Raw genomic sequence first — 58,441 nt, 5'->3', positions numbered from 1 at the left:
GTCTAGCGTGGCGCCACGCTACGGAGATTTTTACGCTAACTATCGTCTGTCAGTATGTAAATTAGGTACCGTAAGTCTAATACAGTACTGTAATTTTATACATTTCTTGTGAAAGAAACATTTCTTATTCAACGGCGATTAAAATTATTTATATTAATGATGTCTCCGAAGTTCTACGAAGTTTTCACAGAAAAATAAGTTGTTAGAAATCGGCCGCTCTTTGCTGAGCTGTTCCGCGACGAAAACAATGTTGAGCAATGGCAATGTCGAATGGTGACACTCGGTAAGTAATCCTACAATTTTTTGTTTATAGCGTAGTTTATACGGATTATTCCCAAAAAATATATACGTATTTTGGAAATGTTGAGTCGGATTAGTCTAGAATCGATTAATTTTATGGAAGAAAATCTTTCAAACAGCCGTAGTCCGTAAACTTGACACGTGTCGGGTTGTGATTGGAAGGATTCGTAAGAAAGCGGATTCCTAGAGAATGGAACGTATCTCTATCTTATAGGGGGGTCGACTGTAATTTAACTCATAAACTGTCGAAATACATTGTATTTATTCATTTTAAACTTACTTATTAGTTTTTTTTTTTTTTTAATTTTTTCTCGTTATGGCATGTCACAAATGCTCAATAATCAATACGTAGCTTATTTGTAGCAGGACTCCGAAAATTCTTTACTTGTCGGAACCTGTAATATCTGGAATAATCGCGCTTACGCTGCCTTAATTTTTAACCTTGCCCAGTAGTTTCGATAACTGCGTAACACCAAGTTGTGCAAATTGGGCAAGGATACAAACGAGCACGAAGTCTGCAAATATGAAGTTTTTCTTCATAAACCTGATTATTAAAGACACACGAACTGCCGAATTATCGGGCTATAAGTTCGATACCGTTATTAAAACAGCCGAGGCAGACAAATCAAGAATACTAGAGAGCAAACGAAGTACTGAAATCTCGAAAACGAACTAAAAATCTTCCAGGCTACGGGTGAAAAACACATAATATCTGTCTCTCATAAATTCATTAAAGACGATTCCACCCACATGAATCGGAAAGGGCATTCTCGGTAGTAGGATTTTTCATTACTAAAATAAGAATCAAATTGAGTGATCGGACACGGTAGAGAGAGGAAGAGTGAAGTGGTGGTCTCCAAAAGTGACAACGTTGAGTTTCAATTTTTCTTCTGTTTAAAATGTAAGAACCTTTTCTTTGTGTTTTAAATTAAATTGTGGCTTTTCTTATCTATCTAAACATAGTATTTCACACCTCCCTCCCCCTCGCCACTTAGACCAGGGATGGGCAACCTATTTCTGTGTAAGCGCCGCATTTCAGAACTTTTGAACTGACGCGGGCCGTATACAAGATAAAAGAGGGGGGAAATGCCGGTAAATCACAATTATTTATTCATATATAATTATAAATTAGAATATGTATACTGTACTTAATTTAGCTTCTAGAACTGATGTAAACGTCATGTATCGAATATATTTGATTAAATATTAGTCACTGTTAGTTTTAAATTAGTTTCGACGTGAGTCTGTTAGACGGTTTCTTGTTTTAATTTTTACTAAATTCATTGCAGGAAAAACTATTCACATACATAAGTTGTAGAAAATAACGTTTGAATTTTTGCTGCATACTTCTTAAGCTAGGAAATTGATAAATGTATACACATTTTATGCGACTGGGTCAGCGGGATGCCCATCCCTGACTTAGACTATGCCTACGACAACGAGTCGATCGCGACACATTCTTAAGATAAAAAGTAGATCTTATGTACACAATAGTTGGCCACCCCTTCTCTACGCAATACGTTGACTAATAGAAATAAAATTGAAGTCGGTGCCACCAATGATTATCTTTATTTTTACCGTAGACTGTAATTAACGGACTTTTCCTCATCCAAAACTGCAAAGTTTATTTACGACGAATTTTTATAAGGCTCAAAAATTTCAGTGGAGGATGAACTTCGAGTCATGAACACCAAAAATTACTTTAAAAAGGAAAATTTCGGATTTGGCAAGAAAATTTTCGTATATTATTGAAATTATTTTCCTATCTTGGCATTTTGTCTAATTTCTAAAACTCTCCTTTACATTATTTAAGTTAAATAATTTCATTAAAACATTATAATTTTTTTATAGGAGCCAGTTTTCCCTGAAAGAGCGTCCGGGAGGAATTCCCCTAAGGCAGATCGCCTGTGCCGTAAACGAATAAAACTAAAAAAAATAATAATGCCTCTAATAGATTCAGTTACATTAAATTACAAAAGCTAGCGTAAACACTTCGTAAATTTATATTTTCAACATTATTTTACCCACTAACAGCCTCGAATCCTCGGTTGTCTTCTGCAATATTGAAGCCATTTAGCTCTTCCGACTTTGTCAGCGGGAAAACGGAACAATCGTACACCCTTTGATGACAAAGTTTTACAATTCGATGCCGAACACCAAACCGTTTAAAACAAAAATAGATAACTAGAAATTCGACTAATTGAGGTAGAAAAAAACAATAGCCAAATTCGCTCTGTGAACACCGTATACACTAAAAAACGAACCAAAATGGCAACTGTCGCCATGCGTCGGGTGTCGTTTCTCCATCTTATATTTATAGACTTTGACGCGAGGTGCCTGCCACCATATTGCAGCATCCAAAACGTTGTGGAGGCCGTAGGATAGTGTGCCACAACGGTCTTTAAGAACGTATATCGACCGCTGACGTAGCGCATTAATCCATAAATTTGTTTTGCAATTTAAAAAATGGGTCTAGTAAACAACGTATGTTCAATACATTCGATGTTAAGATGTTAAGTATTTTTTTTTTTTTTTTTATTTTCTCAAAAGACACTGTGGCCAGGTTGGCCTTTTACAAGCATCTTAACAGTAAATCAAAACAAACAAAATCGTATCTGTGAATTTTATCAGATTCGTAAGCTAACACAAAGCCAGATGTCGTAACTTATAACTTATAATATACACGTAGAGCTTATAACTTTTCCTGCGTTACTCCTATGACGTCTTCCAACTGAATGTAATTACCAGCTTTGCTAGCATTTATTTTATTTTATTTTATTTTATTTTTTATTTATTTTTTTGAACTAAAGTTACAAATATATTCATTTTCTTTATTCAAAAGTTCAAAAACATTACCGAGATTATTGACATTTTAAGGTATTTTCGACCCAGTCTGCTTAACATTTTTGAAATCTAGTGCATTAAACAGATCATTCGTTGCTTGGATAAATTGTACAGTTGTTTCACAACCTCTGAATGTTGTTAGTTGCAAATTAGTATTACAGAAAGTTATAGCATCATCTACAGAAGCACTTACAAGTTAGTGATAACTGTGATGTTAACGTCACTTTCATTTTTCATTTGTAAAAAACACGTGTGCACTCGCCAGCTTATTTCCCAATTGAATATTTTCAGTCTCTTCTATATTGTGCAATGTGTTGATGTTACGCCAATCAACAATGCCTTTTTTAGAATTTAGGTTTTTTACTCCTAAAATATTCCTTCCTATTTTAATCGCGTGGCTAGGATAAAATAAAAACAGGATATCATTACCCCTAGACATAAACAAAACTTGTCTTGAAATAGTGAGGTTTAAAATACAGCTTAACTCTTACTGTTCTAAATATGTTGTCCGTCCCGGTACTGGGTGGTGAGGGACGCGGGGCCCGTCCCTCACCACCCAGTCACCCTATTGTGGGCCTGGCCGAACCATAATTGGCTTGCTAAAAGAAGCTCTTTTAAAAAAGGGCCCACCAGTCGCCAAGCGGTTTCGTTCCTCGAACACTGGGAGTTCGGTGGTGAGTTGGCGCCTGACCCGGACGGGCTAGCCACGTGGAGTTTTCTGGATTTTTTCCCCGTCTGTAACGCCTAAATAGGATCCAATTACCCTTAAAAAGGCATCCCCTAGGCAGATGACTCAAGTGTTGCGTTGCCATTACTTAACAAACAAAACTGTACCATTCACAACCGAATATTAAACGGTTATCTTCCGAACAATCGAATTTCGGAAAAACGAACTAAATATTTAAATTCAGCACTATCGAAAACCACTTAAATCATATTTTCTGTTGCCCGGTAACCTTGTATTATGTAGTTTTCCTATTTGAATGTCTCCATACTGCTGGTCGGATAGAAATTCGGAACGGTTGCGGAAAAAGATTGAAGTAATTCGACTAAAAGTATTCCTACTCACTAATACTGATCTACTATTACTATTTGAAAAGTGATCCGTGTTAGACAGGTTGTGATGGCCTTGCACGTAATCGAAGTTGCTAACCATAACATCCGAAAATCTTCATATAAAACTTGTTTAAATAAAAAAAAAAAAACCTTCTAAAAATGCTTAAATAATTCTTTTATATAATAATAGTGTTTAAATTTTGGCAACAGATTGTATAAACTACGTGCGAAGTATGTTCTTGTAAATATTGCATTTATACACAAATTATCGGGCTGCGATTTGAAAAAATTATAGACCTATAAATTCTAATTGTCGTCCCCTGATGTCTGTCCTCCCTTAATCTCGAGAACGCTGTTAGTTATATGAAGGTCGAGATCGGAAGTTGAAAGCTTAAGGGCGGGAGGCCGGATTAACTATATGTGAACTTCCGGTATAGAACGGATTTCGCGTGATTTCAATTTAAAAATTTCCCTTGAATGGATTTACATAAATGATCGATATGACTGTTATCGAAAAAAGCGTGGTGTACAGGGGCAAGACATTACTAATTTGAGATAGAGAACGTATACAGTATTTTAAATTAAGAATATGATTAAAACTTGCCGCCTAAAACTTTGGCACGCATAAACATCTTTAAAACTAAATACTTGTTATATGGTACGCGGCTCAAAAAGATTCGCCATCCCTGTGTTAGGATGTCATTAGGGAACGCTCATTAATCGCTCAAATATTCGGCCATCAATGCCAAATGGTTAAGGCTATATGATTCAACCTTTTTCTAATAATGGCAATCTCAACTTGGTAAATTCTTCTTCGGGTCCTCCTTTATTAAAGTAGATTTATAGCGATTTTCGTACTTTTAGTAATACAGTATATGTAAGAGTAATGGGATTGCTCGGAAATACATTTCGCAGAACCCCAATCGAAAACCATCAAGTTAAGGAAACAATACTTTAAATAACCGAGAACAAATACGGGCGGTTCAAAAAATCCCAGGAATTTTTCGATGATGATATGTCCAGGATATGTCTGGCTCCGTCCATCATCATTAAGCCATCCCATTTTGGGCCTGGCCGAACCTGCAATGGGCTGGTGGTCCTGGTGGCGAGATATATCCGACACCCGTGAAAAATTGCTGAGTTTGCACTTCCGCAGGGTATCTTTCAAGGGAAAGTCCGAGAAGAAAATTCAGAAATTGAAAATTACCCTTTCACGTAACTTCGTAAAATACACAAAAGATTATTGTTTATATATACAGTACAGTAGATCCCCCTATAAGACGGTAGATACGTTCCGTTCTTTATGAATCAATTTTGTAGGAATCATAGTTTACGGACTACGGCTGTTTGAAAGGTTTTCTTTCATAAAATTAATCGATTCTAGACTAATTCGACTCAACATTTCCAAAATACGTATATTTTTTTGAAAATAATCCGTATAAACTACGTTATAAACAAAAAATTGTAGGATTGCTTACCGAGTGTGTACCGTTCGACTACGCCCGTTGCTAAAGCTTGGTTTCGTCGCGGAACAGCGCATCAAATTGCGGCCGCGATTTCTGATATTATTTTTCTGCGAAAACTTCGTTGACCTTTGGAGACATCATTAATATAAATAATTTTTATGGCCGTTAAATAAGAAATGTTTCTTTCACAAGAAATGTATAAAATTACAGTACTAAACAGACGATAGGTCGCCTAACTCGCCGTAGCGTGACGCTAGACGGCGAAAAATATATATTTAATTATAATAAAGTTACAATAAATTAAGTTAATATATAATTATATATACAGTACCTAATTTATATATAATTAATATATAATTATATGTACAGTACCTAATTTATATATAATTTATATAATACTGTCCAGACGATAGAAATCTCTCCGTAGCGTGGCGCTACGGACGGCGGGTAAGTAGTTCGGCTGCCCGATGACGTTTTACGTATTATAGGAGTTATTTTTACCGTTGTTTACGGATAATGCCACAATTTTTATAGGAATGGTAACTATAGGAAACGGTTTTATAGGGGGATCTACTGTATATACTAGCAGATGAGCCCGGCGTTGCTCGGGCAGAAAGTAACGATAACAAAGATTAAGATTATTAGATTACAGCCGATCTTACCCGTTTTCACCGGGTGCAAAAATTAGGTACCCCCTCTTCCGAGACTGGTTTTTAGATGGGTCTAAAAATATGTTCGATTTCTCACAAAAACGCAAAAAACCGCATCTAAAATAGTACATTAGAAGCCGAGTTCTTCAGGATAATCCTTAATAATTCCCGTGCTTTTCGCCGAGAATTTCTGAAATTTTGCAGGGAGGTTTCTGTATTAGGAGGATCGATACTGTTAAATTTCGGTGACTAAAAGTTGAGGGGCGAGGAGATAAAGAAGGTCCTGTATGTCAGAATTAATGATAATTTTACTCATTAGCATTTACAATTTTTTTATAAAACCCATCTCTAACCTCAAAATTAAGCTTTCTGTTATTTCATAACAATTAAAAATATAAAAGCTTTTTAAAATAAAATATCGCAACATATATCGGCAAACTCAGTTTTAAATCTTGCCGGGAAAGTTAAGCAACTCGTTGCTGGATATTTTTACTTTGATAAAGTGATACAAACTTCACATATAAAACTCGGTTTAGCATTCACATACCTATACCATACCACTTTGCAATTGTGGGTGTGTGGTAAAGCCGATTGAAAAGTATTACGGGTATACTAAGGCCTTAGGTGAATAATAGTGGAGAGTTAAAGGGAATACCTTTAAATCTAGACCATATCTTTAGGCATTTTGCATTAATTTACTTTCAAGACCTGCCTCAAAAATAATTCACTATTTTAGCCAGCAGACTTTGGCAACTGTTTCATTTCATCATTTTCGAGCATTCTATTATTTTTAACTCCATCAGTAGATGATCTATACTTTCGATTTCTTTTTCCTGTCTTCGTTTGTTATATCGCAACAACTTTATTTTCTTTCTGGCTTTTGAAAAAACATTTTCCTAATAGACCTAACTAATTTTTCTCTTCTATGCCATTTTCCTGAGTGTACAAGCAGAAAGTTCAGTACAGTGAGTTTCAGTAGAAAGATCAATTTACAAAGAAACATAACTGCAACACTCGGAGTTAAACGTATAAAACTGACCACCTTCGAGGTATATAATTTCGGCCAGGTAAGTGGGATTCGGAAAAAAATTGCCGCACAGAAGTGTAACTATGGCACAATATCTAATCCAAATATAAAGATTTAAGTTTCCGAATCCGTTAGACGGATGCTTCGGAAACAATGTTTCCAAACGGTTAAAAATTGGAGCAAACATTAATTTTTGAACCTTTGGATTTATCTTCCGCAAATTACGTATCTTACGCAAATTACCTACATAAAAAAATCTTTTAAAGCGTATAAAAGCTTTCCAGGGTTTAATTGGTCAATAATGCATGTAATATTTTCGTACTTTGGGTCTTTGAAAACATCCGGAAAGTTTGTTTTTAAACTGTATTCCTCTGTGGCCGTTTAATTGTATTTTTTAGTACAATATATACAATTAAATGATAGAATAGTACAATTATACTACGAAATATCCTCACGACTGTAAATTCACCCGTTCCAAATCAGAAACTTACATCTTTATTAACAAATTCCTTTCGGTTTCGTCCGGATCGGCGTAAACTGACCTTTCCTCGGTTGAAATTCACTTGTAATTTTTCCAGTTGTATTCATAAACTATAACAGCTTGATAAACACTTACCTATTTGGAAATCCACTATAAAATAATAAAAGCGATTGGTCTTGATAAATAATAATTGTAATACTCAGTTCTAATATTAAACATTCTTTTATTGACTCACGTATTGTTTGGATGTAACTAGCATTTCTTTGTTTTTTTTAAATTTTACATTTTATTATAATACGATATTAATATAGAGTGACGTTTCGGCTGCATTATTTTGCAATTGATGTTCTGGTTCCTCGGTGCTTATTTCCTCTGGAAACGATTAGAAGATGGTTCGACTATCTTTTGTTTTTTTTTTTTTTTTAACACTTTTGAAAGTGTCATCTGATATCGTCTTTTACGGTGATTGTAGTATTTCCATTTTATCTTTTATATTTTCTTGAGATTTGTGAGGAAGTTACAATGGTATCCAATGAGATTTGTGAGGATGGTACAATGGTTTGGATCGTTGGAAAGTTTATCAATGAAACTAACACAATATACTACAAAACATACTGTTTTAGGTTGTAAATTTTCACTGCTTATCTCAAAACGTCATAAACAATATTTATAAAAATATATTCACAAACATCGATTAGCAACAACAGGAAGTTAGAAATCGAGTGTTAGTAACAAGGTCTGGACACAATACGTGATGCGTTGCAACGGTGGCCATATTGGTTCCTTTGCGGTAGCGTATACGGTGTTTGTAGGGCGAATTTGCTTTTCTTTTTCGATCTCAATTAACTGGGATTCGTGTTATCTATTTTTGTTTCAAATGGTTTGATGTTTGGCACGGAACCTTGTAAGATTTCGTCCGTTTTCTCGCTAACAAAACCGGGAGAGCTAAATGGCTCCAATATTACAGAAGAACCAAGGATAAACAACTGAGAATTCGAGGCTGCATAAAATAATGTGGAAAATATAAATTTACGAAGTGTTTGCAATAAATTTTGTAGTATAACGTAACCGAATTTTTTACATACATTTTGAAAAGTCGCAATTTGAAGTTAAAAGAATGGATCTTAGAAAATTATTGCTGCTGATCATAAAAAAACAAACGTGTAAATTATTGTAAATATCGAAGGAACGTGAATTTTACTGCGTAAACAGAGACCTTGGAAGAAACAATATGGTGGCTCCATACGGAACATTGGTGTCCCATCTTATGTTTATAGACCATGTAAGTTCGCTAGCTGCGCCATCTGTTGAGAAGTTTATCGCCGAGTGCAGTCTATACAAATAAACCAAACCAAACTCAGATCGAATCCCGAGTCTTCCGGAGCGGCAGACCGGTCATCTTAACCGCCGGAAGTTAACGGTTATTACGTATTTTTACTGAACTTCTGTAATATGGAAAATTCGAATGTATTTTAAATTATATGATGCAAATCTCGAAGATTCTGGTATTAATTTATACTTTTAGGTTCGTATCCGCGAAGTTTCAAAAGTCGTTTTATGTTTGACGTCATTACCAAATTTGAAATTGTCGAAAAATATCGGCTCTACGAATCGATCCGTTGTAAATTCGTCTCGATCGGGACCAAATCGTACACATTTTGTTCCGTATTGTACACAATAAAACGTTTAATACCGTTTTTGATGTGTGAAGGTCTTGAGAGTTATCTGTATCGCGGAGGGGATCCCATTTATAAGGTGCTCTGCGTTATAAGAAACCGCAACAACACGTGCTGCAATAGGTTTTCTTAATTTTACTACCGTCTAAAGATACAGAATATGAAATGTGTGATTCTCGTCGACCACTCGTTAATATGTAAAATAGCCATGGTTTTGATTTGAAACTCCTTTTACTCCCCGGTGCAAATCGCGATAAATTATTAATACTAACAATTCGTTTAGTTCTGGAAATCTGAATAAAATGGGTACGTTATGGGCAAGACTTGTTATCTAACCAAAGGAAGAATTAAAAGCGACGGCAAAAATAACGGATTGTTTCTGAGAACTTTTAATTTAAAAGGGATGTTTGGAGTCTGAATGAGATCTTCCAAGGAAGTTTATGGAAAAATGATATTAACGCTGGAAATATTTCTTACGTCGATGCCCGGGCCATTTGGAATACAAAACCATAAACTAATTACCGGTGTAAAAATTAAACAACGAAGCAAAAATGATATATTTTAACCATATTTATCATTTATAACTTTCTATGGATTTTACAGTATTCCCATGTACAGAAATTTAAACAGGCAATAAATATTTTAAAACCAATCGGAAAAATTATTTTTAATAAACAGACAGGAAAGGGAAGAGGTTGGACTGTTTATTCCATCTGTGGGTATGTTCACATGATCATACACTGTTGGGTATGTACATCACACAACTAATGGTGTTTTAAGACAACACCAATGATACACAGCTGAGATATGGCGTAATGCCATCTGTCCTACATCCCAGCATCCACCTCGACATAAGTTTTCGTAGGGCAGTGGCGAGGACAGAGGCCTATATATATATATAATTGTATATATACACTTTTGTTAAATCCATCCAACAACTTCTCATCGGTAGTTCACGAAGCAAAAAGCTGCAAAAAACTTGGACTAGTATTTGCACAAACATATGATATATCCAAAATCCCTGTTGTGCACATCAACATCTTCACGAGGGCAAAAGGAAATTTTCATATTTGTGATAGTACAATTTTCAACTTTTATACTATAATTCCTTTACAGATTGGTAATTTTTTTTATTTATTTGTTTTTAAGCTCTAAAATTTACCGGATGGTTCGGGAAAGTGGGAGAACGTTGTCGTTTTACTTAATTTTTTTCCAGACGTCGTCGTACATTGCAAAACAAAGTTCTCTCACTTCCCGTCGACTGGCCGGTAACAATAATACGCTGGTCTGATGAAATTTTGTACTCATGCTTCTATAGGCGATGAAAGTAAAACTTTCGTTACGATGGGAATATACATCAGTTCTGAGATTTGATGATCGACTTCCTAGGATATTAAGTACAGACTTACATACAGATCTTACTGTACTCTATACACAACAAATTAAGACACTTACAAAAAATGGGCTTCTACAACTTAACGGGGATTGCACCTTCACAGCAAGCCATGACATGCAAACAATGTAGTCAATGAATCAACAGAGATGTATTATATATATCAAGCGTGCAATCTCTCCCAATACGCCCTCCGACAGTCGAATCAATAGAAGAGAAAAATACACCAGATTTTAACAAAACCAATTTCTTCCGGAGGAATTAAAAATAGTTTTGGTATGGACTGTGTGCAAATTTGTTTGCACTTGTCATATTTTTTTTGTCTGTCATCCGAATATATGTTTATTTATTTACTTATTTATTTAATTTAATTCCTCTAAGAGTGAAAGAGTAGAAAGTTTATCTCGTAGATGCGTAGATACGGCACATTTAAAATCGGTAGAATGATTCCCTCTAGTCCATGACATAAAATATGGAACAAAGGAATACACATTTTGATCTGATTTTCATCTTTATCCGTCACTCGATGTTTGTTTCTCCATTCGTGGTTTTTTCTGAAAAATAAATTAATTAATGCAAGATTAACACATTACCGTCTTCTGCTTTTGACAACATATTACTCTACGTAACAACGTCTTTCCCGTCACAAATCAAAAATAATAAAAACAAATAAATCCCGAAGAACGAAAACTCCAAAGTAACAATGGTGGGGAGGATTACGCGTTGAAGTTATACAAGAATTAGTTACAGGACACTGTTACTCATTTATCCTAATAAATTTCCAACTTTTCAATTACTCTACGCGATCCACGCTTAGTTTGTCGGTCTAAGCTGCCAGCAAATTTCAAGAAAATCAAAGTTTTTAAATTAATTTTTGCATAATTACCAAGATATTTTAACCGAAGATACAATATATTTGCATTTTGACGGGGCATAAAACGAGAAAGGAAGTATAAATTAAGACCAAACAATTCAACATAGGCAAAATGCAATATAACACACAAACAGGCAATACGTAAACTTATTTTTTTAAAAATTACATCTAAATGTATTTGAATTGTGAATAACGAAAATAAAAGGAACCGAATCTTTTAAGTTAATGCTTGAAGATTTGGCACTTTTCGACCATCCCCGATCACCTACCACACTCTTAAGAGTGTGGCCAACGAGCGGAGATTCAAACACCGCCCAAAACCCGGTCGGAAGACCGAATGGAGAATTCTCTATTCGATTTTCCGACATTAAAGAAATTAAAAGCCAGTAATTTACCATCGGAAAAGAAAAGATTCGCTTTTAGAAATTTTCCAACACGCGGAAAGAAAATAAAATTTTATTCTTATTTTTCCTAGTTTTTTTAAATATTTTTATTTATTATAAATATTACTGACATTATATAGAATATCGGAAGTGTGGTGCACCTTTGGGCTGCGCTAGAATCATATGGCTCCCCGTGGCAGCATCTAGATTTGCGAAATAAGTATTTCAGATTATTAGTTCTTTCTATAAAATTTCTGGTAATTTGGAATGACTTATTCGTCTAGAATTATATTTATAATAATAGAACCATTCGTAAGTTAATTAAGCGGAAATTTTTCGTAATTTAAAATAATTCGTTAACAGAAGATTACTGTATTCGTATACTTTATCGTTAACAATACACGAAAAACACTTTCGTCCCTACCTGTATAAATATAGGCTACATTTTCTAATAATCATACTTAGATATAGGAACCGTTAGAATTAATATAATGTATTTAAAAATCCCAATAACTTATTTTATCATTCTATTATATACTATAGTATATAACATAATCATTAATAACCATTGTAAGAAAAAACACTCGGATAAGTGGAGCCATCTGCTATCAAAACTTGAAGCAAATCACAATACTAATTATATTCTATAGAATATTTTAATTTCTTTCGATTGTATTCTAATCTTTGCTTATTAAAAATGTACACGTACAGTACAATATATTAAAATAAATAAACAGTTTCTAAACATTAATATAAAGAAACCCGAAAGGACAAAATCTGCTATATAAAAGCTACCAAACGAAAAGAAAACTCAGAAGAAATGTATATTTAACATTATTCGGATCCGAATCTGTGTTGTGTATAAAATTTTTCCAAAATAAATTGAAGTAATTATTCGAATCTTCTATACAAAATCACTCTTTCTTACGTATTGGCCTTGGAAACAGTCGTCAATTGTATGGCGGATAAAACTCTTGCACCGTTTGATTTATTGACGGGCCTTATTTGTTTACGTCAAATGCCTTAAATCGTTTTATTTCGACTCGGTGCCTACCGTTGTTGAATTACTTAAAAAATTACTTAACGATTGGGAATGAAGTCAGACGTGTTTTTTTTATCGCGTATTGAAATATCAATTAATGTATTTATTTTAAAAAAATCCTATGTTTTAAATTAATTGTTAAATTAAGTAATTATACTTCCAGAATTTGATTTTCATTTAATTAAAATTTTACAGAAATAAAATTCTGTTAAAACTTTTACTAGAAATCGATAAACAGATGATTCCTTAGTTATTTACATAAATTTAATTTTCCCACTATTTTAATCTTCTCCAATTATTGTATTTTTATTTTGTATCTTATTACAAATTATTTATTTTTGTATTTTCTCTGTTTTTTTCCGTTCACGTAAAGAAGAATATCTTTCGAGCAAAAAAGTTAACTAATTCATTAAAAATTGACATTGAAGTTCTATAATTTTGAAGGTCACAAACGAGAGTTTTAATTCAGAAATTATCCTACTCCTTGCAAATTTCGGACGTTCTTTCGTTGGCCCGTGCCCCGATTTCCTGAAATGGTTAGCCGAATTTCGATAAACCGAATTTTATTATTAATCCCTCGAATTAATCTGACGTCGACTTACCTTGTGTTTCGGACACAACATGGTAAAATTCGAATCGTCCATTTCGCACCCTGCAAAAAAAATAAAATAAAATAAAATAATAATAATATAAAAAGCGCAATTGTAATTTTTCCAATTTCCAAAATTCAATATATAAGTTTTATTTTTAAAATATAATTAAGATTAAGCGCGATAAACCGAAAGTATTTGTCTCTAATCAAGTATTTGAATGGATTTTTTTAAATTACGGGGTAACTGCATTCGATGTTTGTCTTAAGATTTCCAATGCTGTTAATTTATTAAATTCGACGTTTCATACATTATGCTCTATACGCGAGTCAATGTTACAGTTATTTTAGTAAAGAAAACTGTTTTATACCCTTGTCGATAGCACAGATGTAATGAAACTGCTCTGTGCATTCTTTAACTAGACAGCTAAGAGATGCTCCTTGTATTCTGCACTTGGAACAGAGCTAAAAATGCAAATAGAAGATGTGATTATTTTTGGTCTATCTCTCCGACGATGGGGGGAATATAGGACTTTACCATTTCGAATGAGTCTTGCACGGCATCTTGCAGACCGTGTAGCTGCTGTCCTATTAGACACACTCCTTGGGACCAAACGGCGCAATCTTCGTGGACCCAAAATTCTTTATCGTGTCCAATTATATCAAACGGAAGTTCCGTGGGAGGACTCGCGGGCGGGGGAGGAGGAGGAAGAGGAGGAGGAGGAGGCGGAGGTGGAAGAGAAGGCTCCAACACGGCTTCCGATTCTTCGTTCTGTTGATCTGGTTTACCTGCCTGTTGGACGACAAAACACTTTTTAAATAAATTAATTTAAATGCTTTCGAAGACGTACGATCCGACTACCGAAAAATAATTAGAAACTAATTAAATTACCAGATGATTTTTTAATACAAAAATTCAAATAATCGTAAGAATGAAAAATAATATTCTTTAATTAATCTATGGATAAATTTTATCCCCATTGCATTCCTGATGTTTCAATTATGATTTTAAAGAATTTACAAAGGAAAAAAAAAATTAATACAATTCAAAGATTTTTAAAAATTTCTATATAAGAAGGGACTTTCCGAAATCAAATATTTTCTACTTTCAATCTGGTTATTAACTTTACTGTTTCTGCTTTGAAAATAAGATTTATCAGCAAGAAAGAGGAGACCTTACATGCTCACCTCCCTCTAGAGATCTAACTGAAGTTGTTTAATCCTAGTAAGAAATAAAGAAAGAAAAAAAGATGTATTAACAGCGAGCAGAGAACCAAGAGAACTAAGATGGGGCTTCATTACTTAGACGACATTTTTGTAAATAGAATTAAGTAAAGCTGGAATAGTTGTAATAAAATTGGCAAATAAATCTCTTGGTAAAAGAATCAAATAACAATGGAGTTTGTTATATGATGAGGCAAACCGATCATTGTTGTTATAGTTGTAACAATCGTTTATTAAAAAGAGAGGCCACTGCAGTAACTACTTTAACCCGGAATATTTTATAAAAAAGAAGAAATCCATACTCTCTTCCACGGCACAATTTTACATTATCTGTTATAACGTGAAATTTTTATTAATAAAAAAAAAAAGAATTTAAAAACCAATTTCGTCCTTAAAAGTGGATGTGATTATTTAATTTTTCTTCAAATCAATCTAATAATCAAGCAAGTATGAAAATCAAATGAAAATAAAAACTAAAAGAAATATTTCTTCTTCAAAAAATTGATTCGCTTCATAATAAGTTTCTTTGAATTATTTATTATTAACATTGAAATTTTGCTCGAAAAGCAACCGGAATTTTTTTTATATTACGAATAACCGTCATTAGAAATTTAGTTTTAAATTAAAAAAAAAAAATGTGATAAAATATTCATTATTTTTCAAACAACTTAAATGTTTACCGTCTCTTAAAATCTATTATTCCGAAAATAATACGATTTTTTCCGTAATTTACTGTTTGAGCAGCAACATTCAATGCTGTTTTATATAACAACTTTGCTCATCAAACTTGCTGATCGCAGACTTTTCTACAGCTTCCTCCTATCAATTTGAATGATACAGCATATTTCTTCAGTAAGTATATTTGATAGAATTTCGACTTCACCAAATTATTAATGTATAAATAAAGAAACTAAATTCATTTCTATATTCAATTTTAAAGTAATTTATATTAAATTATTAATATATACTTTGATATACAAGAAACAACGAACGGAATCTTGCGCTTTCTTACGCTTAATTGATGAAAATGTAGTGGCTTGAATTTTTGGATCTTCGGAGAACGTTGCTTAAACAGTAAATTAGAAAAAAAAACAATTATATCGACTTCGGAATGATACATTTTAAGAATTAATGAATATTTAAAGTCTTTAATATTTAATACACAATGAAGATTTTGTCAAATTTTCAATTTAAAATTGAATTTCTGATCGTGTTTGTTCGGTGGTGAAATAAAAATTCTATTATTTGGCGTATTCTTTAAATAAAATTTTTAAGTTAAGAATAAATAATTCATATAAATTGTTATATTAACAAACTGAATTATAACATTAATCTAAATTATTATTATTTTTTTAAAGGTTTAATTTAGATTAATATAAGGAATCTGACGAATACGGCTATCGGAGGATTAAGATTAACGCTATTTTAATCTTAATAATTATGATTATCGACGAAAATATAAATTATGTAATTGTATATAGTCGCGCATAAATAATTTCTAAAGGTTCTTAAGTGTAATCTTAGGAAATCCTTAAAAATAAAACATATAAAAGAGTAATCGTTAAGAATGGGATAAAGATTTTGAGAAAATAGGTCTGTCTATACGACATTCCTATGTTGTATCCAGTCGGAAGAAGAAATTAGATGGGTTCAACGAAGCAGAAATTTAATGGAGAGATTAGAAGAGCATAAAACTGCAATTAAGAACAGACAGGGAAGAACGTTGCGAGGGAAAATATATTTGCTGTGGCGATACCGAAATTGCGACGGGCAACTTTCGATAGACGTATAGTAAGCACGGAGCCGAGGGGGAAAAAACTGCCGAAGATAATTTTTAGACGGGTCAGTTTAATCTAATTGCCAAATATTCCCAGTTTAAAAACCTAATTAAAAGTTTAAATACATGTTTACAAGGCAAACAGCGTAGAGGTTTATAACACAAAAGCACTTGTAAATATTCTCCTACTAAAAACTCTAATAGTAAATAGTTTAAAAATCGAGGTTAATGTGCCGATTTACTTCAATTTATGCCCGGTTTGAATTTTTGTAAGAGAAAAACCGACATAATTTTACCAGAACGGCCAATTAGGAATCGACTGATCGATTACTCCATTGTTTTAGCCGCATTAATCGATTAGTCTCGGTACGATAGGAGAAACGAATCGATTATTTCGTCGTTTACTCGCTTTACGGTGGCTCGTAAAATTAAAGGCCGACAGCCTGCAGGCTTATTACATTTTCTATGGATCATAAATGGTAAAACAATTTCTTTTTAAGTCGTTGCAAATCTTATCTCCATAATTAACTTCTTTTTTACAAGAAAATAGCGCAGCTAATTGCTCGAAAACAATTTCCACACTCCGAAGCCAAGGTCTAATCGAGGTCGTCGATGGAAAGAAATCCGATTAATTCAATCCGCACGACTCGAAAAAATAACCACAATAAATTTAAAATATCCATATCGAAAAATACACGGAAAATTACTTTAAATATTTGAATATGCTCCAATTTTTCCAAAATCATTCGATTCTGATCAAATAGTTAAGAATTGTGTACAGTACTTTCCTCCTAAAGGGACGAGATCTTCACTTAACTTTTCATCGTTTTAATAATAATAACAATAATAACAGAAATTAAGAACCTCTCAAAAATAGAGATAATTATATTATAAATAAAATAAAAATGCGATGCAGCTTACTCTGCGAACGTTCTAAAATATAGAAAAAAAAAAGTGCCGTCGACCACCCTTTTCTACGACCAACAGTTCTCGAAGAAGCTATACGGAGTGTGACAGACACGCGGTCCTAAAATTAAACTTCTCTTTCAGCTTTACAGATTTATTCCTTAAATTTTAACCGCTAGATAATTGAGTAATTTGTTTATATTAAAATGAGTACAAGGTACGAAAAAAAAATTGAACAGAAAAAAGTAAACATCAATTTATTTCCTCTTAAAGTAAACAACGAACGGGAGAAAAAATGTAAATATCCTTGGGAAGAAGCTTTAATATTCATTATATTCGCATCCTCTAAAAAATTATTGAATCGTTCCAAATCGTAAATTTTTTTTTCTCAATAGTTTAAAAGAGAATACCAGGCCCGTAATCGATCTTTTCGAATCTTCCTAGGCCTGGTTTTCCCGTTTTTTAAATAATTTCTAAGCAAGAGAAAAGAGCATTTTATTCATTAAACGAACCGAATTACACTTCGTTATCCGAAATAAAAACAAGAAAGATTCCAGTTACAATGTCTATTATAACCGAAAGTTATCTACCAGGTAAGGCCTATCGATGATCTATAATTGAAGGTGGCTCATTAATAATGCTTTTAGGCCATTGTCAATTACAGAATACGCTGTAATTGGAGTAATTTTGTACTACGCTTTTAAGTTAGGAAGCTAAATAACATCTCTTTCTTGCTTTTTATGTTGAAGTATAATACTTTGATTACGAAGAAGAGAATTAAATTCCAATCGCTTAAGAAAATTTTATACATTTACCTGTAAAGAAATGTTATTGTGTATAATTTGGGATTTTTATGGTTAATCTTACAGATTTATAGAGAATATAGAGCAACAACGACGCATTCTACTTTTTTCGGTTTAATAATTTTGAATGCAAATCGATCGACGCGAAAAACAAATGTTTTAACGCTTAACAACGTGTGGCCTTCTTTGATTAAATGACAGAAATAATCTTTGGACGGTTGCGATAGCCCGTATCTTCGGTATATAGGTTAACGTGTACGTTAAGAGAACAAAAGTACAATCCTTTTCGTAGTTACATTGTTTCTGCCCGAACATTCCGAAATATGAGCAATTTAATAATAGAATAATAAAACATTGTGAAGACTTCCGTCTCGGTATACGGTAAGGCTTCGTTTCACGAAGATTTTCATTAACTAATATTTCAAAATCAATAGCAAAAATTCGAGAACACTACAAAGTCTGACCCTACTAGAGATACACATAACCCCCTTTATCTCCCCGCCCCCTCGACCTTTAATCACCAAAATTCAACAGTACCGATCCCCCTAATAAACAAACCTCGATGGAAAATTTCAGAAATTTTCGACAAAAAACAAAGAAGTTATTAAGCTTCAAACAGGGTGAACAAAATCGTGCCCCCCCACACAAATATTCATACATACGGATATCGCCCCCGAATTCTTTTTCATTTCTCGACGTTTCAAGGTAACCTGAATCCAAAAATATAAAAATCTCGGGGCAGGGGGGGGTAATTTTTTGATCGATCCCCATACTTTCCCTATATAACAGTCCGGAAAGTAAAACGAAATACAAGCGATCCAGCAACGAGTCGACTGTAACTTTCCCGACTGTTACGACATTTTATTTTAAAAATAACTTTTATATTATTAATTAATCATGATGAACCAAATTGTTCCTAATGCTAATAACAAGTAAAATCTTAGTTAAGTCCGATCCGACCGTTCACGAGATACGATACGTCACCCCCTCGATTTTCCCACCCCTCAACCTTTAAACCATCAAAATTAAATAGCATCGATACATTATGTACAGTACAAGCTAACGTGCCGAATTTCGTATCTTAATCTATACCAATACTGAGATATTAAACGAAATAGATGCCAACACAAATACAGTACCGCACAGTACAGTACAGTACATATATATCCACGGAAATGTTTCCCCTTTTTTTTTTTAGACTTTTCTGGGTTCGTGGATCTCAAAAGATGGAGGACTAGGATCAAATTTCACACGATTTTTCAATATTTTCCCGTGTTATGTATTGTAAATAACAGCCGGGAAAGTAAAACGAAACACATTGCGATTGTTAGCAAAGTACAATGTACTACTTTGAGCTTACTTACACGATTTAAAAAATTATTTAATGGCTAATTATTACAGCAAATATTAAGAATATTAAAAAAAAATTTGATCCCCGTTGTATTATTATATTTTGTTCTTCTCTACCGTATGTTCGATATGCTCTTATTTAGCGTTTTAGGTGTCTTGTTAATAATAAAAATACGTTTTATATATAAAGGAATAATAAGATTTAATATATTACAGAGGATATAACTGCCCTAAATTATTATAAAAGCGTAAAATAGAAGCGAAAAAGAAGGAACCAAATACTTGCTCGTCTCGTCTTCAATTAATTAATACAAAAATCTAATTTTAACAATTTAATAATATAAAATAAAAAAAATATATTTTGATTAATTAATCGATTAATCGAAAAGTCGACGATTAATCGACTTATTAATAAAGTACAACGGTTACGACTCCGGTCGATATCTTTCCAAATGTATTATTAATGTAAGAAAAAAACCATAATCGCTTTATTATTCGTTTATAGTTAATTAAAATATTATTTGACAATAATTCATTTTGTAAGCTTTTAATACGAAGGGGGAAGAAAAAAATGGGCAATAAAGAAGGATTAACATATAAAATATTTTAATTAAAAATTTTCCAAAGTGAATAAGACTAATTAAATCAAAAATTCAATACAATAAACTATTTAATTATATCGTGTGTATTCGCGTTAATTGGATCTTTAGTCGCAATTAATTATTTTTATCGAATTAGTCCGGTTGCATTAAAAATAAAAACTCTCCGACGTTTATCGACGACGTGTTTCACTAGAAAAAACGTCGTCGTTTCCGTAAACGTAACTATCGAACGTCACGAAGAACGTCGAACCGAAAACGTTACACCGTAATATTATTATATTTTCGTCGAAATAATAAACCCTTTGATTCTAATTAGTTAAAGGGAAAATATTACGGGTTATCAACTATCGAAAACCGAAATAATCGGCATTAAATTGCTTCTTAAATAAAACACCTTTACCTTATTTAGTTACTAGAGAGGTTGCGGCCGAAGTTTTCGTGTCTCAAACGTGAAAACTTCGGCCTCAATCTCTCTACTAATTATCAAAATATTTTATTATTTTAAGTAATTACGTATTCCATACTTTTACTAGTTGTTGATTATTAATATATAAGAATATTTTTATTTAGTTAATGACTTTTTTTTTCATTATTATTAATTAGTAGTTGCCGAGAACTTTTCGCTAATTATTAACTACTTAAAAATAAAAGTATCTATTAATTGCTAAAGAGCGAAAACTTTTTACTAATTATTAAAGGAGTAAGTGTAGTACTGTACAACAGAAAGTATTCAAAGAATAAATTTTATTTGTTTAATATTATTAAATAAAATTAATTCGATTATTCTTCCGTTAAGTACCGCCTAAAATTTGTTACGAGAGGCGGCAATTTTTATTGTTTTTTAAGTGTTTTTTTAGCCACTTCGTTCGATTCTCGTAAAAGAAAATATCAAATTTTAACTTACTGGATCACAGTTTTCTTCGGAATCGAGTCTTTTTACAGGAACAACGGCTTCGGTAACGGAACTTACGGATATCTGCAATATAAACAAGCCCATATTTTATTAATTACAAGGGAAATATTACATCTTTATCTATTAAAATTACTACGAAAAAGAAGAAAAATTGGGGCAAATTCAATTCGGTGAAAACTGGCTTTTAACAACGAATGGGGTAAATAATGAATTTTCGGAGTATTAACTTTAGATGTTTTAAGGTGTATCTTAACTTATATATAGTGTTACACGCATAAATACGTCGAGAGCGCTCCGAAGTAGACAACCGAAGGTTACTACATTTTTAAAAAGTGTTCTAGAAAAACGATAATTCAAGAAAATATTACCTTAGAATAATGTTTATGGGTTGAAATTTAAAGTACGCATTTCCGGTCTTAATATTACCATGGTATTCGAAGCTAATCAAACGATTCCTAATGGCGAAAAGTGCAATATTTCGTAATTTTAACTTCATTTAGGTGAGAAATTAAAGTTTATATTTGGAAATTCTGCTTCGACGTTATGAAAATTACCACCGCTTTATCGAAAAATAGAATATTCATCTTTATATTCGGCCCTAGTGAAATACTAAGGCCAAGTTTAAGAATATTTCTACACAAAACAATTTCCATCTTGTTCTATGGTAAAACTAATTACGGAAAACTGATTAAAGCCCAGGTTTTATTGGAGATAAAATTTAAATAATAAAGCAAAAGTGGAACGAGAAACTGTCCGGATGAACTACACCGTGAGTTATTCTCTACAATATTATGTTAGCAAGTATTATCATTCCACTGTGTTATTCACAAACTAATTAATTCAAGCAAATCCAGATGTAACGATTTTCCAGTGCTCCGCTTAATTAACATCAGATCACTAAGTGACCAACTTTAATTCATTCGGTCATTCTATCTTTTCTATAAACGAACCCATGGCCGGCTCCTAACCAGAATCTAAACTCCGTCTACCATAAGCGGCCATTGTTTTTATCCGGAAAACCGGGAGCGAAACGTGTCACGAAACGTAATTTTCGGCAAATTCTCCGGAGCATAAATGGCGCCACGTTCGTCTACTTAATTTACGAATTTTAACTTTAATATAAACCGCCTTATCAATTTAAATTTGTCGTAAGTGGTGGCTACGCCAGGCCGAGCGAAGGCAAGAAATTCTCATGCTCCGCTACCCCACCCCAACCAAGTACAAACTCTTATAACTTCCGTTTCCGGTATTGGATGACTCCGAAAATCGATAGGTCCGGTCGCACGAATATTACGAATTTTTGATAGCGGAATTCGTTTCGCTAATCCGTTTATCAATTACGGCCAATGCGTTAATCGGCGAGGGACGGGCCAGCGTGGCTGGGAAATTAATCGCTGCGGTTAAAAAAAAAACGCGTTTATCAATCGAAATTTCGGCGTCTATTTTTTCGTCAAATCGATGCATTACCAGCATTTACCGTAACCGTTATTATGGCGAAAATACAACAATATTTTTCATTATCTAACTTATTTTCTGGGAATAAATTTCCAAGAAGTCATTCGCGAACCTCCGTTCCACTGCTCCAAGCTTTGGACTCCGACTGTATTCTTCGATTTAACAATAAATACCTTTCTAATTTCTACAGTTACAACAAGTACTTTAACAGATTCCACAATCCCTAATTCTACGAACTATTTTCCTACAAAAAATTGTCATTCGCTTCGATGAATCCGCTCTTGTAGAAACCTCTATCGGAAAACTGTTAATGATTACGAAAGGTTAGAATTTATTAATAACGTTTATACGTAAAAATCCAACCGGTATTTCCAAAATTTATACGCTTATACCTACACACGTACTGTACTTACGAAATTATAATCTGTAAAATTTATATTTGAGATTCCCAACCGGTAAATGCAATACGCTCGCCTTATTTTACGGTACTCGAAAAGAGATCCGTCAATTAAACAACGTTGAAAAATTATCGATTTATTTGTCGTCAAGCCACTCGTTTCGTTTTTATATTAAGAATCCTTCTATCATAATTGATCGCTTGGTTATTTATTAATATAATTATCTACTTTTAAAAAATCGCTGCAAAATTACCACCGGTTTAACCAACTCTGGCACACTTTGGGCATTTGCTACGCAATGGAGAAGGAATATTCCCTACCCGGCCCATATCTATGGGCATGGTAGGGAATAAGGATGTGGATTTTGTAGACTTTGCTTAACAATAAGAATAAAAAAAACGTATCCGCACGTGGAAAGGAAAGCAAAACCGATTTCGAACGACCAGTTTCGGCGCCACCCTCAAAAGAAAAACGAAAAAGAACGGAACGGCTAACGAAGCGCGGGGACAATTTAAATAACGAGTTTATTTAAATTGAATATAAAAAGCAGAAATAAAAAGTAAGCTGGCTTCTTTCGGAATGATTAATTACATTTATACTCAGCAATATTATTATAGAGAAGAATATAATACGCCGTAAAACTGGAACTGACGAGAGTAATATTCCCTGACGTGTAGAAGATTTTTGTATTTAATTTTAATCATTTATATATATAATTAAGANAACATATATATATATATATATATACATGCAGCTTTAATTACGTACGTGATTAATTTAATCCGTGTTAATATTTAAATAAAATTGGCTACGAAGTTTTTAAAATAATCAAAAAAACACTCGGCTTTCTCGTATACATTTCTGCATCAGAAATGTTATCTTCGTCTAATCTAACCTGGAGATAATGGATTCTCGAATAAATCTATAAGAAAGAGTCTGTAAAGAAGTTTATTTTGAAAAAGTAGTTAAAAGAAGGCACGACCCATTTAAGGTGTATAGAAATAGTCTAGTGATTTATTTTTTGTCGGGGAATTCTGTTTCCTCCCTAAGGTAGAAACCGAAAGGAAGACGAAGAGAGTGTGCCCGGAGCGGGAATCGAACCCAGATCCCTCTGATAGAAACTGAATCGCTATACGAATATCAATCCGAAAACGTAAATCGAAAGTTTAGCGAGAGAGAGAATTTTGAGTTTTCGTTTTTCCACGCGGATCCGATTTTGCTTTTGAAATTTCAATAAAGAATTTACTCGGGAGAATTCCGACAGCATATTTTCACGCCAGGGCATTCGTACCCATTAAATTTCGCCGCCCAAACGTCTAAAAATAGTGTAACAATTAGAAACGTCTCCTTAAAATACGTTATTTATATCGTTATAATTTTATAAAATTTCGGCGCAGAGTAAAAGAAATCTAACAATTATTAATATAAGATACAATATCTACGTATTTTATTTGTCATCTCCGTGTTTTAATTTATTTTTAGGATATTTAATTGTTACTTTTATCTTAAATCGTGTATTTGTTGTTTATAGAAACGGGCATCCGGGTAGAGTCCGAGAACGAATTGGCTTTCCGCCATTTCTAAGGGAAGAAAATGATTCGGACTTCGAACGTTCTGCCGGAACGAATTAAATTCCAAGTGCCAGCCACAATCTTACAACCTTTGTCGACTTATAGAGTCGTTATTTCCGCGTTAAAATATTATTTTAAAATGAAAAGGGATCGAGAAGCCTAAAGAAATAAAGGCCAAAAAATACCGATCCGTTACCGGAAACGTTGGTATTACGCACATTTTCGACTACGAAATAATTATACTTAGCGGCCTTTATACTATTTTACGGCAGAAATACGGTCTTTTTCAATATTTCTCAACGGAGAAAACTGTAATTTCGTGGATCGCGGCCAAAAAAAGCCCGTGCCAAATAAATAACGAAACGAAAAAGACCGAATGCCACAAAAGTCCAAAGCTTACGACGTTGGGCGTTTCTAACGAAAATAAAAGCCGACGACAAGTTTCGAGATCCCGAACAACGGATTCGATTTCGGATTGTCGCTGACGCACCTGCCTTTACTTCACCCCCCCTGAAGATACTTCGGATAAGCGAATTTTTACTTTTTCGCCCAAACAACCGCATCCAAAATTCACGCAAAACAAAAACAAACGTTTACGAAAACAGTTTTTGCAAACGGACGAAACACAAATATCCGAAATTCTTCCCCACGTGTCTAAAAGAAGCGAAACAATTGATAAATCGTGCAGAAGTAAATGCCAATTCGGTAAACGTAATCAAAACTTTCGTACCAAGTCTTTTAACGCCTTAACAAATCTATAGGACCGTTTCCGGTATTTTTCGCTATTTACGAACGGAAATTTTAAACCACGACGAGATTTTTACGCCTGTTTTTGGAATTAATCGATTCCAATGTTATGCCGGAATTTCGCCCGCCGAATATTTTCGGCAGAAATTCTTTCTCGACTAATTTCCAATTATAAACAGTAATTAAGAAACACACAAAAAGGATTTAAGCCCCACTCCCGTAACAATACAATTACGATTTTCGCAAATTATCTCAGATTTACGTGTTTCGTTCGCGCCCATACGAAGAAGGCGGAGAAAAGTACTCGTGCCGAAAACTGTTCGATTCGGCCGTATAAAAGGTGGTTATAGTTTTGTATTTGGGGCATCGTTCGGACGAGCGTTTTATTATATTTTCTCAATAAAATGATAAATGGTTCCGTTAATCCCCACCGCAGAATTTCCTTCCACTTCCTACCACAGACTGTGATGGATATTTCCTCCGAAAAAAATATTCATTAGCGCATCACTCTGCCCACGTTTAAGTCTACGAAACAAAGAAAAATCGTAATATTCGTCCCGCCATAAATTCGAAAAACCGGATGAAATATTCGTACAAATTTAAATCCTTCCGGCTCGGTCGGCCGGACAAAAATTACCAAATTTCTTATTAATTTACCACGCCCGGCCGGAACATTTTTTTTCGATTTTCCTAGCCCCTTTTATGGGACGGAAGTTAGCAAAATATATTTTTCAAATAAGGTATTAATAAGTCGCCCCCGGTTAACCGACTTTCCCACCACCCTACGTTCTACTCCGATTCGAAAAAGAATTCGAATTTAATTAAAATAGATAATAAATTATTCCTTTAGAATGGCGTGGAACGAAAAAATTCCACCGGAAGAAAATAAGAAAAAAAATCAAAGGGGAACTTTAACGTTTATATAAAATAAAGCATTTTGGAAATAATTGCGGCCGAAGGTAAACCCGTACTTAGAAAAGGAGGGCGCGCTTATTGGCGATAAATACGTCCGCATCCACTAGACTAATCTAAACACGTATAAAAACAGAGCACACTTGGAAGCGTTCCAAATTGGGGACGATAAGAGTAATCTACAAGAACCTGTTCTAAGCCAGGGACTCAAACAAGCAGACTTTATTTATTTTTACCCATTCCCTCACCTACGCCTCTACTACTTTCGTCACTGTGTCGTCGCTGGTGGCTATTGTCTGGTCCGACACCGATCGCTTCCTCCCCCTAAGTATTAAGCGCAATTTCTGTTCGAATGATGAAAGGAAGAAATCGCGTTTTCTTCGAGAAATAACGCCTTAACTTTTACCGGTTTACGCGAACCGAAAAGATTAAATCATCACAAAGATTTACTGTTAGATTGCGATTAGAAAAGTAAGGTTGTAAACGTTAGAAGAGTGGAGCCGCAAAAGAAATAATGGTCACTCACCACGGGTACTTTGGCTTTCTTGCACATCGTAGCTTTGAGAAATTCGTGCACCAATTCGGATCTTCTCCTCTTGGCGCGCATCTTGTTCAAAATTGCGAAATGGCCGTTGCTTTGGCAAGATTCGGTGGCGCTGCCGAAATCGTCTTCTCCGTCGTCGTCGCCCTCGTCGTCCAGATCCAGACAGGGTTCGGGAGGTGGCGTGAACGACGACTCCAGACAGTCCGAGAAGGTGGGTTTGAGACGGTCGAAGAAGCGATAAGGTCCGAACAAGTCTCCCAAACCCCGGTAGTGACCGTTTTTGAAACACAAGGCGCACACCCAATGCTTTTCTCCCACCGTTCCGCCTCCCGGTTCCGTTTCCGGCGCGGGCGCGGGCGACGACGAATTGGGTATTTCGGCGACCGTCGTCGGCTTGGGTCCCGGCGTCAGCGGAAAGGGTCTTTTGGGTTTGAGGAATTTCGTCTCGTCCTCTTTAGGAGGGAGGTTGACCACGGTGACAGATAGTGGCCTCTCCCTCGTGCCGCTGATGTGCACGTAGGGACCGAAGTAAAACCCCCGAATTTTGCGCATCTGTTCCGTGGTGGCCGCGTCCGGTTCGGCCCGTTTCCTCCTCTTGTAGGGTCTTCGCTCCTTCTGTTCGCCCGGAGGTTTGGGCTTGTTCTTGCTTCCACAGGGGCGCCCCCGTTTCTTCTTGGGCGGCACCAGCGGAGGAGCGTTGGGGTCTTGCAAAACGCTTTGGTTTCCCATCATTCCGTCCGGCATCAATTCGGGATATTTGACGTTGCCGTCCTTGGTCAACAGGGAAGAGAAGACGGAGCCGGATTTGTCGTCCATGCCCATCTCCGCTGGAAGCTTGGGCGACAGCGGAAACATGTACGAATTGGGTAGACCGGGATTCAAGACGGGACCTCTCAGACCCGGAGAGTCTCCCAGAGAAGAATTGGCTCCTTGCAAGGTGTCCTCTCCAGGTACCAGATCCCTGTTGATTCCCGGAGTCAGGGAGGGAATGGGATATCCTCCGTGGCCCGGCCATCCCACGTCCTTGTCCGACTTCATGGCGTCCACCAGACCGTGCTGCCCGTTGACGGGATGCAAATGAGGGTAACCGTAGGGATTGTAATCTCGTCTGTCGAATCGGTCGACGGTGCCCAAACTGGCGCCCGCGCGCCTTCTTCCGCCTCTTCGACCCGATCCCCTTCGAGTCATCCTGAATCCCTTCTGGCCTCTCATTTCGCCCGGCATCAGGGGATCCCAGGCGTGGTGGGCGCCGTCTGGGTCCAGGTGGGGTCCCGAGTTGGCCCTTCGGCGTCGAGCGCCCCTTTTCATTCCGGAGGCCAGACTGATGGGCAGACAGTCGTCCGGCAGGCAGTTGCGGCCCAGAGAGTAAGCGCCCAAATCTTCGACGGGGGAGATCTTGTTCCATCTGTTCAGGGGGCCGTAGAATTGGGGCGAAGCGGGAGCGAATTTTCGGTCGGAATTTTCGTCGTTGACATCGTCCACTTGACCGTTTGTGATTTCGAACTCCTGCAGAGTGGAATTTCTCTTGCTGGCAGACCAGAGGATCGGCTTGTTCTTGGGCTGTCTGTCCACCGAATTGTCCAGGGAAGAGTCGCAGACGTCTCTGTCGTGCGACGGGGTCCTCCCTCTTCCCCTGCCCGACTTCCTGTCCTTGTCGCCCGTCAGAGAGTTGTCGTCTTCGGCCACGTCGTTTCTGGCCTCGCTCATGGACCCAATGCGGCCGAAGTACTCCTGCTGCTCCCTGTTGTCCGAGTCGCTGGACCCCCGACTCAACTCTTCTCTCGCCTGCGTCGGGTCGTGGTTTTGGTGGCTCCCGTTTGTGATTCGGACCTCGGGGGCCGCGAAAGTCTCAAATTCCGGCCTGTTGCACTGATTGGCTTCTCCGTTGACCAGGTTGACCGCCGACGATTCGGCGCCCACCGGGGTGGCGTGAGAATCGCTGCGAGGAGAATTGCTGGATGTGGAATCGGGGGCCGAGGCGTAGGTGGAACTGGTGGGGGTGGACAGACAGGTACGCGGCGGAGTACACAGTCGATTTTGATCTAAATTGTAATAAGTGGGATAAGGTGAGCCGGGATCGCTTCCGGCCAGCTGTTCCACCGATGAAAAATACGAGCCGGGACGACTGGCCACCGGCGTGTTCGTCTGACTGTTGGACATTTCGTAACTGGCTCGAGTGATGGGAGATTCCACCGTCTCCGCGTCCAACATGACCATTTTCTGTAGAGACTGCAGGGGGTCGGATCCCCCCACTTGATTCGTGGGGCTGGTGCACATGGGTTGGCGCGCGGCGGAAGGTGTCAGGGCCGACGGAGACGGCGGAGCGGTTTTTTGGGGTTGCGGATGCGGCGTGATGGCGGGCGGAGGATGATGAGGAGAGGGCGTCGTGGGAGGTGGAGAGAAAGGCTGGCCGTGAGCCGGCGACCGGCCGTGACTAGGTAGGGGCGACGGGGTGGTGCGCGGCGAATGAAGGGTGCCCGGGCTGGGGATCTGAGATTGCGACCAGGAGTGGGGCGAGTGATTAGCTGAAGATGGCACCGCCAACTGTCGAAAGTGCGGATGCGGTGTGGGAGGCGGAGCCGACGTGGCGCTCATGGCGCCGTGGGGAGAATGCATGGGAGGAGGAGGCATGTGGGGAGGACTCGCCATCATGGGGGGGCGAGGCGACGGTTGATTATACGACTGTAAGATGTCGCTAGGCGTGGTGGTGGCGCTTTCGGTCCAAGAAGTGCCCTTCATCTGCTGAAGAGTTCGTCCGCCGCTATACATCGAATGACGATTACTATACAACTCCTGACCCATGGGACCGTAATGGTTTTGTGCCGGCCCGTAGGGACTCATCTGATGGGCAGAACTGTAGGCCAGACCCAGTTGGTGATTGCCCGGATTTCCGTACTGGTGAGCGTGCGCCGGAGGAGACACGGGGTGAGGCCTGTACGGAGAAGGTGGTTGGTAAGAAGCGTAGCTGTTGGTCTGGCAGTGCGAACCCTGAAATAAATTGCAAATTGTCATCAAAACCACAGGAAAACATCCACTTTGTCGTTAACTCGAAATTATTTTTTACTAATTACCATTTGACTCTCGTACGGCCGATCGGAATAATTCATTGCGGATGCTACGGAGCCTGAAAAATAAAAAAATAAACTATAGACCGAAGTAACAGCCAATAAAACAATACTTTATAAGAATCGATAGGAAATCGAATTAAAAACTACATTTTTAAACGGTAAATTTTTACAGTTTACTGGCTCCGGAAATCGACAAGACACGAATTACAATAGATAAATAAATAAATAAAAGTTTAAAGGTGCAATTTAAAATTTCATCGAGTAGACTAAATAAAAATGAAGAAAAGTTTGGGAGGGGAGGAGGGAAAAAAAACTAGAAGAATTGTTTCATTTAGTAGTGCTTCAACAGATAGAAAGAATCGATTGTAGATGGCATTTTGTATTTTAATGAACTGGGTAGTGTACAATGGATAGTGCTTATGCCATTCGCTAATTGGCTTGCGATTCTGTTTACCTTGTTGGCAACAAACTGAAGGTTCGAAACTGTCATACGAGCGAAAAGCAGTACTCGTTTGGGAGAAAGCTGCCAGCGAATACCGGGTTTTAATGCGATCCGTTTTAGCCTTCAGGCACCGATCAATGCCTGGCTCGCGCGGACCGTCCGGGACTGCTTACATCAGCACCGGATTCCGTTCCCAAGCGGGCCACTGTCGTTCCAGGTTACCATGGCGACAGGGATAGTAAAGGGGTTGCGCTCGATGACGTCAGAGAACGGGCGGCTCTTCCGCAGTATGCCTAATTTTAGTGTTGTTTGCGTTAAAAGCGAGAGAGAGAGAGAGAGAAAGAGTGTTAATTATCTATAAAAGCGAAACGGCGACTCTTTCGTATAATTATAATCCAATAATATATATCTATATCTATATCTATATAAGAAGGAAAAAAAATCCATATCTTTTACTCCCGACCAATCATTATATTCGGACGTTAAGGTCTTAAAATGCTTCGGGGGACAGAACAGAAAATGGACAGAGAGGGGAGGAAGAAAAATCCAATCATGAAGAGAAGTTAGTTTCGTCGTTCTCGTGTAGATGTCGCTGCGGGCGAAATGAAAAGAGTTCCCGCGTTTTGGAGAAGTGAAGGAACATGATCAAATGTTGATTGCGTGCAGCAGATGTCGATGTGGATGATCTCTTGGGATGGATCCGGTGTCTCCGTAAATGCCAAGAGACAATCGAGTGGGTGGAACCCACCTCGTTCTCCCTTTCTATTGGACCAAAGTTTCGCTTTTCAATTACTCCCTCTCATTTTTACGCTTTGTAATTATCGCGTCTTTTCGTATCGAATTATCGTTAACCGGGTTACGTTTACCGATTTGACTCCTTTATTAGAGCCAAAAATAAATTCTTTCTTTTAAATATTTATTTTTTAATAAATCCGGTTAGTAGTACCCGACTCTCCGCACAGATGGCGCTAGTAGTTTAAGGTCAATTATTATTCGAATAAAATTTGCAATTAATAAATATTAAAATACTGAATGGAGTCCGATGACGTCATAGACGATAAACTCCGTTTATTTAATTCGTCAATGAAATTTCCCGTGCGTGACGTCACTATCACGTCGTACGGCTTCTTCCGCGGTTTTGAATTACGAAAATAATTTTCGCCGACTGAAAAAAAGACAAAATGATTTTTGTATCGGAAAATTTTGAACGTTTTTTTTTTATTATTTTTGCTTCGTTCGCGTGTCCGTCCGTACGCCAGATTGTTTTTATTTTTCCCTGTTGTAGAGGGTTAAAATTTTACATTTATCGCGCCGGTTGGCTTTCTGTCTATCCACAAGATTAAACCTCGAGGACAGATTTTAAAAATGGAGACGAAACTATACATAAGGGCACCCTTATATCACCGAATTTTCTTTACTTACGGGCCTACGAATATACCTTATTTTGGGAAAAGAAACACCACCACGGCGCTAAAAATCGCACCCCCCCAAATCAAATGTTAAAATACATAAAGTTACAGCGCTGCATTAACGCTATTTTAAAACATTTATAAAATATAATTATTAATAAGAAAAAGATACGATCGAAAATTCTTTTTATACGGAATAAACAATAAATTTATTTATCACTATCTATATAATGTATCGGCTCAAAAAACAACAAAAAAAAAACAATTTTTCTATCATTTTATCAGCTCGTCAGGTAGAAAACAAAAGACGGAATCAAATCAATTTACTTATTAAAAGTTGTCGACGGCCCCACAATCTGCTATTTAAATCTTCAGAAGTGTCAATCAATATTATCAAAATTTTGAATCCCGAAAAAAAAAAAAAAAAAAAAAAAAAAACATGAAACTACCGAACTTGGCGCTCCAATGTTTTAATGTCGAAAGCGAGAAGCGAGTGAGGTAACTCGATACATCTTTAGTAATACGATAATGATTATTATGATCACTACTTGATTTTCTTCAACACGACACGGCCATTAGTCATCCTACAAACTACTCCTCGTGTCGTAGTCGTCCTTTCTTCTATTTTGTCTTTTTCCTCCAAGCTCTTAGGCCTACATTAATTCATCTAATTCAATTCTTAAACATCGGGAATTTATTATATTTATAGAATTGGTGACAAGAGAAAAAGATTAACTTCCGGAACGATCAAATCGTACATAAATTTGTGGTGGTAGAGGTGGGAAATTTTTGCCGGCCGGTCTAAAATTCCGATTATTCGTAGTGGCGACCATCTGCAATCGGTATTCGTATTCCCCGTGGTGCCTACTTATAATCGTCGGTACCGGTCCCGACTGTGATTGTCTTAACCCGACCAACGCTAATCTGGGTCGTTGGTAATCCTCGCCACTCCTAGTCCCCCCGTCATTTATAACGCTAACTGTCCGAGTCGCGAGAATTTATAATGGACACGGTGCGAATCATCAGAGTTAAAATCACTCGAAATTCTTTTAAATGGTCGAAGCGAAAAATCGATATTTAAATCGATTTTCTTTAACTTAAGGATGTTTTCAGCATCTTCTTTCTCGATTTAAACAGTATTGTACTACAGTACCTTCGATTCGAGACGACGACGATGATAAATTTCGTTAACGTTCGTCTAGCGGTATTTTGATTTTAACGCTTAATTTTTTACTACGCAAAGATTTATAATTACTTTCTATAAGTTAATTAAACCAATCGTCACGTAAACGGCACCGGAGTCAGAGAAATTATATATATATATTTATTAAGAAACGTTTATTGGTCTGGGGTGACACTGTTATCCTTTTCGCAGTTTAAACTAGTCCCAATTAAGCTACCGTTACGCGTTAAACCAAAAACGTAGTCTCGACCGTAAAATACTAATTTATAAAACGAGATAAGGCCTTAACGAAATCTACCTTACCGGCATTTTTACTTATTAATGTTATATTTTTATAAGGATCCACTCGGGATCCACTAGTTTCCAATGTAGTAGGCAACGTTAACAGTTAAGTTTCTCCATTGGAAAATTCGGTACGCGCAATTCATACGGTGCCGATCGGTAGGGAATTTTCCGTTCCTCTATATAGGCCTATATAGCTTATATTTTAGGGAGGAAGGGGCTGCATCCATCGTCACATAGGCACGGTAAAATAAACGAAGACACACGAAATAAAGCGGAGTAATGGCACGATTTATATTATTTAATATATTATTAAATATAAAAAATTTTACCGTGTTATTTATTTTAAATTCTAATTAGTACGTGCGCTTAATTTATTATTATTATTATTATTATTATTATTATCTTCCGAAATATGTGGATTTAAAAAACGAGATTTAAAAAGAAGAAATTCTACCTTGTATTTATTCTTTTTCTTTGAACAAATATTGTCGGTTTACTGTTTGTCGTCTTAATATTTTATAAACCTTAAGCTACTTTATTAATGAATATACAATATAATTTATTAAACTGTATCGAGAATTCAATCGTTTAAATGATGATGATGGGAAAGTTGTGTATTAACCAGGAAAAATATCGACCCTTTTTTGAGCTTAGCGCTAGAGGAAAACGCCCAAGTACGGGTTATGTTCCGATAGAACATATCCTATCGATGATAAAAAGCACCTGCTGGAACTATAAAGACTTTCGATCCTTACACTCCAGATTTTACGAATTATAATAATTCGACTTTTGACCTTTCCCACTCTTCCACGCTACCCTTTCGTTACTTTAGTTTTAAAGACTCAATTAAGACTGTTAAAAATGCAAAATTACCAATCGAAATCCGAATTAAATTACAAAACATCGACGCCTCTAATAAAATAAAACGTAGAAAAACAAGAAATGCCAAGGGTTTGTTTTTTTTTGTGTGTGTGTTTTTACAAATTTCTTCACGGTTTGTGATAAACAAATCTAACAAAACAACACAAAATATTATATCGACGGCTAAATAATAGTATCAGGACGTAAAATTTTCCATATATATCAATTTGAGTAACTTAAAAATTATGATGAAAGTAAAATATATGTGTGTGTATATATATTACGAGGGAGAGTTTATAAATTATCCACAACGACGTGACCCGATATTTTAGTGACAAAAAGAGTTTGTGTAAGTTCGAAAACATTACGAAAGAAATATAAAAGGGGGACGTAAAAAAGAGGAAAAAAAACGTATCGAGAGAATTCTTCCAGATCGGAATGTATAGTGCCATGCGACGACAACTATCGGAACTGTTCTCTCGGGAAGGACGAAAAGGAAGAGAAAAAAGAAATAAAAAAGAAAAAAACTTAAAAAGGGAGGGAGGGAACAAATGCCACGTGGGTCTGTTGCTATGACAACAAAACGCGAAAGCACGGATCGATTTTAAAAGAGGACATGTCTCGCTAATCCCAAGTCGCTACTCAGTTCGTTGCAAAGTTATCTCGAATAACTTCGAGAACGACCAATAGGGGTGCAACGACATCGGTTAATCGGGGTAAAAAAAAAAACGAAGGATCGTTATTTCTTTCGGCATTATGACGTATTTTGGGAATATAGTTTTAGGGATTTTACCGTAGGAAAAAAAAAAAAATTCCCAAATATCGCTGGCGTTGTTTACCCGATTAGTCACGACATTAATCGATCTTCCCGAAAATACGGACCGCTTCGAACTGTTTTTTTTTTCTTTTTTAAAATACTCTTTAATTAAAAGACGGGAAATTCTCGTTAATTGAGCTTTATACGCCCGCTATTTTAAATTCGTCTTTTACGAAATTCAAATCTTAACCGTAAGCCGCCATTGGTTAATCGGCGCTGGTGACGCCATCTTTCGCGGCACGCGGGTAAATATTTAAAAATATCTTTGGTTTAAACCGGTTTCTATGGCTTTTAAATATAAAATTATCAGTTTTACGGAAAAAAAATCATAGTTTTGAGTCTTTAAACGTAGCGAAATTCCAACCAACTTGGATCGTTTCGAATTATAACCACTGTTACAACAATAGTATTTGACGAGTAATTATAAAATCAAAATACATCAGATTCGATTAATACGTAATAATTCTTATCGAAACTATTCCATTATATCATTTTATCTCGGTGTTCTATTTACTGAAAGCTCCCAGTAGAAATCGACTTTCCCTTTTCAACCACCAGTGGGTCTCGACTTCCTGTCACGTGTCGCAACCGAAAGTCTAATTTCCGGTGTGCAAGACTGGAATCCAGATTGGTCGAGTCGAACCCCTTCGAGAAGGATAGGAATGTGTGACTGCAACTAGATAGTAAAAGCAAAATGAAAACGCGGATCATTGATTCGGCGAATAGTTTAAATAATTGTATTAGTTTCCTGTTGAAAAAAAAATAAAGCAAAAAATACGCGATTTATTGCAGTCAAACATTTCGCAAAGAAAGAAAATATAAAGAAAAAAAAATTACTTTATCGACGTAGGTTTATTTTATTTTATTTTTTCTGTCTATCGAACAGTTACTAGGCTAATTCGTTAAACACTAAGAGAAAATCTTTATAAGCCATACTTTTCAAGTGTAATGTCGGAAATCGCCACCAGATGGCGACACGCGGGTGATGTATGCAAGGTTGCAAAATCTTTCCGCTCATTATAATAAACGCTTTTCCCGCCACGTAACGCATCGGTAACGCCGGATGCGTTTAAAAATACGGGCGGCAGGGGCGAAATAGGCGCTTAAAATGTTGCCGTGCCACGTGACAACGCAAGGTCACGATTACGAAATTGACGGAGTCGAGTGCATTAGGTATAAAAGATTTTTTGGCGAAAAACGAGACACGCCGACGAATTTCGACGGCTTCGAAACGACGATCGAATGTGTGCCACTTAAAACAATCGAGGAGTGCCGACCGAAACGAGTAATATATAAATAAATTTCATAACACGTCGAAAGCAATTTTCCCATCATAAATTTCAAATGAAGGTATAGTAGTTATATTTAAAGGGGGGGAAGGAAAAAAACATTCTTTATTCGTGTAGTGTTTTTAAAAATCTCTCGGAAAAGCGATGAAACTTAGTCGAATATTGATTTATTCTCAGATTCCTTGCGAAGAAGGAAGGAGGGCGGGTTTTCAGTCCTATCTTTCAGTAGACATCTGGGAGGCCAACAACATCGATCGTCCTTCAGCCTCTGCATTTCTTACACGAAATATCGGATGAAGTGTGCAATCCCTAAAGCACACGTCCAAAGCCGGACACATGCAATTATCGCTGGATGGAAATTGATCTTTATACCCTCGAAATCGCTCTCTCGCCATTTTGTTTTCAAATTACGTAATAAGGATTGAACCAATCTCTCTTCTCCTAATCAAAATTTCGTCGTCTGGTATAAAAAAAAACAATAATAAAATTTATAATCTTTTAGATCCTATGCCACGTACTCAGACGTAAAGTTTTTTTATTTTTTATCTTTTTTTTTATCAGACATCATCAATCATTTATGAGAAATCGCGTAATTCGATAACTTCTGATCTTATACGATTCAAAATAAACATTAATGACGTCAATAACGAAATAACGAGTTTCGATTGGTCGGTTTTAGTTCTTTTAACTACAATTCCGTCCAGCTACCGCGTAAATTTGAAGAAGGTATAACTAATATTTTGCCATTAAACATTAGTCGATTGAGGACGAAACGTATCGACGACGAGAGAAAAATAATATTAAGACCTTATTACCGAAAATGTATGGCGATTTTTAAAAGTAAAAATTCATAAAATTGATACAGGCGACACGTTTAAAATATTAGAAAAAAAAAATCCGGATTTTTTTTTTCTAGTCCTACGTGTTAAATCCCAGCATGAATTTCGGTAGCACAGAACGCAAATAATGGATTCGAGGCGTATCAATTTTGAACATAAACACGCCACGTACTGTACTGTACAACGTCGTATTCTTATTTTGAATAACATTTTCATGAATTTAATTGAATACATATTCAAATAGAAGAGCGAATTACTTTTTAAGAAAGAAAAAGAAAGGAAAAAAAAAATCCGTATATTTTTAGATTAAACTTAACAGGCCTACTTATACGGAATTTTTATTCGATCCTACTTTAGGTACATTTTTCATGGCAAAATTGGCAAAAAAGTAATTTGTGCTAATAATGCCGAGCCATGCCAAACGCCGTCCTTCGTTATTATCCGTTTCTACAACAAAATTGGACAAAACGGAGATGAGAAAAGGATTAAACAACGTTAAAAATGGTCATTCCGCTCTTATATATTAACTTATTATAAACCCTGATTAATCCATCTTCGTGTTACTATAACACCGAGAAGTCCGTGTTTAAAAAAGTATATTTTTCTATAGGTTATAACCCCTATTTTCTCGTGGTTAAATTGTAAACGCTTAAAAACAATTATATATAATTAAATTTATATTAAAGAAACATAATTTTAAGAATTTTTGTATGGTTTACTCTAACATAAATTCATAAATTTCTAAATATATAGGGCCTTATTATTTTCTTATTCAGAAATTGTAAATTTATCTTTAAATCTAAAATATAAACTTAACTTTTATCGATATAATATTTTAAACCGGAACAAATTACGTAGAAAAATTTTGCAAATCAAATCAATTTAAAATAATTTAATAATAAAAAAAATATTCTAAGATATATTGATATCGGCATTTTATTGAAATATTTTGTATAATTTATCTAATAATTTCTATAATATTCTATAATATATTAAGTTAACAAATTTTTCTAATGTAGGGTGGCCCCAAAATCAGTTAACCGTATTTTATTTTGCGTATTGTAAGAATGCGAATCGTCAGTTGCGTTTAGAAAACGAGTTTTTGTTTTAAAAAATTAGGTAAAACGTGATAAAAAAAATATATATATATATATATGTTACTGTATTTGAGTGAGAAAGAAACTTGGTTTTCATAATGGTTAACTGACTTTTGGGCCTCCTTATAGCCTATATAGATAGGCCAGTATATAATACAGTATTTCTTATACGCTTAAAACTGGTAGCTTTGGAAGATTATATTTATATTAAATCATTTTATTAAATTTTTATGAGTTAAGTCTCGTATAAATCATGATTTTCATCTATGTAAACTACCCAAACAAGTACAAAATAATTATAATTGGTTAATGATATATTAATATCGCTAAATTGGGATATATATATATATTGAAAATTAAATTATATATTTCCATAACATATACAAAAATACTTTTCAACACACCAATACACGAGAGATAATCAATTTGCTCTACTCCAGTCAATTATATAGGCCTAAATAATTTCAAGAACATTTTATGGATGAAAATACACATATATAGGTCTATAAATATATAATATATATTGTACAGTACATTTATTTGGCTATAGATAATTAGGCGTTATTTAAAAGAAAAATAAGAAGCTAAACTAGTAAATATACTTTTAAAAAAATCATCAAAACACACTTGTTATTACTAAAAAAAAAAATAGCATTAGACGACCGAAAATTTCGAAATTATTCCAATCTTACGTGTCTCTAAATTGAATTAATTCAAACGTTATAATTAATTTACGTCTACATAGATTCATAATGGGCCCGCATGTAATCTACTCGAATATGCAGGTGTATTTCCACCTGCAACATAGAGAGAAAGACGTGTTATTATTTAGGAAAATGAAATCTTTCAGTAGACATCTGGGAGGCCAACAACATCGATCGTCCTTCAGCCTCTGCATTTCTTACACGAAATATCGGATGAAGTGTGCAATCCCTAAAGCACACGTCCAAAGCCGGACACATGCAATTATCGCTGGATGGAAATTGATCTTTATACCCTCGAAATCGCTCTCTCGCCATTTTGTTTTCAAATTACGTAATAAGGATTGAACCAATCTCTCTTCTCCTAATCAAAATTTCGTCGTCTGGTATAAAAAAAAACCAATAATAAAATTTATAATCTTTTAGATCCTATGCCACGTACTCAGACGTAAAGTTTTTTTATTTTTTATCTTTTTTTTTATCAGACATCATCAATCATTTATGAGAAATCGCGTAATTCGATAACTTCTGATCTTATACGATTCAANTTAATTTAATTAATTAATTAAAAGAATACAATAATAATATTAATAATAATAATATTTTTTTTTAAGTTTCCGCTCTTTTATTATTACAACTAATGAAAGAAAATATCGTATAATATAATATAAATGTCGAGCCATTTTGCAATAAATTTTGTCTAAAAGGTAAAAGCCGTTTGAATGATATGAGGTCGTAAACCACATGACTATCGTAGCAATAACCTGGTTATTTGCTAGTAAAGACAGGAGATTGCAGTTAGTCTGTGAAAATAAAACAGGAAGGACGAAGGGGAAGAGAAAAAAAAAAAAAAGAAAAAATCAATTGAAATAACAGCATCGTTCGCTTTATCTAGAACTACTCTCCTAACAAAAATTTGATTACATTTTGACACCCTATATAATGATCTAAAAAGCGTTTATGCTATTGATTTGTCTGTTTTGAAGATTGTTGCTTTGACTACGAGTTTTTACCTTTTAAGAAAGTTACGCAGCGTATACTTTACACCGTATTTGTCTACCCTCCATAATTAATATCTTTAACAAAATTTCGTATCGGCAGCCTACAAACATTTATACCAAACGGCAAGTTTCGATAATTATTATCTCAACACAAAATACGGATAGTAAACAGGATAAGTTACGCTCGAAAGAATATAATAAACCTATCTGATACGTTTACAAGATATATATATATATATATATATAGCCTATATATGACTTAAAAATATAATTTACCTACGATTTATATTGTAAATATCTCCGTTGATGAAGTATAAAACTATATAACTCTACAATTGTTTGCGATTAAAGAAACTTTCTATTGATTTTAGAATTCTACAGAAATATAGGACGCTATTAATTCCGGAAAATTAAAATTCTAGAATACTATATTAATTGTAGGAATGAGCAAATTTCTGAAGGCACTTTGCTGTAGAAATCTATGAAAATTATAGATTTTTAACAGTGTAGAATATGTAGAATTGTAAAAATCTATAAAATTAAAACAGGAAATACGGGATATCTTCTACCATCATTTTTCACTTGTTAAATATTTCTCGGTAAATTAATAAATACATCGTCGCATTTTAAATTATTTTATTTTATTTTTTCCTAATAAGTTTCGCGCGGACATTATAACAAAATCATAAAAATTCTTTCGTTCCCGGAAATATCACATGGAAAAGAATAAGCGACGATTTGTGATTAAGCGTGAAACTTAATGAACAAAAGAAAAAAAAAAAGGAAGGGTAACCTACGTGTGCGAGGGTAAAGAGCACGGTTTGAGCTAACTCTAAAAAACTGTCCACCCTACGATCATGTGATTTTGCGTGGCATTTACGTGCTCCACCCACAGACAGGGTGGTGGATGGACTTGGCTGTTGCTAGGCAGGCACCTCCTATCCACCCACCGCTTTCGTGCCAATGATGGCGTACTACTTTGCTTCAGCTCTTTTCCGACAACACCCGATGCCTGTCTTATCGCAGAAACTTGCCTCTGGTGAAGTAGAAGCTGTTTATTCGGTTGGAAACAGTTCTTTTCTTAGATCAAATTAAGGTATTAGTCAGACGTTATGTCTCTGTTTGAAATGAAATCATTATTTTAAATATGCCCTATTACACTGGGATCAAACATGTATACATTAAAAATAATAATAATTTTGACATTATTCTCATGTTAACATCAAAAAAATTGATAGAAATTCTCTTTATATCAATGTCAAACCGTAATTTGAATGTATACATAAGCAAAAATTTTTAATCGAATTTTGAAGTTGTTCGCTTCCAACACGAACTTTTTTTTTCCCCACCTTCGAGTTCCATTTCGGATGTAAATTTGATGTGGATAACTTAAGAGTAATTATATTATTTCTAATATATAAAAAAAACTGCGCGTTATATATCAAATTTACGCTTGTTAATTTATTTAAACTTAAATTAAAAGAATAAAAAGGTATTCTTTAAATCTGGGTCATTGTTTGTTCGACATTGGAGAAGATCAAAATTCCTTTTACAATAATAAGATTAATAGAGAAAATGCGAATTAAATTCAAATTAATGCAACTAAAAGTTGTATCGAATAATTATTTTCATTGTTTTTTTTTATATCAAAAGTATTTATTCAAAGATTTATGTTTAATTTATAAGTTAACAGCGTGTTAAAACATTGCGATTTTTAGTATTTATTCTTATTTTAGATTTTTTTATTATAAAAGGCAACAACATAATTATAGAAAAATACATAAAAGTCGATTTATTATGTAAGATTTTTATTTATATCAAGTTTGAACTTATTATAACCATTTTATAACAAAATTAAAATGATTTATTTTAATCCTAGAATATATTTTATATGAAATTCAACCAAATAATTACTCGTATAAATAGTATTAAAAAGTATTATTCTATTGATTAACACATTCATAGTGAGGTTAACCTTTGTATTTTCAAGAGCAACTCGCCCTTCAAAAAGAGAGAGGGGAAAGAAGAAGAAAAAAAAAACATTTAATGACTTTAATCTATTCTGAAAATAACAGATAAAATAACAGAATCATTTAGAATAAATTTTCTAACGCAAGAAATGTATAATGAATTTTATTTTATTTTTTTTTGACTTTCTAAGTTCGTTTCACAGATCGAGTTGCTCAAATATTGATAACATTCAGTTATTTCAATCGAGCGTACAAAGTATACAGAAGTTACTTTACGTGAATCAATCGAGTTTGATTTTTTGTATCGAATTAAATCGCTGTTTTGAATGAAAGAGAGTATCTTCAAAATCAATTAATTACTTTAATTCCTTCGAAGCATTTAATTTTACAAAATAATAATAATAATAATAATAATCAATTTAACACGTTCTGTACACAAGTGCAGGCGTACAAAAACTATTAAGTTAGTAGCGTATATATTAAACAGATACAAGACTTTAATATCGGAGAGGAAAATATGATTTAATTCGAAAGTAATAATTCAACTCACAAAAGAACTATCAAGAAAATAATTATTTTCCACTTCTTAAATAGATTAAAATTGATAATTTCCACAACTGTAAAGAGGAGAACGGATAAAAATTTTTGTTTATTTAAACGAATAAAAATACATATATATTTTTTAAAAAAATATACAAACAATCGAGCGTGATTAAGAAGAAATATTAAAATATTCTCACAAATTTTTATAAACACTTGGTTAGAAAAAATAAAAAAGTACGCCATGTTGGAAGAAGAAAAAAAAAGAAGGGGAAAAAGTAGGTTAATTGGATGATTCGGAAAACAATAATATCGAAAGAAAAATTCAACGTCTTAAGTGTTAAAAAAACGAAAAAACAATCTTTTAAATTTTAAATCGTTTCACAGAAGCTACTCCGAATTGATATTCAGAGTTGCTCTTTGTAAAAGGCGCATGCTCAACTTTTCGTCGGAGAAGATTTGTCTTTCTGCCTCATTGAATTCCTTCGTTCTGGTCCAGATGAACGGAAAGAGCTCCTATTAATTACGGGCTTGGCAATAAAAATTTGTTAGGAGCCTCTTCATAATGCAGGAGATCGCGATCGATCTTTGCTCCGTAAAAATAAGACGAAAGAAGAAAGAAAAAAAGAACCTCCCCGTACGACTCACATTCTTATTGAAGACACAATCTCTGTATTATTTGTTAAAGTTTATCTTTATTTTAAATATGGCAACACATCCACTAACGACGGGGACCGTATTGTTTGGCTTGGGGTTTCGTCTCCCAATAAGTAAAGATCAATGTTTATTCTTCGTGTTTTTTAAGTTTATATAAACTGTTATCAATTCTTAAAAATAAATAAATTTAACGCGGTATCTTTCGATCTACGTAATAAAATACAAACACTACTTAAAATCTTATAGATCTATCTATAATTTAAGAGCGTGTTTCGCTAGGCGGTTGGAGAGGGTGTTTCGCTGTATCCGGATGCCTGAAGAGTAACGAAATTAATATAAATGTTACTTTAAAAATTGATTTTGTTAAAAGTATAACCCGAGAGAGAGAGTTAGTTAGAAAAAAAAAAATAAAAATAAAATAAAATTAGTCGAAAGAAGCATTTAATATATCAATAGCCCGGTGTTATCATCAGTTTATTACGTAATCATTACCCCGGGTTATCCAAATTAAAGAAGAAAAGCGTACACGCTAGAACGTAATCTGCTACAGAAAAATATATGAATAATTCAGTCCTTATTACGTAGAATGCAAATTCCAAAAGGGAAACAAAGCTTCAAAACTCCCGATAACGGTAAGTTGTTAAATTTTTGCTTAAAGCAAACCGAGCCAACGAGGTGGAAATTATTATATTTTGTTTCTGCCTGTCATTTTTAAGAACACGACGCTACGAGAATAAAGAAAAAAATGCATATAAATATATATATATAAATTATTTTTGTAAATAATACTAAAGTCAACAATCAACGAACAATTTCATTGTTTCGTTCTTACGGGAGAAAACAATGTTTTTCCGAATCAATTTAAAACCGAATTATCGTATCAATGATTTTTGTCAATAACTTAGACCAAAAGCAATCCTCTAACAAAGAAGATGAATGGTTTTTAGACAAATTCTTTCCTCGGGCAATTCAATCCTTTCTTGAGAAAATGCAAATCAATCTTATAATAATGGATGCTACTTTGAGAGCGCTTCACATCCAGAGATGGACAGTAAATGATGGAGGATATAAAGTGGGCTTTTATGAGTGTTCCTCCGTACTCGAATTTTATTCTGCCATAGTTTGATGTAAATCAACAAGAATACCGAATTTTCGACTCGGCCGAAAATAACACTTTTATGCTTTAACGTCGTCTATTAGCATCTTTATTCTCAATTAATACAAATCTTCCTTTGATAAAATCCTTTCTAAATAATAACTTTAAGGGGCCAAATTAACAAAAAAAATAATAATTTTTAGTTGGAATTAAATAAACTTTCAACTAACATTTTTAATTATCATTTACACTCAATTGTTTTATTATATTCGACGATAATCGATTTATATAGACTTAAGATCAATACAAAGTCTTTTATAACTTTTTCTACTTAAAGAATTTTACCCGTTTTAATAAATTATTCCTCATTGTATAAAAACAAAACTAATTCGTTCGTTGTAAAATAAAAAAAAGGGGATTAAATATCAAAACATCGCACGGTTATCGGAGAAAAAAAGGAGGCTCCGGCGAAAAAAGTTCTGAATAGATCCATTATAATGGGAAAATTTCTTGCTAAAATGTTTCATTTACTAGATTTATCAATGAAATTTTCCAAATATGAGATTAAAAATTCGATTTCGGGTGTCTATTTTTCTAAATATTTCATTTAAAGCGCGTACTTTCTTATCCACCTATCTCGACAGTAAACGCGTATTATATAGCCTATACATATAACAAAGTAAACACAACGTTTAAAAACACTTTTCTTTTTTCAATTTTGGAAGTTCGGGGGTCATTTAAACGTTCAAAATGATAATTTTGCTAATCTTAAAACGTTTTTTTGCATTTACCAGAAACTGGTTTCTGTAATTTTCCGAGAATTTGATGGCCAGATAAGAAATTTGTTCGATGTTTAATAATTATAATCACGCTATTTAATAAATGAAAATTTTCGTATTCGTAATTGATAAGCTCTGTGTCTATGTATTTTAAAAAAAAAAAAATAGAAACTTATCTAATTAAATTACTGGGATAATTTCCAAGAAAAATAAAAGTAAATACCAACGGTTTAACTACGGAATTTATAATAAGAGTAGTTTAAGAGTCCAATGGCGATTGGAGAAAATTCAAAAAAGGAAAAAAAGAATTTATATTCCAACAGTTTGCGGGGAGTTAAAACGTTGGAAAAAAAATATTGGAAGAGTTTGGGGCGATTCTGCAAATTTCTGATTAGAAAAGGTGAAAGACGAGGTCGAGAGAACGATCGTGACAAATATCTGAACGTTAACGGAACAGAAAACGTTGCAAACAGAGATCGGAGTCGCTAATCTTTATAAATGGTGGTAGAAGACGCGTGGCCTGCAGAAGCCATTCAACTTTACCTCCCGTTAACGGGTACGTCCGTATAAATTAGATCAGGATTGAGAAAGATTTGTTTTTCTGTAGAAATAAGAATTGAACGCATTGGTCAAACAGAATGGCATTTTTTTTTTCTTTCCTTTCTCCTTTAATTTTTCCATTTGCCAGCTTCTATTTCCGTCTATTGCCCGTTCCGGCAGCAACCGACGACAATTTTCGGCGGTTCTAGCCGAAAACCGTAAGGATTCGAACCCAATCGGAACGTCTACGGATTTTGCTTAAGAGACGAAGAGTGGAGACGAAAGTTACGGGCAGAAAATATGGAGAAAGTTGTACGGCACGAAATATTTTATCATAGAAAAATTAGTTTTCGCATGTGCAACACGTGTGCACGAAATGTTTCGATCCATTATATTAAATCTTCTGGAAGAATGGTTCTTTGTGGAAACGCGACTCATTCCATCAATAAACCTTTGTGAAAGTCCGGGATAAAATTATCCTTTAAGGAAAATCGTTAATGGGTGCACGGAGATAAAGGAAAAAAAATCCGCTGACCCAAAACCCCGGGTAGAAGATTATTGTCTTAAAAAAAAAAGAAACCAGAAAGAGAGATCCACCTTAAGAATGTCATTTTTAAATTAGAAAATAAAGAATGCTACCGTCAATTAACGACGACACCGCCAACCCCGAAGTAAGTAATTAAAGAGACCAAACTTACCTTGATACGGAGGTCCTGGGCTTTGCATATTTGGTCTGAAGTGAGGCGAAGCGGGGGGAGGATAGGCCAAGTCGGGATTACCTCCTGGATCGGGGCTGGTGGCTGTGTACGAAATAGGCAGGCGTTACGTAAGTAGGTACGAAACCAAACATAGGTTGAAATGATTAAATAAATATATTGTTCGAGTGTAAAATAAATAAATAAATTTTTCAAAAGACGCTAATCATATTCTAATTTAATCTAAAAATCTTAAAAGATAAATTTATCCGAAATAATCCAATTACCGTGGCCATAATTCAACTTAATACGTTAAGTCAATACGAATTATCCTTAATCATTTTAGTTCGTATTATCGTCAACAGATGGCGCAACAAGTGGTTTTTATTTATCGCGTACCATTACCATTATTACCGTATTAACGTAACGGTAATTTAAGTTTAATTCGCCTTTTGCCGCGCTCAAAAACGAAATACGGGCCGAGGAACGACGGGTAAATAATTTCGGCGGGTTAAGAAATACGGCAAATGGCGCGGCGGACGGGAGAAAAACGTATCTAGGCGCGTGTTTCGTACATGTCCCCGGCACGAAGGAAAATTTTCGATTTTTCCTCGACGGGCAAAAGGGGAGGGACGAAGGAAGAAGGGAGGCCAACGTGTCCCCCGAGTCACATCACGTCGGGGTCGTTAATCAAGTCACGCAATGCCCGACAGCTGCGGGTGACACTGCTAGGAAGGGGGAAGGGTTCATCTGCATGCCGACAGACAGTTCCAGACAATGGATAGGGGAAAGGGGGCGGTAAGTGAATTTTTTCCCTCCTCGCTCTCTCCTTCCTCTTCTTCTGCCTCCGGGAATTCCCTCACCGCACGGACCCGCCGAGTAAAGGTAAAAGGTCGACCGACCGGGGCCGTACCGCGGTCGGCGGGTCCTGGAAGGCGAGGTGGCGGATTCTTCTTCTTCTCGGGCGTCTTTGCTGCAACCAGTTTGCAAAGTAGATTTCTGGATTCTTTGATGTTTTCATGGAGAAGCGAATTGAATGGAAATCTCTTTTGAAGAAGAAAGAAGCGTCGAGCTTTGAATCGACTCGAGTTGGCAATTGGTTGGCTAAAAGGATTATTTGAAAGTACCGATCGGCGTTCCACCAGAGAATTGACAAAGATTTGCAATATCGAGATGTCGAATATTGAACATGCGCAAATTACCAGGCCAAACAGTCGAAAAGGGTCACAATCCGGTGACGTGGACCGAAGCGAAAGAGTCCACGTAAAAATGAATTAACAACGTTTATCGGATAATTTTCATTTGCAAGATACATTCATTTACGTTCGGGTAAGGCCACTCGGTTGGCATAATCGTTATTAATCTTACAATACAGATTATCTTCCAATTGATTTAATAAATTACAAATTGCATTAGAATAATTTCCGAAACTTATCGTACTAAACAGCAAACATTAAAGTTTTGTTCATTTCAATTGTAATTACATTTTAGCTTCTCTCATCACAAACCGAATCCAAGAATGTTTACGAAACTGGCGCGTGTTGTCCCTTGGGTTATCCGGGAATTCCTCCAGCAATGGGATTTGGTTGCTAAGCCTACCTATCACATTTCTTTTCGATGAAGTGAAAGCTCGTTTACCAAATAAATTTCTCGAAAAACACATTTTTCAACTTATAAACAGCCACATTAAGACAAGTGGCACGTAGAAAAGAAAAAGACGAAAAAAAAATATAACGCCTCTGTAGGAACCGCGCGGAAAATTAAAGTATTTTTAAAAACCCCAACCCCTACAAATACCTTAGAACCCGGCTTTAAGGGTCGACCGACGACGAAGAATTAAATTTACTTAAGACGGGAGAAAAAAAAAGCCGCCCTCTCCGCGCTATTTGGCGTCGAGAATGTAGAAATAAGGAAAACTGCCACGAAATTTGGCGGGTGTAGAGGTATACACCCTAAATCGCCCCGAGTTTAAGAACGGGTAAACAAACGAACAATGCGCAAAGCGGGTACCCGGACGACGTTTTTAACAAAGTCGAATTAAAGAACCTGGAAAGAATGCACGCGCTTGTATTGGCTGTAAAAAAGGAAAAGAATTCTAGTTTTAGAGAATAGAACGTCTTCGAATTTCAACCGGGCAGACGATATTCTATCCAATCTTGTCAGACGAAGCCATTTTCGGTCGTCGGCCATCCTTAAAGGGGGTCGACGAGGGGGGGAACGTCGCGTGTGACAGGCCACGGCTCCCGGGTTTCAATTAGGTTCGCCTATTAGTCTAGGGATGACGAAGGGACCCAACTTGGTTCCTATGACAACGGCGGGGGTGGAAATCGATGGACCGGCCCGACGTAGGTTGCTATGGCGACTTCGGAACCCGCGGGGCAAAGGCGTGTTCTGTCACAACCGACTAAGGACGAGGAATCAATTTTTCTTCCTACCCGACCGTCCACGTACGTCGAAGGTCCGAGTCTGGCGTGCCCCGTCTAATCCTTAAATCCGTCGTTCGAGGGGGACCGACTCCGTCGGTCAGTCTAGTCGTGTTTCTCCAGTCGACTCGGCTAAAATCCTTAAAGAATTCTAAAAATAAAAAGCCAACTCTCCACCTCGCCTTTCCTCCTTTTACATTTTAACCGCTTCCTTCGACTAAAAAAAAAAAAAAAATGAAATTTTCTACTCAAATATTTACACAAAATTTACTTTTATTCTCTTACTTAAACTCGGATTAAAAACGTTTAAATTTGCAAATACGTATATATATATATATATGCGCGCGCGATTTTTTTAAATAGAAAGAAGGGGAGCGACAAATTTAAAAATTCTCAAAACGCGCGTGACGTCACGTATGGCGTCATCGACGGGTTGTTTCACGTGACGTCATATCAGGAAGTAAGTTTACGAATTATAAAATTTGGTCGAAGGAGATTGATAGTTGTGGCGCAATTCCTTTCGGGTTTTTTTGCCTTTTAGTCGGAAGAGAAAATGTAAAAAAAAAATGCCTCTTTCGACCGATCTATCACGTAATGAAGTAGGTTAGAAAGTAAATGAAGTTGTGACTGTAAAACAGGCAGAAGTAATCGATGGCGGTCAACGCTCTAACCTTGGCATGAATTTCATTTGTTGTTGTTTAGAAGTTATAACTATGTTTATGGTGATTCGTGAAGAGAGCGGCCGACAAAGGTTTCGACGAGGACCAATGGCGAAACGTTCCTCGCGCGTTGCGGTGTCCTGGCCGACGGCCCGACAGTCTCGGGCTTCCGGGACCGGGACGCCCCCCCGACGACGTCACGACCGGAAGGATGCGTGTCGGGCGCGATCGAAGTTCGATCGTAATTCGAATTTGAAACGGCGCGCTTCAATCCCTGTAAAATTCGTCAAATTAGACTTATTATGCCGCTCTTTCTCTGGATTTTTTTTTATTCGAAAAAATCGCAAAACTTTTATCGATCGTCGTCGATTGTTAAACGGGCGAGGAGAAGCGACCGTAACGAATCGAGGGCGTAAATAACAAATGTCACCGTCGGAAAAAACAAAAATAAAAAAAAAATAAAATGTAAAAAGTGGGGTAATTCGCCACGGTTTCCGCCGGGTAGATTTTAATCCGTATTCTACGTCGGTGGAGAATTTCAGTTCCAAAGGGTTGAATAGGCATTTTGATGCCTCGTGACAACGAAAATCGATGGGGTCACGTGCGGATATTGTTGTAACCAATAGGAAACTATAGCGTCGGTCACGTGGTCGGATGGTGACGTGACCTTTCAGGTCGGTCCAGAGGTCTGCTAGTGGCCAGAGTTATAGCGTCACTGCGACAAAATGGCCGACTGCCCAGCAGCCAACTAAATATCTTTCTATTCCGACTTACGTAAACTATGCGATATTAAATATAAAAAGAAAAAAAAAAAGAGAGAAAAACGGCAAGAGGGGGGTAAAAGTACAGGAGGAATGTAGGGATGGCGAAAACGTTTTCATTTCTTGTAATGGAAAGAATCGAATCTCATCTTGGAACTGTAGATGGATCTAAAGCTTTCAGCATCTCTTTCTACAGAAAGCCCGGGTACTAAGGACTCCATCAACCTGTACAACCTTTTGCTTCTCTAGCCACTCTTGTACGCTACGTCCACGGTTGCCATGACGACTGGCGTCGATCTATTTCTCTCCGGGGGGCGGAGGGCAGAAAAGTGTTTTCTGTTTGTCGGCTAATGGTCAATTTGGCAAGCTACTATTTGAAGACTTTCTATTGAAATTTAAATGCCAATTTATTTATTTATTTCTCTTTCGCCGTTGGCCTCCTCCTAATTTAACGCCCGGCACCGAACGGGTTTCCTTAAAAATTCTTTAAAAACGGAAGAAAACGCCGGTTACGGTGATGGGGGTGGGGATTTGCAGGCGCCTTACGAAAGACGGGAAAATGGAGGCGAAGCTACTATGAGTCGCGCTCGCCTCTACTGGTCATGCTACCCATCGATCTGACCCATGTTCTACCCACACGGTGGCCCCATTCTGCCCGGGATAGGTAAATACCAAAGCCACTCCTCTTATTCAGCTCGAAAGGGAGGGAAGGGAATACTGAAGAGAAACGTTGCCATAGAGACAAGATCTCCGCGAAGCCGTACCCGAACTTGCAGTCCGCTCCAGCTAATCACCAAACTCCTGTTCTCGCGTATCGTGCATCCGACCGGAGCGAAGGAAATTTGAAATTTCGTCCAGCGCATGCGTAACACGTACACTAGTTTTCCCTCGTGTGGAGGCGCTCTCTTCGCTCTTACCGGACGATCAATAAAGAATATTTAAAGGGAAGAGAATTAGTCGTAATGCCATTTAAACTTCGCTTTACGTTTTTCTTCCATTCAACGTGTATTTCTTGCTGTTGTCAATTGAAAGGAATTTTTGAATCAACATTTTTCTTCTCCCCCCCTCCGAAAACTAAATCCGAGTTGAAACGTTTTCGAATTATCGAACTGTTTCGCGCAGACCTTCCTTTATATATACTGTACATACACACACACGCGTATAACTTATATAATATTGTCGATTTTACTTGTTAATAAACACATTTATAGCTGGATTTTGATACGTTTAGTGGATTTTCCTTCAATTAACAGAATTGGCCAAGCATACGTTTTCTCACTTGGCCGATTTTCCACACGAAAATATGGGTCGCTTGTACTTTTTTTATATACGTATGTACACACACCGGCACGTTTCTAAATGGTAAAATCCTCGTCCCGAAAGTTTTCTAAAGGGTCGTACGGGAGAAAATGGTTCCCAACCTCGCAGATACCGAATATAAATCATCTTACGCAATCGACTACGAACTGACGTCGGGTTTAAATACATTAATAACTCGTAAAAAAAAGTCCATTACGTAAAAATTGGGCTAAACGAAAATATTTTATAACTTATCTGCTTTTAGGCAATTAATTGGTAAAAGTTTTTATATTTTCTATTAACGAAAACAGTTGTTTGACGATTTGAAATTTTGGATTTTTCTCCGCTCTCTTCTTCCGGGCATCCTCTAGTTAATTTTTATAATGGCTTTCTTATGTTAATGATTTTTTAAACAGACTAAAAGAACGATTTTTACAATAGCTGATAAACTGTTAGATGAGATTTTTTCGAAACAAAAACTCCTCGTCTTTTATGCAAGTCCGGAAAAATCATTCCATCTGTCTCCTCTCTCACCCCCCGGTTTTATAAGTTCTATATTTAATTTCTAAAATTCTGATAAGGGGAGGGAAAAAATCGATAAAAACAAATCGCCTTCCCCCACTTAAAAACTTGATAAAAGTGTATCTCTTCACAAGGAATCACGGGAATTTTCAATGTGAAGTGACGTCACAATTCGAAATGGCGAAGAAATTCGAATTGCTGACTTCACGCCAGATTAATTTGATTTCGTTTAATTCTATGGTGTAAGTAATTACTCGATTAACCAATTAAGAACTCGTAATCTACGTTATCGATAAAATTTATTTACGTAAATAATTTTTATTAATATTAAACACTTATGTACCGTACGTATATCACACAAAAGCGTAGGTAAAGATCTATATAATGCGTGTGCCTAACAGAACCTAAGCTTTGTTCGTCTAGAACGAAACCCGCGAGGTAAATATATAGAAACAAGTGATTTTTTTCGTTTGATTGTTTTGAAATAAGAAATTTATTCGACATCGGTTTGCATTTTTCCTGGAAACACGGGCCCCTATGTAGCCCCATTTTTTTGAGGAAATAGGGCCGACCATTGTAAGTACGCAGGGGTGTATGCACGATATGAGCCTAGGTTCATTGTACCAGACGGGCCCTTATCACTTCACAGCCCTATTCTACACGTACAGTTAACTGAAAAGCACTCGAGTCGAAATTTAATATTCTATCTTAACCTTACCTGAACGATAATATAATATTTCGAGTATTAAATTCTGTGTCTGTCGGGAAGGAAGAGGAATTATATTATTAAACCCCCCTCGATCCCTGGTAAATTCCGCATTAATAATTATCACCGGCGTCGATAGGTGTTAGTTGGACGTAACGTAACGACGTTAAATGAAAGTTAAAGGTTTCTTAATAAATTTGACGAATATAATAGGGGGAGGTTTTTTTGTTTTTTTAAACGAAAGTATATACGTCAGCGGATTCATCATTTGTCTTAGTCACCCACGTGGTTGCGCAAAGAAGACAAGGCTAAGCAATACGTCGATCGTTTAAGAAGATATAGAATAAATGAATTTTACTCACCTCCGTACCAGGCCAACATGACGAAATGCAGAAAAACAAACTATTGAGTTCTATAATTCTGCCCGGTAGAAATATTAAAGCGTTATGCTTCGAAAGACATGGGATGTACTAAAGACGAGCCATGATGTAAAGATAAAAACGTCATACGATGCAGAATTCCCGCCAAAAATTGGCCAGAATGCCGCTCAAAGATGTCGACCGCCTTCACAGTCGGTAGTTCGAAGCCCGACTGCCAGCTAGCTAACTGGCTACAGCCGAGCCACCCCCTCTTCCATCTACAGCTCGCACAGAAACATACCAGCATGCACACACACACACACCGGGCTGGTCTGACAGCAGGCGGTTAGGGTCGTGGTATGCAGGGTCGTCGGTCCCGTACCCAAGTCCACGGGGGAAATGGAATATTGACAGACGAAAATATCCAACAACGTTGCCGCTGCCGTGCCGATTCTAACTAAACCGGCTGCTCGTTCGCCTTTAAAAAATATCAAATGTATAAAATCGAAACGTATGTCGTAGCTTCTTCTTCTTCTTCTTCCTCACACACTCACACTCATCAGTCGATTTCGTAGACGAAAATAAAAGATGAGTTAAATTTTTTTCGCTAAATATATTTTTTTTTCTGCTTTGCTACTTTCACTCGGCAGGTGGTGCGCCTGCGTCTTTCGATACGTAGCCCGTCGTCTTGTCTTTCTCAATCCTCTTTACGGTTGCGCGCGCACCTTAGAAACATCGTCCGTCTCTTGGTCTTAGATGGTTCCGTTTGCTGGACAGCCTACCTTGGGGGTAAATGTATTGATCTGGATCGCATCTGAAGCGATGGCAACGTTGCTGACCCTTTACGTCGAGGAAATCCAACGCCTGCAAATGCATCCTCTCCTACTTAAGGTTACCGTAGCAGCAGAAATGTGAGCGATTTGTGTGTCGTCTGTTTCTAAGAGATCGAACTTATGACGTCATTTCCTGCACATCGGCCTCGTTTCCATTGTCGGAGAAGGAAATTTGAATTAGTTTCATTTAATCTCCTTTTACAAAAATAGTAAATTTATAAATTCATTCACTTCGTTTAAAAAAATATCGCCATACTACTTATAACTTATAATATATTACGTTTTATACGTAAAATTTATATTATAATAACCTTGCAAAGAATTAATACGTAATACAAATGCCTATTTATCTTCGCCTTTCGTATATAAATATTATTAGCTTAAAATGGATCCGATGAAAAATTTGCCCTTATCCGTTGGTTCCGTTTAATAAATAATAATAATAATAACAATAATAATAATAAACAAACTGTTGAATTTACAAAAGCAACATTCTTTTCGAATAGCGCCATCTCGAAGTGTTTTAAGAAAGTATTTCTTTGCTTTTATTATTTTTTTTTCACGTTTTTAAATACCGGTAAATCTCAATTACGTTTATAAATTTCAAAAAAAATAATATGATTTTCGCCTCGATTAAAAATAGTAGATTTTTTTAAATGATTTTTTAATAAACTTTATTTCCAAATTAATTGAAAAAATTAGTATTTCGTTAATAAATGTTATCGAAATTTTAACAAAATATACTTATTGGATTTATTTAATAATATTAAAGTCTTAAATTATGTTAAATTAACTTCTAATATTATTCAATAATTTTCTAATTTAATCTTTTCGGATCGTAACATTCTCCGATGAGAAAATTATAAAGTATTTTTATTATATTTGGCCTTTTCAATTTGAAACGGTCTCATTGGATAATAGGCGATGACGTATTTCAAAAATTGTCGAATCGTATTACTTAATTTAAAAGTTTGAATTTAAAAAATATTTTATTAAGCTAATCGTAATTACTTAACAATAATGTTGATTTTATTAAATTATTTTATACGGCAATTAGTAGAGAATTATGTTAATCGTGTTTAACGTGAAAGTAGATGGTAAATAAATAAGAATATAAAATGTAATAAGCATGAACTATGCCTTCTAATGAACACTTCATCTGCCTGTACCTGCCTGACCTTAGTCACGTGACTAGACAACACGATCAGCACCCTTCTGGATTGTGGAACCCAAAACGTGCCTAAGTCAGCATCTCTGTGTTGAAAGACCTCCCACATAAAAAGATGAAGCTAAGAAACAAAAGTGTAGATTTTCTTTATAAGACTTTGCCGTCAATTTAACTAGGAGAAAATCTGATGAATCTTCAATTTAGTTAGGTGTGTGCATTTATTTTCTTTGCTACAATTGAAATTCTTGCTTGTACGTGTAGTCTTGTGTTTGTTTGTCGAAACATTGTCTTAACTGTTTACATTGATACCAGAGTTGGAAAGAAATGTTATTCGCCAACGAATGACAAGATTTTGATAATTCCTGCAAACTTTTTTGTATTTCTGGAATCTTTTGAACAGAGAAAAGAAATGTGCTGTCCAGTTATATCAAATCCCGAGAGAGTTGGAGAAGGATTGTATGTTCTTCGGGGCATCCCTCACTATCGAAATGCTTCTTCTTTCTCACGTCTTCTAGAATTTATCGCTCCATCGTCAGAAAACATTCTCAAAGACATCTGGATTTTGAAAATAAAGTACTTTTTCTGTATTTTTTCTTTTCTTTATAATAAAGAAGAGTGTGTATCAAAGAAACTAATTTTCTTTTCAAACTTTATAAGGTCTTATTAATGTGTGTAGAGAGTATGCAACGGCATATAAAATAGCACGAGTTTCCATGTTTGCTTACGGTTTTCTGGAAAACACTCACCGAAGAAGGTGGAAAAGATACTTTTTATTTCTAAGGAAAAATTAGGTCAAGCTTAGTTTCGATATTCTTAATAAAATATCGTACAAAATGGTATCGAGTACATTAAGATGCTTAGAAATTCTAGATGATTTTTACACTATAATAAACATTCGACTGGATAAACTTATTAAAGTAATGCGAAGGTAATAAATTAAATTATTAAATTAGTTTGTAAAGAAATGATAATTCCGCTAACAGAAAATAAAATGGCAATTTTTGAGGAGTAGAAAGAGAGAATCTCGCTTTTGAACTGCATGTAGCAGACGTATGGTATATAACAACCAAACTGCGTAGCTACTACCGCTCTACCATCCTAATCACGCTACTCGTTCTTTCCCCCGGTCAAAAAAAGAAAAATCCCTCCAGAAACTCGGTCGCTTCCATTATGTCTTTTATCTGGCTTCCCTTCACTCAGCCAAGGGCCTGAGACCCCACGCCTCTTCTCTTCATCCATCCCCTTTTCCGTACCCTCCCTGCGGTCGCAATGCTGTGATTAAACGCATTCCCCCACGCAGAGAAGGTCCGTAATCTCAGAATGGATCGATATTGCATTCGGGGTCCGTTGTTTTCGCCTTCGTGTCTCTCCCAAACTGACGTCACAGCTCTTTCCCCCGACGGCCATCTTTCTTCCATGGCTGAAACTTTTATCCAGCTATAACTAATCATAAAGTGAACTAGATTAATTACACTTATCAATAACGTAATTATGTTAAACGTTCGAAACGTAACGAAAAGATAATTCGCCGAAACGGGAGATAAAGGCAGAAAGAAATTGAAAAATTAAAATTTTTTAAATATATTTAAAAATATGAGAAAAGCGAAAGCAATTTGTAAAACGCGCGCGCCATATTTAAATGGGGCTAAACATCAAAACTTGATGACGTCATCACAAATAACGGAAAATGAATTGTTGACAGTGTAGTCGAAGTTGCGAACTATTAATGTTGATATGCACTAACATTTGGTGAACTACAGAAGCGATAAATTTGGCAACAGTCCAGAGTTCATGGATCGATCGCTCACTCCTTCCTCATCCTTACCTTGATAGAGGCGCATGCTCTGTCGTTGGACAGCCTCTCTTTGACCAACGGCGAATCTTCCGAAAGCTCTCTTTCTCCTCTCATGCAACGAAACACCTTCCTACCGGAAACAATTTTGCTTCATCACGAAACAAAACACTCAAGATTGCACACCAGCCATAACTAGTCCACAAGTTATTATAAAGTTACATCCATACATAATTGGCGCCAAGCGGAGAGCAGGAGAAAGGCACAGCGAAACGCTAAAGAATTTTTCCAATTTTCTTTAAATTCTCCAATAAAAATACCAGAAAATCTGACATTTTCCAACATATTCTACCATTAAATTTTCTATACTTCACCCGTCTATCATTACTACGTTATAAAGCAACTTTTCTATAAAATTACGGTGTAAACGTTGAAATTTTATAATTTTATGTATTTTAAATTAGATTAAATTTGTAGTAAAAATTGATTATGATAATAATATCATTAAACGTACAAGTTTTTGTGTTTTTCTGACATTTGTCTGAAGACTGGACAGTACAGATCAGACAGATGGAGGCCACAGGATTAAGTCTGTCCTGCCGTGTTGCTATGGTTACTGAACACGGTTTTGTCCACTTCAAAGAAATAGAAAATAGAAACTAGACTCTACCTACAACCAACGAGAATCCTTTTTTTTTTTTACAATCTAAACAAAACCTCATCCTTTCGACAATAATAGAGTATAAAAAAAGGAACACCCATTTAAACAACGTAATCAAGGAAAATAACATTTTAAGACCGCCAAAAAATATATTTAAAAACTTAGTTTTATATAGAAATTCTTTAAAATTTTCTAGTCGAGGAAATATCAAATCCGACATTAGTTCCTTAAGGCCAAAATAAGAGTCTTCTTCGTTCAGAGACATCTAGAGGTCGCAGTTGACGTCAGAAGAGTTGTTTGTCCAAACTCCGACAACATCGACATCGGCCTGGTTCCAAAAATAGAATACCAGACCAGTCATAGAGCTTCGATTCCTTCCTTCTAACAGCTTTGCTCCTTCAGCCGTATATAGTACACGTACAATACAACATGTACAGCAAAGAATTCTACAGTTGTTACACGAGCCGACTGCTTTGCCACGTCACTAAAACACCCCAATTTTTTTTATTTCTTTTTTAAATATTTTCCCGACATTTTTTACTCCTTTCAAACTCGTTAAAATTAAAGTTAAAACGATATTCCGTACTTTATAAAACGGAAATAAAAATCAATAAACACGCAAACAGAATGCGCGCGAGTTGTTCGTTGCCCAAGCGAAAATTTTTCTTCTTTTCGTAAAGTTCTATAATTTTTTCTTCTTATTATTTTTTTATTATTACTTTATCGAAATTTTCGTGAAGAATTTAAAAGTTTTCGCCCGTGATTTAAACCGTAATATACTTAAATATATACAATTTCGTCGGAATACGTCGTATACGTGAGACCGTTCCGCTGCAGCCACCGCCATTTTGAGAGAATATCCAAGTTTATTCTATTGATGTGAATATACCAGCTGTGCCTCTACAGGTAACATTTTGAATACAATAGATTACAAATAGTAAAAATATCTATATAAATACCGTATATCAAATTTTGATTTTTGAAAAAATAAATAATAATATTTAAA

General features: G+C 35.7%; 1 protein-coding gene across 4 annotated transcripts; it reads right to left on the bottom strand.

Moving 5' to 3' along the window:
* Positions 1–9,900: 9,900 nt before the first annotated feature.
* Positions 9,901–54,441, bottom strand: LOC111639710 (mediator of DNA damage checkpoint protein 1-like). Of its 4 annotated transcripts, XM_023385644.1 has the most exons (10): positions 52,985–54,441; positions 48,688–48,892; positions 46,256–46,357; positions 30,055–30,107; positions 26,966–29,971; positions 21,348–21,419; positions 14,320–14,574; positions 14,153–14,246; positions 13,795–13,844; positions 12,740–13,720 (listed from the first exon to the last, which is right to left on the bottom strand). In XM_023385644.1, the coding sequence occupies exons 3-10, from the start codon at positions 46,281–46,283 to the stop codon at positions 13,670–13,672; spliced, it is 3,609 nt and encodes a 1,202-aa protein (XP_023241412.1). In that variant the 5' UTR covers positions 46,284–46,357; positions 48,688–48,892; positions 52,985–54,441; the 3' UTR covers positions 12,740–13,669. The 4 variants fall into 4 exon arrangements, with proteins under 4 accessions (XP_023241410.1, XP_023241411.1, XP_023241412.1 ...); XM_023385642.1 differs by lacking the exons at positions 12,740–13,720; positions 48,688–48,892 and adding an exon at positions 9,901–11,447; XM_023385643.1 differs by lacking the exons at positions 12,740–13,720; positions 48,688–48,892 and adding an exon at positions 12,312–12,353.
* Positions 54,442–58,441: the final 4,000 nt, after the last annotated feature.

The sequence above is a fragment of the Centruroides sculpturatus genome, unplaced genomic scaffold (genome assembly GCF_000671375.1).
Source record: "Centruroides sculpturatus isolate CEXI.00-Female unplaced genomic scaffold, Cexi_2.0 scaffold1369, whole genome shotgun sequence".
NCBI lineage: Eukaryota > Metazoa > Arthropoda > Arachnida > Scorpiones > Buthidae > Centruroides > Centruroides sculpturatus.
Note: the sequence above shows the minus strand (reverse complement) of the source record. Positions and strands in the feature narration are given on the sequence as shown.

Excerpts from the sequence above, each read along its gene's own strand:
- LOC111639710 (XM_023385641.1), bottom strand. Across the intron at positions 29,972-30,054 it reads GGCCGTACGAGAGTCAAATG|GGTTCGCACTGCCAGACCAA; the intron begins GTAATTAGTAAA and ends AATTTATTTCAG. Across the intron at positions 13,845-14,152 it reads CATCTGTGCTATCGACAAGG|GGTGCGAAATGGACGATTCG; the intron begins GTATAAAACAGT and ends TTTTTTTTGCAG.